The sequence below is a fragment of the Polyodon spathula genome, chromosome 13, assembly GCF_017654505.1.
Source record: "Polyodon spathula isolate WHYD16114869_AA chromosome 13, ASM1765450v1, whole genome shotgun sequence".
Classification (NCBI taxonomy): domain Eukaryota; kingdom Metazoa; phylum Chordata; class Actinopteri; order Acipenseriformes; family Polyodontidae; genus Polyodon; species Polyodon spathula.
The window spans coordinates 9,141,578-9,205,352 of record NC_054546.1 but is presented as its reverse complement, the minus strand read 5'-3'; the positions used below and the strand labels follow the sequence as shown (position 1 = coordinate 9,205,352).

Sequence of the window (63,775 nt, the reverse complement as noted above, 5' to 3'; positions counted from 1 at the left end):
TTCTATATATATAACTGATAAGAGTCAGTTATATTCATGACGGTGCTGAACATATTGTATTGCCTTTTGATTTTATTGCAGTATAAACATTTCCCAATACATTTTTTTTATTATTATTATGCCTCCAAGTATTTTATTTATCTTTTTTCAGCTAACTATTTCCCTTGATCTAGAACACAGTGTTAAGCCCTGTAACATTAATTTATGGCTCTTCAAATAACTCGGGAAGATCAGTGCACTGCACGTCAGCTTCTCTTCACCTAATAAAGGGATCGATATGTTTGAAGGTCATTTTTACGTGTAACAGTGTATAAACTTTGGGTTCCTGCAAATCCTGAAAAATATTCCACCTGATAGTATAAAGAATGCATACCGTAAATTTAAACGTATTTATTAAAAAATAAATAAATGATTTAAAAAACCCAGTAGGCATTAGCTGATATACACAAAGGCTTTAGAATTATTTTCCAAATTGATACATTTTTGCTTGAATATATTAATGTGATTCTGAAGACTTGCAAACCAGCAAAATTTGATACCCTGCTGTTCAGATGTCCACAAAATCCACACCCCTAGAAGAAAGCTTTTAGCATTAGATTAAGATGGTGCTTAAGTGAATAAATGATGCTGTTAGGTTAGATTGGCTTTCATTAATTGGTACACAAATAAATACGCAGACAGTCAATGCCAGCAAGGGGTTCAAGACACTCAAGCTGCAGTTATGCTGCTGCAAAGATTCCTGGAGTATTAAATGCACACTACTTATTCACATGTTGAAATGTGTGTACAGGTGCCAGGTTGTGACCACCAAACCAATTTCAACTGCAATACTAGTCGGATTTACTGGAATGCTGCACATTACATTACCATTTGTTTGTTCTTACTGTACTTCAGGGTGAAGCAAAGAAACACAGGCTACCATAAGTGTTACTGTAGTTCCGTGCACAATACCCTTGGACATGTTCTAGTAACAGTGAGTAAATAGAAATCTTGTACATACATGAAGTATGAATGCATGTTTAGGAAATGTGGAGAACAATACCGCAGCCAGACCATTAGTTTGTTCCTTTCCTTGTGTGAACATTTAGAGCAGTATGGTATGTATAATTGATATGGACAGCATTTACCACAATGCAGCAGTGTAAAAGGTGAATGTTTACTGGAAGAATACAGCTGTGTACCACAGCAAGACAATAACTAAAACTGTATACTCTATATACAGCACAAATATAAAAAGTCACATGACCTCAACATAGAAGTCATATTAGGTCAAGGTCATGGTCAGCAACATATTAAGGCGTTGCTATATAAGCATGCAAATATGAAGTCACCATCTCAAAAGGTTTCTGAGATGTAAAGCTATGACACTGGGGGCTGCATCTTTATAAAATAACTGACAAGACTGTTATTTTTTCTTATATGAGACCTGCAAGTCAAAGATCACAAGAGAATCACAAAATACAGCTATGTACTAAGTATGTTCTAGTCATATTTAGAAGTATTGTGTCTGTCACCTGGAAAACAAAAAGGTCACATAACATCAATATGCAGCCCTTAATTCAAAGGTTGGAATGATTAGGATAGTACCTGTGGAACCAGCTTCGACAGGTTGAAACCTGGAGTCAGAGGCAAGAAGAGAAGACGTCTGTCACCGCACCCTTTCTGCCACAAGGCGGAGCAGACATGGGAAACTTTAGTGTATAACAGGTTTAACTTTAGGGAAAGGCTGTTCATGAAAATCAGATACAAAAATAAACAGAAAAAGTGAGACATAATGAATAACTACAAATATATTAGTGAACAGTTCCAACCTCAAGAAATGTTAATTGGACTTTCCACCAACAATGTATGGATCAAGGCACTAAACAGAAGTGCCACAAAAGAAAACTCTGATTAAACCAGGGCTATTACTGTGCCCCCAAACCATTATACAAAACCTTGGCAGTTATATCTTACTTTTCATATTCGTTAACAAATGAAGATCAACAGTACATTCAAACTCATGCCGACTGCATTTAAATGTAAAAATCTTTTCCTGCTATTATTTTATGAACACAAATGTATTGCTCTTTGACAGTGCCTGAGCCATGAGATTTGTATGCAAGATAGTTTTTGGGCACAACGCATCTAATAACATGAAACATCTAGTGTCAAGGAATGCAGGGCAACCTTAAACTACAAGACTAATATATATCAGGATAACATATTCTTTGCTTAGACTTGTTCAATTATACAGCCAATGAATTCAGACACCAAATAAAGAAATGCTTAATTTTAAAATTGCAAGTGTTGAGCTGTACAGTGTATGTGCCATGGCTGGCTAACCCTCCCATCCACAGAGAAAAAGGCACAATCATGACATGCACATTGATTTAAATTCAAATGATTTATTTGCAGTACACATTTTATCTTTGCACTACTGGATTCCAGTGCATACATTCCAATAGTGCACATTTTATGGTCTGTGGCATAGTATACCCCCCGAACAGAGGCTTGATCAATCTACACTGCTGGTCTTACAAGCAAACATTATAAACCAGCCCCCATGATTACATCAGCCTGTCCTATGCATTTATTTCTTAAACAGTGTATTTTTTACCTTACCATCTAAAGATCAAAATCTATCTGGCCATGCATCATATCCACCCACAGCTACCTGGGCACAGGTTTTAAAAGTGGCAAGGCTGATTACATTAAATCATGACTATCTCAAGTCACATACAATTGTTTTAATTTATAAAAAGGAAAACATGGATTGACAGTACCAAACAATTTTTCTACCTTCAGAAACATACATCTACATGGCTAAACCCACCAATTACTACTTGCACAATTTGAAGAAGGTATTGCACATGAACTGTAAAAAATTATACATAAACAGTTTTCTTACTTCTAAGTGAAGTATACATTACATACAATACTAGAAGTCTCCTAACATTGGCAATAGTACACTTAAAAATAAATAAATAAAGAAAACCTATATTTCACATTTTGCTATATCTAATAGTGTGGGCTGCTATGTTTATCCTAGAACTTGTAGAAATTTAGTGTGAGGTAGTTCATCAAAGCCTACTTAAATTGTAATATTACATATTTTGAGAGATGCAACATATGAAGCAAAAGCAAAGCTACCCAGGGATCTGAAAATACTTAATTAAGAGCACTTAAAAATAAAAATGCAGTTTTTTTTGTTTTTTTTTTAAATCGATCATGTTAGTTTTAGAAGGTAAACTTATGGACAAAATATAAAGTCATAAATTCCGACCACACAAACACCTCACATGGGTTTTTCATACTGGCTTCCCCTTTTTTCTTTTCATTCCTCAGTCTTATACACTCAATCTTACATTCTAATGAAACACGTACTCAAAGAATATATTCAATTCCTTCAACTCAGTGATGAAACGCATTAATAAATACAACGTCGTATCATGGGGAAAAAAATACCGTTCTATTCATAAAGCACTGCTACCTTTTTTTTCTGAACTACTGCACTTATTGCAGGCACTTTTCCACTTGAAATAAACGATGGATAATCCAATAGGATGCTACTATTACATACATAACAATAACACACCTTTCTAATTTTTTAACTTGTCTTTGTTGCTTTTTTTTTTTTTTTTTAATTAAAAAGCAGGGCAAAAATTATAAAATGTAAACACATAGTGATACCTTTCAAACAAAGGAGCTCTCATTTCCTAAACACTGCTTTCAACATACCATAGATCCCATATTCAACTACACAGCTGGCACAAAGACGAGGCTTTGCTGAAAGCAAACGATTAGAATGGAAGTTAACTACAGTACATCTTTTGAAATAAAACACTGAACTATTTAGAACAGCTTTTGTGTGATACCATTGGAACCAAGTGTCCAACATTTAAAATCCTGATTCTCAGTTCCTATTGTACAGTATACAGCTTTCCGCCACATCAAACTGTTACATTAGCTGTGTTGCTTGGCACTGTAATATTTCAGTATTCTACTTCTATTTATCTGAAAACTGCTTAATTTCCTTTGTTATTTCAATTAATAAAAAAGGACATTAAAATAAAATCCATTTACAATCCATTCTTTGCAAACATGTGTCCATATATTTAAAATCCCATGTCCGTGATCCTAGTACAAAGCCACCATTTTATAATAAAATCTCCTCAGCTCAACATTCACCAAGCACGCCCCACTGTCAAAGCAAAGGGAATTTAAAGAAAACTAAGTTCCAGCTAGCCAGTGCAGAACAGCAAGTAGTCAAATGTGCACCAAGCCAAATTTCAGCCCGCTTTTTGCTCTTCTTTTAAAAGGCTTTCAATTGCAATAATTATAATGTATCATCTAATACTAGTACATCAACAAATTCATAACACAAAGTATATGAAACATCTTTAAAAAGCAGGTTTTTTTTTTTTTTTTTTTTTTTTTTTAGAAGGTCAACATTTTGTGCCTAGTGGACCAAATAATCAATCGCTGGTGGCATCTGAAACGCACCAGCCTGAGCCTATTAAGACAATTTAAACATATTTTTAAAACACAACTATAAGCTGATTCTTAACTTCAAACATTTTGAAATGAAAGTAGTTAGGTATCAGACGATTTTCAGTTGTTTTCTAGACAAATTTAAATCAAATATTGTTGTTTTTCTAGTAATAGAATACATGTATTTTATACAATATCTATTTATGAACTAAACTGAAAAAATGTCCTCTGTCACATGTCATAGAAGACATCATGAACAAATCAAAGTAAAATCAAATGTGGCAAAATATCTCACAGCAAATTGAATTTAAAATAAAAAGGATTAAAAAATATCCATCATAAATCTTTACAAATTAATTTAAGAATTCTACAGCAATATGGCAAAATAAATTTGTAACCTTGGGATTTAACACTAGCTGAAAAACAAACTATTAAAAAACTGAACCAACTTTAATTTCCACTGATCGCAAATAGACACCTTAGTGTTTAAAAGTGAAATCTGTTCTCAGGTTCTTTCCAGAAAAAAAAAAAAGCCAATAATTTACAGCCTAATTAGCATTCTGGAAAAATCAAGCTGGAGCATTTTTAAAAACTATACTATCTAGCACAAACACAAGGACCAAAAAAAGATGAGAGTCATCTACAGCAGCCAAGTGGTCCAGCTGATGTTTCTAAACTGCTGTCAGTGTCTGAAGCCAATGTGGGGTCTGTTGACATGGAGGATACATCATTGACAGATGAAGACGATGACGGATGCTGGGAGCCATTAATCACTGCTGCACCTGTGCTATGAGAAACAAAGTATTAAATCAGAAATGTACAAGGGTAGTGGCTGGAAGACATTACTCTTTCCTCTACTAAACATCCGCTGGCTGACTGACTGACCTGACCACTGCAAAGACTATTTCGTCTACCTGGGCCTGGACTAAATAAAAAATGAGAATGACGCCACAGCTGTTATAAAATATAGCTATAGTGGTGCCATAAACTTTGATTCAATTCCAGCCCTGGTTTACTAATTACCCACTTACCAGGGATGTAGCCTTGGTCAGAATCTCTGAGGCACAGTTTTGCTGGGAATTCCTACAGCAATACATCTCACCAGTCTATACTGTCCGTTTCAAGCTGGGTCAGTCAATTCCAGTTCCATGCTTTGCTTCATGTTATATTTAATTTATATAATTCAGTCATTTTGTTAGTTTTATTTATTTTTTTTGTATACCAATATTTTTGCCTGTTTTGGAATATTGAACAATGGGGCTGTGACATTCATGGTTTATTTCTAACTATCACTGTATTACCGAATAGAACAGGTATTTTCCAGGTATTTGGGTTTGCCAAGACAGTTGGGCCCACAGTGCCATCTAGTGGCCAGATACCTACATTTCCTGTAAAAGTAAGTTCAAAGGCATGTGCCTTTGAAAAGGTAAAAGTCAGAATGCACGCACAGATCTGAATTAGGATTTTTACCTTTAGCTTAATTTTGGTCAATTCTATATTGTATTTGGCAATTTAAGATTTTTTTTTCCTTAATGTCTGTCCTCAATAGTTTTCTGCTGAACAAGTGAAAAGGAAGGCACTTTTCCCAACCATTTTTAAAAGAAACTTTTGTAACTAACCTAAAGATGCAGGTTGTCCTCGGATTACCCCATTTTTCGTCCTCTCTTCACATTCATGGACTTCCTTGTATATCAACTCTGCAAGTTGAAACATGATGAATAAAGGCATTTTTACAATAACCCATTTATAGATGCAATAATCTTTTTTTTTCTATTGATAAATAACCACAAGTTTGTGTTTTTTGTCAGAAAAGGTTGCAATTCACCTCACATCAGTTAAACAGGAAACATGCCGGGTTTGATTCTCTTCAATCTTAGCTCATATAAATAATATACAAACAAAACAGCAAGTAAATACATTACCTTTCCACTCCTCGACTGTGTGTTCTCTTTCATCTAACTGCTTATCAGTGATCAGTGGTGGGGGCTAGAAAGTGATACATATAAAACAGGCAAATATAAAAGTGTTATAAATTAGTATAAATATAAATAGTGTCACTTTCCCTGTATCCAGTACAGCCAAATATGAACAACTGAGAGCAGTCAAATGCATACTGACCAGCAGAGAATAGTGACAGAACTTGAAAGAATTTAATACAAATGCAGTTTATACCCCAGCTAGGTCTCTGGATCTCTTCACACATGGTTAATACAAATACATTAGGCAACTGAAGTCAGTAACTGTGACCTACACAAGACAACCTTGATGGCTTTGAACTATCCTGACTCAGCCATAAAAATGTTCAACTAAATGATTGCATAGTTAGTCCTTCTTAGTAAAACCAGTTTGACAGAACTGTTCTACCAGTGACTCTACCTGCTGTACATGTACATTTACCTACAACATTCTGTATATATTAAAAAGTGAGGCATAACAGTAGGTTGACACAATAGATCGACTAAGTGAATGTAAAAGATTCAGGTCCAATTACCTCCCTAGTCCTATCTTTGCTTTTACTTTTATTGATTTGTCTTGCATAGCCTTAATAGCTGAATCCTATATATTAAATAGATGAAATCTAATTGCTATTCAGCCATATTTATAATTGAATACTGGATGCACGCATTGTATAACTGAAATATGTAAACTATGTAATGATTCATACACCTACATTAATAACAATGCTTCAGAACTTCTCTAGTTATTTATCTGGGTCACCCAGTCGCATGAGGTAAGCTACACTTCTACACTCGAGGTGTGCAGATAGTCAAGGCAGTACTTACAGCTTCCACTTCAGCAGGATCATACCAGACATTAATGTATGGATGCTGAAGAGCCTCATCCACAGAGATTCGTTTGGATGCATCTATTACAAGCATTTTAGATAACAAATCTCTTGCTTGGCTAGCTGCAACAAAATAAAGTTGTATACAAGAATGCATTTAAATGACACCACATACCACAGAAAAAATTATTTTATATAAAAAAATGTATTATATTTCACAATAAATTATGAAAAACTGTACCAGGATCATCTTTTTCACTAAATGCAGACAGTTGCACGCTGCAAGTTGCAGTGTTATAATTTTGGATATTACATATACAAAAGATATGCAACTTTGAAAAGTGAAAAACTATACAACTATGCATTAATATTGTAGAATAGCCCACACCACACATCAAGATACAGTTGCACAAGATGAATGCTTACTAGTGGAGGTACAGCAGTAACCGGATGGATTTTTTTAGGTCTGGGTGACAATGTGTATCACTTACCTTTGAGCTTGTTGTGCTCCGAATCAGCTGGAAAAAGGACATCTGGGAAAAGCTTTTCAAAGGTATATCCAGCATACCTGGGTCGGTTTTCCACATAGGTTCTAACGGATTGGTTGAGTTTCATCAAAAACTCTTGGGATGGTGTCCCTAACTGTTCAATGACTTTGTTCCACTGATCAATATCTAAGGTCAGACAATTAAGAAAAAGACTGCAGAGGAATTTTTAAAAGAATACTACATAAAGCTGTATTTACTGGGATATTCGAGGGGCCTATCTCGCCCCCAAATCCAAAACCTTTGTCCAATACCCTTTGATAGCAAATGAGATAAACAGTAAAGATGTAAAGAAATTATATAAAAACTTATTAGAAGGTACTTAATCAGCCATTTCCAAGGAATCCTCAAAGTAGGACATGTAACTGTTTATATTGTTTTGTATCACATTCAGAACTCACTTGTTTCCTATTGGTTTTAAAACACAAGAAATTGCATGCTGAAGTAAACATTTTTGATGACTTGGGGTCATCATTTAAAGACTATTGACCTTCACAGATTTCTGAAATACAAACAAGGATACGATCTGTGCCAGGAAACAACACACTACCTCTGACCATTTCTGCCATGATGCAGCCAATTGACCAGACATCAACTGAAAAATGAAATGACATGAAATTAACATGCAGAAGAAAATAAATAAATAAATACATAAAAATAAAACATGTCAGGCAAAGACTTAACGATGGGATAAAAGCACAAAATGAAAAATAAATAAAAGCTCAAAATGAAACACATGCAAGCCCTGTCAGTGTCTAGCAGCAAGTAGTGTAAAAAGTTTTCTTTGCAAATTGGCAAAATAGGTTTGGAAAGCAAATCTAACAGCAAGGTTCTAAATATCTATATATGTGCACCATACTTGTGTACTTAAGTGACCATTTAAATAACAATTTTGTTTAAGAAAAAAAATTAAAGATTAATTGACCTATAAATTAAAATCAGCAAGACACTGACAAAGACGGCCTGCAGAAACTGTATTATGGTTGCAGAAATGAATATCACTCTACACTTGATATCTTAGAACAATGTAACATATGAAATGTTAAATTATTATACGAGGGGGGGGGGGGGGGGGGGGGGGGGGGACTAGAGTCTATATAAAAAAGTACATATAAATCTCTGTTCAATATTTTAATAGACCAGCAGAGACTATGTCCCATCACTAGATGCAGCCTGTTATATGTGCAATAAATACCCTCAGTTCTTACCTGTGCAAATTGTAACTCAAATAGCCAGATTAATAACAATAATAAGAATTATAATATTGAAGATTCCTCTAGTGATGTACTGAATTGCCCCAGTTATGATTAAAATAAAAAATAGAACTTTTTTTCATGTGAACAGAACTGCTGCAGGCAGCATAAGGATACAGTCCCTTCCTGGAAACAGGATTTTGTGGCGAACCATTTCTGCCATAATGCACCCCACAGACCATATATCCACTAAAAGTGTGTAGCATAGGAGGAAGGAAAAAACATAAGCAAAGCCACAAGTCAGCGGAAAATATACAATTATTAACTTTAATGCACTGGTGTAATTTTCATTATGCATTTGTTTGTTTTTTTACCCATTGCGGCACACTAAAAAAAACAGTTTTGCAGAAAATGTTAAAGGCATGCACAGCTGAAAAAATGCAGAAATGGTGGAATTTCATGTATATTAAAACTGTCATGCAGAAATTGCTGTACCTGTATTACAGTTAATAATATTAACAATAACACTTTGTGGGTGACAGCTAAAGAAAGAGCCTTGGTTTAGCCATCATCTTAAAGTATGATCAACAATATACAAAAGACTTTATAAACATAATTGACTAATAGCGAGCATTCAACATTACTGACCATTTGCTTGATATCCCATTCCAAGAATGACCTCAGGTGCCCTGTAATAGCGCGTGACCACATAAGGTGTCATCAATAAGCCAGTGGCTGCTGTCCTGGCTAGTCCAAAGTCAAGGATCTTCAGTGTGCAGTCTGACTTCACTACAATATTACTGGGTTTTAAATCCTGAAAAAAAGTGTTATGCTAGATACATTTGGAAACAGTTTATATATGAAAACTGGGTAACATATATATATATATATATATATATATATATATATATATATATATATATATATATATATATATATATATATATAGTTACCAGATTTTCACAATTAAGAATGTAACTGATGATGCTCATAAATACAACTACCTGCACAAGAACAATTACTGTTGTGGTAAAGTCCATCATGGTATAACATTTGCTAATGAATGAACCAAACTCCTGATACTGCACTGGAAAACAGTCTTTTCCCTTTTATACCTGGAGCCTGGTAGTCCCATACATTATAGTCTGTTACCTAGATAGACAGTAATTATATGTTTAGAAGATTCCAGCTTAACAAAAAAAATGTTTGTAGGTCCCTGCCTCGATTCAAACGTATCCCCCACTGAAAAATAACTAAAAACGGAAAACGTTTCAGGACATAAGAGATTGCAGTGCATCTGCCTTGCCCGTTGCACCCTCACCAAGATTACTAAACAATCAGTTTTAAGGCGATAACTCTGAAAAACAAAAAGCTGAAAATGTTCTGCTTTACAAGACCCTTAAGAAGTTAGATAACAATTAATGTAATAGTTGTACCCATGAGAGAGAAAGAAAGCCAATAGATTAGGTGGTGGATGATCTTTATTACTTAAGTGATTTGTATATATATCAAAAGATAGTAAACAAAACAGTTGTATAATCTAGAAGGTTATGAGGGCAGGGGACATTTAATAATAAAACATATTAACCTTACAGTCCCATTTCATTGTCTCTCCAATTATCAAACACCTGTGAACACTGTTACAGAAGTAAGTGGCCCCACCTTTAATCAGCCTAATGCAGTATGGGGAAATTGGTTCATTGCTGTGGAGTCTTTCCCTAGCACGAGTCTCGCTCTCATTCAACATTAATTCCTTTAGCATTTTCAAAAGAAAATCTATGAATTCATTATGCAGTTTTATTTTTTGTTCCAGATTTATAGTCTTTGGTAAGAGCTGATTCAGTTTCTATATTCCCTGGTGTTTGTATACAGACTATTCAGAAATAAATAAATCCAGTACCAGATGGCACTCTGATATAAATCAAGCAGCAATTGAAAATGAGAAATGAATGTACTCTACTTGGAGCTTCTTAAACTGTAGTGACAGTGTTAAAGAAATTAAAGAAAGGCACGATCATCCATTCAGTCTGGCCAACAGCAAAGCATGGTTTTTCACAGACTGTCACAAGAAGAACTTCTAAACCTGAGAATACACACATCTGGATGGCAGAACACTGCTGTACCATTTTGTGTGTATTTATGAGAAGTCTGTGTAGAGGTTACATTCATTTCTGATTCTCAGGTTAGAGGTCTCACCAAGAATTAAGTGAAACTATTCTTAGAAAGCTACTTGTTCAAAACATGAAAGTAACATGTGCCTCATTGCAATTTTTATTGTATTTTTTTTTTTTGTGAAACACCTCAAAAACATGATCACTAACCCTGTGTATGATTCCAGCCGAATGAAGATGTTTGATTCCACATAGCGTCTGATACAGTAGGTAGGACAATCGCTCATGGTCTAACTCCATCTGAATCACTTGACAGAGATTGGCATCCATCAGCTCCATAACAATGTAACTGTCACCGATCAATGACATTGTTAATAAAAAAGCACTGCAACGTTTTTTTATAGGAACTGTCAAGAGCGAATATTGAATGACCCCGTCAAACTGGACTTCCAGATTTACAGTTGCTTTGGTTAAGTAGGCATATGTTATTTTTCTTATAATTATTATTATTATTTTTTTTTTTTAATGAAAGCCAGTGTGATACGTTTGCCCTGCTAAGCAATTACTTTAATGCATCCTGCCATTTGGAATTTTTTTGTAATTGGATGGAATACAGAAAAGGACACTAATTAAATCAGTGACTTTTTTGTAAGTGTACAGCAAAGACAATCATTATACTATAGGTACCTTGAAACCTTTTTCAAAACTCTAAGAAAAATCTCAACATTAAAAGGCAAACACATCCCATTCCCCTGATAAATAATCTTGACTTTAATTCTGACAATTCTGTTAATGTTTCATTATGCAAATGAATACTTACACATCCTGGAATTCCTCAAGAGATTTTTGGGGTGTAAATACATTAAGCAGGCCAATAATCTGTAAAAACAACAATGAGATAATCCACAATATAGGTAGGAATTCTGTTTAAAAAGCAATTTAGATTATGAATTATAATAGTTATTTTAAATGCTGTTGTTTGGATAACTCTGTATATCCTTTTCTGTTTCAGTCACAGCTTCCTGGTTATTTGTTTAAGACCAGAAAGTTTAACGCACCCCTGTGGCCTCAATAAAGCTGTCTTATTTCCAAGTGCAGCTAATACACCAGTGTAATCATTAACCTACTCCTGCCCAGTTTCCAATGTGGCATTTCTTACATCCACTAGGAGAGCAGTGTCCCAGGGAGACAGACTAATAGTTACAATATCCTGTAACACCTGCACTAAGAGAAGAAATGTTTGTTATCTCTAGTGAGGCAACATTTTGGGGTCAAAAAGGGAGGTCATTAGAAATGTAACATGGCCAAATATCCCTAATCTGAATTATTCTAAAATACAAGCCACTAGTTCCCCTTCCCTGTTTTTCAAGTCTCTACTGTAAATTAAAACAGCGGATCCTGGTTAAAATCGAGGAATTGATTCACTGATTTACATGTTATGACAACATACTGCAAACGCACTACAATATTCTGGAAATAAAATAAGCAGGTTATTGTAGTGCATTGTGATGAATCAATTAAAATAAAGGGTATCTCATGAATGTATTACCATACAAGCAACTTACATTCTTGTGATTGACGCACTTCATTAGCACCAGCTCTCGGTAAGCTCTTTTGGCATGGGTTTGATTTTGAAAAGGACGACTAAGTTTCTTAATGGCAACATTTCTTTCAAGGTTGTGGTCATACGCTGAGCTGCAATAAAACAAAAGTTAAACATGAAATTAAAATGTCAAACTAAGCTACATTATTGCATATGTTTTTGCTTGACACAAGCAAACCTTTAGTTTTTTTGTTTTTGTTTTTTTCAGGCACTCCAGTCCTGTTTAGCTTGGGCCCTTGCATTCACTAACACGTTTAAAATGCTTATTACTCTGGATCCTGAGTCCGACCTACTTAGTACAGTATGTTACATGACCTGAGACCATAGACTTGAACTTAAGATCCTGTTAGCATGACCTGTTGTTCCTTCTTATACAACATTCTGTTTAAGAGTTTTATCACCAAATCCATACTTAATAACCAGATCGATACTGTACTTTGAAAATACAGCTTGGAAAATGCCACTGCATCGCATCAGGTCGAAAGAAGTGTTAAAATGGTTATTTATTTAAAACAACTGCTGTATGTTACTTACATAGCGTACTTTTCAGTGAGTACCAGTGACCAGTAATTTCTGTTACACATTAGAGACAGTTTAATTTAAAATGTGTTTAAAGAAATTCCCCTACACGCTACCATACTAGATGCACACCAAATAATGATAAACGACATTAAGTTTATAAATGAGGGATACAATTATATTCGACAATATACAATTCAGGAGACAGGTCCTTAAGACCTGGCATATGCCCATAATTACAGACCAAATCACAAAATAAAAACATGTACTATATCGTTTTTGAAAGCCAATTTTAAAAGGGCCTTTGCGATCACTAGCTTCTCTAGACTTCAGTGTAATAATAAATTTAGTCTTCCTGTTTTTTCATGGGAATACATTTTAAAAACGCACCAAGATACAGTACAGTGCTGCTGCAGTCCATAGAACTGTTGCAATGCAAAACATTCTCTTAAAGAATCTTTTGTACCTCAGACCACACTTTCGTGTATTCATGTCACATAGGTATCTAACAACTTCTACCTCCTCTGAATATTCAACTGCAATTAAAAAAAAAAGTATTTTTATTCAATATATTTACACATCTTGGCCAGAACTGTTATTATTTTACTTGAAGTTAAATTGTTATCAACTTACCAGACAATTCCCTGGGCCCCTGAGCCAATAGGTCTTAAATTTTGATAGCGTTTCAAAACAGTAAATGTTGAATCTCCAACATCTAAACTGTAGTATTCTTTTTCACGCTTATTTCTATTCATGATGAAATATTGACCAGTTTTAATAAGGGCATCCAAATTGCACGTCTCACAGACCCTGCAAGACAGAAAAGAACATGTATTGTTAACACTTAGTCTTCGACACATGAAATTAAACCTAAATTTATGTGTGCACCACATTTATTTAAATTGATATTTCTTTATACCATCTACATTTGCCCAATTAATTTCATATTGCTTAATATTCTTATACGTGCTCTGCATTACTGCCCATCACCTTTCCCCATGTTCTCTAACTATTCCAGAAAACATGAAGCAAGCTTGTGAAAAGATTCCTCAAGGCTGATTGTGAGGAAGTGAGGTGGGGAAGCACATAAGTATTGCACTGTGCACTGAAGCCTGCACTAAACTTCTTAACTCGCTTTTCAAAAGCTTTTTTTTTTTTTGCAGGAATAGTAAGCACAGAAGAAACTAGAGACTGCAGAATCAATCAGAACACACCAAACACAATAAAATGAAAAAAATAGGAAAAAGTAGATGTTAAATATCCCTTTAATGTGTAATTCAAGTTTTAAATTCCCACTCACCAATTATTAGAACATTTAACATGTATCTTAAAGCTTGATGATGCTACATGTGGTTCTACATTAAGGAAAAAGGGAAATATACAGTATAATTGGATTTTTGGCAGTAAATTGCCTTTTAGGTTGAAAATTTAAATAACTGCACTGACTTTTTTATGAAAAAAAATTCCCTACACTTCATGACAACTGTTTAACTGTCTGTTTTCGTGAACTAGAATCTGTTGTGGAGAAGACAGTCTGTTCTGCGATGACTATTTTGATGGAGATATATAAATAATCATGGAGTTTGACCATCAGCAACCTTTCAAACTGATTTTTTTATAACCTGTATCAGTGGAGCTATACGGACAAACCTGCAGCAACTGTCTGCATAAACGTCAGTCGCCCTGAAGTTGTGTTATGTAATTTCCTGGCAGATGGACAAACAAAAAAAAATACTATAAATCAGCTGCAATGATTGTGTGATCTGACCCCACTGGCTTTTGTTTTTATTGCATGCATGTTGAAACTACGGTTTAATGCTTAAAACCGGCATATGACCTAACGAGACAAGACCTTGTGCAGTATTCAGTGTGTACTGAGGTGACAAACATTCATGAATCATGATTCTTTTTTTTTTTTTTTTTACTACTTCTTTTATATATCATCCATTCAATGACCTCCTGGAATGTACAGCATGCAAAACCTAAAAACAAAAAATATGTATAAAGCAAACATAATGCCACTTTAGGCTTCATCTGAGTGTACAGGCCAACAAATTGGTACACCACTGCATTCCCAAGACAACCTAGTGCCATAATGCAGTGCAAGCCTAGGTCTTGTATACTGTTTCCTCAGCAAATTATCATTTATAATACAATACTATTTGGTATCCAAGATCTTGGATACGATTTAACATATAAAATATTACCTTTACTGAAATGCCTATGTTTTGATAACTCTTCGCTTTAAAAAAAAAAAAAAAAAAAAAGAATACATATAAAAGTAAGTCTAGAAACCATGCTGTTGCAGCATCAGGTTAAAGGTCAAACTGAAGAATCTTTTTTTCCCTTTATGGGTTGTTCTGTAAAGACGGGGGTTTAAAAGACGATTATAACTTACAAGCACGCCGAATCTGCCACATAACGTAAAGATCAAACTATATTGTGCAAGGCAAAACACACCTGCTCACGTCTTACGCACATATGATAACACCGAATAATATCTCTCCCTGAAAACGAAGAAAAAATATATCATTTTAATCGAGAACACTGAAGATGTGAACATTAATTAAGCGGTACAAACCAAGACAAAAACACATTTTGTAATGTATTATATTGTCACAGTGAACTGACTTGGCAAAATTTCAAAATCAGCTCTAGAACTGGTTTGAAAAAAAAAAATAAAAATCAATGTTAAATCCAGTCGAAATCATAAAGAAACAAGCGATGGTGGCTAACACAATACGAATGAGCAAAACATAGTCTCGGCAATTAATGTAATCAAATGTATAGTCGGTAACACTGTACCACAGCCCTCTATTTAATTGTTATTGTAACTATACGTTTTTAAAAGGGGCGTCATTATTACTGTATTCCCATATGTATAATTATCTAAATGCGTGTACATTTGTATATGAATATTCGGTTCCTACAACACAGACTTTTAGCTTGACAGAAATGTAATGCCTTAGATATTATGGTGTTATGATACTATAATGCACTGTATCCCTTATAAAATATACACATTTAACCAAATACAAATTAGCAAAAATAACAATTTAAGCTCTAACCCTAGTACTAAAATACTGCAATTTGCGGACAAAGCAAAAAAATAATATATTCACATTTCATAAAGATCGAAATAAAACAAAACCACTTACATACTGTGTTTTCTATTTTGTGTATAATCACACCATCCCCCACGGATCAACCACAACATGTTTTTGTTTCAATATCCCAATTCTTTCTTACCTTTTCAAAAAACAAATGTATTCTATTTCTGTCTTTTCGCTTTTAATGCCCGTCTGTTCGTATCCACTGTAAATGTTTTTATTTTCTGCTCCGGAACACAAACACTCTGCATTGACTGCGTTTGCTTTCACTGGCAGGCCTAGCTCTGCAAAAGACCTGAGTACTACGTCACAATCTCTGCGCTTTCGTGACACTACAGTTTTTGCTTCTCCTGCGTCTTATTCCTGTACACAAAACAAATAGATCACTCATGACGTATTGCCGGTACTCGGTGCTAAAAACAATAGCCATACCACGGTACCGCAGTAACAGAGTCCTAGTGGGCGATTTTGTGAGAACCTCCCAAGACTTCATTATATTTATTGTTTTGTTGGTCATGCCTTGCTACATTTATGTAGGAAGACTTAACTGATGTTTACAGTTTTGGAGTGCCCTGTGATTAGTGCCACACTTTTTGTTTGCAAACACTTGAGTAATGTTTGGGGGAAAATGTGATGTTGTAAATTGCACACTGAATAATGATTGACACAAACTGATCCATGTTAGATATCTGAGAGCAGAGACCCACTGTGATTGTGTTAGGAATATATGTTGTAATACACAGTGAAACCAGTGACTGTATGGACTGTATGATTTATGAAGGATAATGCTTTGTGACATATTGTGTTCTACAAGCTGTACAATATAATTACCACTGGTTATGGCTTATCGGTGGAGTGTGTTCCTTTGTTTTGAATGTATAGAACTAACAGTACTTGTACCAGTAAAAGCTAACTTTGTACCCTGATACATATTGAGACTTCAATGACTCAATGGACAAGGTATTAGGGAGAAGATGTTATTATTTCATGGGTAGTGGAGATATTAGGTTACTTGTTCAGAATGTCAGTGTGATGGCTGTTACAAAATTGGTCCATTGAGGTACTTGGAACACAATTGCACTCCCATCACTTTTTAAGATAGGAGTGCTATTTTTGGTGGTCAAAACAGGGTGCAAAAGTGGCACACAATAGGAAAAACCATGCTTGCATAATGAACATGCTGGCCATTGGATAGGTCATAGAGGACCAATTGAATGACCACTGAATTGACAGATTTTCTGTTTTACAGAGACACTGCTGAGTCAAGCTGTACACTAAAAGGAACAGCTGGGAGCTTACATAACTCAACTGAAATACATGAATAGCTTAAGTTTGCCTATATGGTAATTGGTTTATTAAGGGCACATGATTCACATTTTAACCACTAACAAGATTCTCAGCTCAACCTTATTAACATCACATACCAACGTTGGGTAGGACTGCATTGATTTTTTAAACTATCCCATAATCTCTAATTTACTTAATGTTTGTTTTTGATAAAAAATAAATAAATCTAAACCTGACAAGAAGCACAACTCATTTTGAAGTTGGGTAAACTCAATGCCAGTAGTGGATTGGGAGCAAAATAATATTGCTTGTTTTTCTTAAAGCTGCAGGATCCACACAGCTTGCGTTCCAGTTTGTTTGTATAACCAAAAGAATTTCCTCCTTGCTTCTGCTAGGGGTTTTAAATGATATTTATATAGCACCTTTCATAGTGGACCACCATCACAAAGCACTTTACAAGATAGGAAACTAGGGTGTGTGAACTATGCATCAGTTGTAGAGTCACTTACAAGAACATCTCACCCAAAAGATAGAGCACAAGTGACTTTCTCTGGGTTACAAAATGAGTAACTAAGCAGGGACCTCCCTAGTTACGAGTCCGTTTCCTTAACCACTGGACCACACAACCCTAAATTAAACGTCGCTGTAGTTTAAAAAAATGTCACTTCTGGAACGGTGCTTTTGTGTTAGAACATTTAATATAGAACATACTTTCAGCTTTCATACATATTTTAAAAACTATTTTTAAACCAAGCAAAATGTAATTTTTAAAACTAAAAGGTCACGCGTAGAACTGTACTCACACTCACAAACTGGAAAACACAATTCCATTCCTGTAGTGTGCAAAAAGTACAACAACATGAATTTTCACATTTCACACTCAGTCGTTGCTTCACTGGATTGATTGCCCCTTTTCTGCTCAGAAATCTTTGCCACGCCTCTTGGTTACAGCTCTTGGACTCTGCTCTTGCCAAGCTGTCCATGTAATCCAATTGAGTTCTGTTGACAGTCGTCTTAAGATCGGACAAATTTCGAAAAGCAAATTGTAGAATCGATATCAGAAAGCGGCTAAAATAAAAGGCAGTTCAACGTTTTAAATAACGTTGCTGTACACCCTGTTATAGACACCATAACACAAAATATTGTCGGTTGAGAAATCAAGTTCCAGTGCTGGCCAGTGCTTAGTTACAGAAATGTAAACGAAGCATTAAACAGTGAATGGAGTTGGACTTCAAGAAGAACTTCTGAACTACTAGAGGAAGAGAGAAGGCTAAACATTATTCCATCTATCGAATGAACCAAGGTAACTTTATATACTTTAGATGTTATTAACATACGTAACGCGCATTTTTCAGGGATTAACATTTTTCTCTAAAAACATGCTATAGTTCAAAATGTGAGCTGTTTTGATTGAAACACGCGATTGCAACACGTCGTGCTAGTAATGTAGAAGGACGCCTGCTTAAAACAAGCTACACCGATCTCCGCGTTTTTGTAAAATGCATGATTAATGTGAAATGCATATTAATTTGTTGTGTTTGGTTATGAGGAAACAGTCTGTAGGTCGTTATTGTTTTTTTTTCCTTCTTTTTAATCTCTTCAATTACATTGTATTGCAAAACATTTTTAATAAAGCAGAATGTATTTGCGTTTGCACCTCGCAGTCGTGTCCTGTGCAAGGTTTGTTCTTGTGCAATATATAGAATACTTTTTCTTGAACACTATCCATGACTTTACCTATGTTGATAACTTTAAAGAATAAATGGCAAGCTTTGTTTTGAACTTGTATCTCGATACACACAGCATTAACTGTAATGGGTTAGGTTGCTACAGCAGCATGAAACAAAAGCATCACTGTTATGAATGAATAGGCATGTGATTGAATTCGATTGTTGTTGCTTTTCTGCAGTAATGTTTTACTGAACCCTTACCAAAAATGCTACTTAATGACTGCTTAATTAATTCACTTCAGCATTACTACCTCCGACTTACACTACAGTAGTATGTTAAACAGTACTAAGTGATGATCTAATGCCGACCCCAAATATCTCTGCTTTTATTAATCCACCCAGTGGGGTTTTACAACACTTTAACATTACCACATACAATTTTTTTTTTAAATGAATTGAGGTTTGTGAAAAATCTCACACCTATTTATAAGGCATGCATTGCTAAATAAACAATGTGCAGCCTATTTGAATTGAGGTCCCAACTGGACTCAAAAAAGTGTGTTACAAATAGTGCCAGAATCTTGGTATTCTTTAATTAATCTTTTCAACATTTTCTTTTATTTGAGTCATTCGGTGTAGTTGCTAGACCCTCTTTTATTTTGATCATATAACAAAATCAAAGCAATTCATATTTAAGTCTTACATCCACATAGAGGTACTTAAAATCACAATATTAGGAATGGATATTGTCTATTCTCGTAAATAGTTGATATTCCACTTTTAAATGTGTTAATGCCCTTATAGAGATCATTTTTTTCACATAAAACTAAACCTGAGAACATATAAGGAGCAGCTTAAAATGAATAGGATTAACTGTGCAGGTATTATGCACAAAGCTATATCTGTTAAACACTTATTTCTTTGTCCTCTTCATCTCTTATCTGAATCTCAAGGTGTCAGATTTTAATTTTTTTCTGGAAACAGTGGGTTCTATGTCTTCTCTTTGCCTGAGTGATCTTGTATTTAGTCTCACACTTTAACTCAATTGTTTTCTTAATGTTATATTCACTGGCTTGATGTGCATTAGCTTTGAAAGAACTGAATTGTAGTCCTACTCTTACATACAAGGCTTTTAGGGGATTAAAGCATGACTATATTTGTGACGCATTGGCTTGGTTTACATGCACATGAAACTCGACTCTACAGTCATGACTGGGAGACGTTGTCACGAGAATACATTGTGAAACAGCAAAAGAACGTCCTTTTGGCAGTGTGACTTTAAAGGCAGGGTAAATCGCTTTCACATGATAAAAATAGCTGTAGAAACCCATGTAAACAGAGCAAGAATTGTGCTTGTGGCTCACAAGGTTTCAACAGTCAAGATCACGTATTTCTGTCTTAATATCACAGAATCTCCAGCAGAAAAGCCATACAAAAGACAGACACCCCACAGTAACAAGAAAATCCATAATACTTCAAATACAAAGAAATTCATAATACATTAAATAGTGGGAAGTACATAATACATGATAATAGCATAATACATGATAATAGCATAATACATGATAATAGCATAATACATATCGTTATTTCCCTATTTAGTAAGCAGACACTGACATTTAAATACCCCCTCCCCTAAATGATTATGAATTGAGTAATCTGCATGGGTAAGGCCGATTTTTTTCCTTAAATCAGACCTTCATAGCAACACATCTCCTTAAAAGTACGGCAAACAGGTTGTGAGGAAAACTGTTTATGTAAACCCTGCCATTGTGACCTTATACGCCCCAGGTCAATGGCTGAGGTTTTTGAATTTTGGCCAGCTGGCTGTCATTAAAGTGGCTGAAGACCAGAGTGTTGCCGGCATCACCATCTGAGTAGTCACAAAAAAAAACAACACCATTCAACTTCCAGCATTGGTCTGCGCCTTGGCTGCCCGTGGTGCATCTTATACGGTTCATCCTTTTTGTAACCTGGCCCTTTTTATATATATATGTGACGGTGCAGTGGGTGTGGGTGTGGAGCAGACGTCACAGAGTCACTTCTGAATTTGCAAATACCCTACCACAATGGTAGGGTGAACTTTATTAACAAAAAAAAAAACACAGTTCAAAGCAACAAAAATATAAATCATAAGTCCCAACCGAGGAGTCCCTCTCAGCTCCTTGGGTGCACTCCTGGGGTGGTGAAAAGTGCAGGTGCTCAGGTGCTTAAGTGTCCAGTTCTGTTGTCCGGGGTGTGTGGTGTCCAAGGTGAAAAGTGCTGGCAGTGGTGCGGCAGCTCCTTGGCGTCAGGGATCACTCTGACAATAAACACAAACACGTAGCACAAAAATAACCAAATAAACAAACACACAGCTCAGGAACCTAGCTCCAGTATTACCTCAACAAGCCTCGCACTTACAAAATGACAGCCCTTATATACCAGGGGACTCCACCCCATGATCAGCGCGACTCAGCACACCTGCCAGTTGTCTAATGCAACACAGCTGATCACAGTGATTTTGTCCCCTAATATGGTCATTCCGCCCTGCACCAAGATGGCCCACTTCCTTTTCTGCCCCTCTCTCCAAGCCGGCACATCTCTGAACAGACATGCAAGTACCTCTGCTTAGTGCCCTCTTGGGTCAGGAGGGAGATTTGCAGCTCAGATCCTCACGCTCCCTGTCACAAGATATCACAACTTCACATAGATGGACCTTTTAGCTTGGCTGTTAGTGTTCATTTAAAATGTTTTGGTCACATACAATACAGAAAATAGCCATAATTACTTTGCATTTTTTATTGCAAAGCACAATAATATAGCCCCCTAAGTAAACAGATAAATGGTGTCAAACACTGGCAATGAGACTTTACAGCCTTACTTGGTGCCTTTAACAATATAACAGTGCACCCACTTTTTCAATTAAAATATTTAGAGCTGCTCAAACTCACACACCAGAATTAGATACAGTAGTAGCATTTAAGTGACACACTTATAACAGCAAAAACGAAGGATATGTGTATTTATATTTAATACAAATTTAAACAAATTGACATATTAACAAATTAAGGAATTAAAATCAGAGACTTTGCCCAAGTTGAAGTATGCATGTTATATGTGTACAAAACCGAACAAAATACAGTTAATACTATATGATTTTATTTTTCCCTTTTTGTGTTTATCCAGGGATTGCCAATGAAAATATTAAATTTTACATTGTCCCTGTCAAATAAATACATAAATAAAAAATAGAAGAGAAATATATCCCAAGCCATGGCTATGAATACAAAAAAACAGAGCTATCAGTATCATGAAGAAGTCGATCACAGTGATTTCTAAATGCAGAAATGTGTTTGCGATGGAGGGTCAAGTTCATTAATGTATCCCTAGATTGTGATCCTCAAAATGACTGAGGTCATACTAATCCCCCTGGTACAGAGGTGGAGATGCTGAGAGATGTCCAGGCATTTCCTTCACTCGTCCAGTGGACGTTTTATTGATTCACAACAATTCACTCTCCTACGAGAGAGTGAATTCAAACACAAAACAAAAGTGTGGTGCACAAAGCAAAAGTAAAACAAAGAAAGCGTTGGTTTGCCCAAGACAAGACCTGACCGCCGTGCACTGTTTTCTTCCTCTGCCCATTCCAGTCCATCTCTCGGCTGGTGCGTTCTGTCAGTCCTCCTGATCACAGGAGAAATCTGTTATGGTTCTCAAGTACTCTTGACAGCATCTCCGGGCGGCTTGTTTCGCTCCTTTGCTTTCCCTACTCGGCCAACCCTACAGCTCTCACAGTTCACTATATATACTTCGAGCTCCACCCCATCAATCCGTTCTCAAACACTTAGTAACAAATTGGTTAACTCACTTAAATCACTTAACCCCGGATTTGATGAGGAGAAAACCTAGAACACCTGTGTAGCTGCCCTTATCAAGATGGCCGCCACAACCAGACTCCAGACCTATTGTCGGCTCCATCTTGATAAGGATACAGGAATTGGTCTCGTTAGCCTCCCTATCTGTCGGGAGGCCACACTTCACCCCTTTTAAACACCTTCAGCCTGTCACATACCCCTCCCCCCCTCAGTGTGGAGCCGTGGTGATGCTCGGAACCAATCCTGCCCCGCTCCTCCTGAGAAAAAATCAGCATTAGCTAGCATGCTGCTCACCTGGCCGATGTTCATCTCAAAAAAAGCAAGACACCAACGTGTGTGTTTAGCTATCTGAGGGGGGCATGATCCGTAACCAGGGTGAAGGGTTGTCCCAGGAGGTAATAACAAAGAGTCTCTCGCCAGGAGCTTGTGACAGAAGCACGACTCAAGCATGTTTTTAGGTTATTGAAGGCCCTCTGGCAGTCTGTGGTCCAATTCACTTTTTCAGGAACATGTTTTTTCGTCAGGTCGATAAGGGCAATCCCAATCATGGAAAAATTAGGAACACATTTCCTATAATAGCCTGCGAACCCCAACACTGACCTAACCTGACATTTTGAGAATGGGAGTGTCTAACAATGCATTCACCTTATTTATAATAGGTTTCACTTTCCCATTTCCTAGAATATACCCTAAATATTGTGCCTCAGCTTTTCAAACACGCACATACCTAGGTTAGCCTTGAGTCCAGCTTTCCTTATTGCTGTCAAAACAACTGACAGCCTCTGCAAGTGCTCCGCCCATGTAGAGTTATAGACAACTATGTCATTTATGTATGCTGCCATATACTCCCTGTGAGGCTGCAGCACCTTATCCATGAGACGTTGAAAGGTTGCTGGAACCCTTTACAAACCGAAAAGCATGGTGTGAAAGTGGAAAAGCTGTTTTCTCTTGTGATTCCAATGTCAACAGTATCTATCAGTAACCCTTTGTCATGTCCAGAATAGAAATAAACTATGCCAAACCCAGTCTATCCAGGAAGTTGTCAATCTGGGGCATGGGATATGCATCAAACTTGGAGTTGGAATTGACGCAAAAGCAAAGGGTACCATCCTGTTTAGACAACAACACCTCCGAACTGCACCATTCACTCTGCAACTGCTCGATCACTCCAAGTTCAAGCATAGCTTCCACCTCCCTGCAGACATCCTTCCTCCTGCTTTCAGCGATTCGGTACGGTCTCTCTGTTACCCGTACACCCGGCTCGGTAATCACTGCATGTTCTATCAAATGGGTCCTACCTGGATATTTAGAGGAAATGTCAACAAATTGGTTAATTAAAATTCGAATTGTAATTCGTTTCTTTGACCAGCACTAAGATTTTCTCACACAAGAACCTTCACTGCTTGCTCAGTGGACACACACGAGCCCCACCCAGCGTCCGCCTGGAGATGTGACATAAACAAGGTCTCTCCCTCCATGGTTTTAACAAGTTTACAAGATAAATTAAGTTCTCCCGATGCCAGTCAGGTAGTTGAATTTCATAATTTACAGGGTCAATTTTGAAGACCACTTCAAAGTGTCCCTGCCATTTAGCAAACAGTTTATTTTCATGTGTAGGAAGAATTAAAAGCACTCATTACCCAGGTTGAAATGCCGCTCCTGTGTGTATGTTGCACCATTTTCAAATTTTCTTGTGCCAATTTACCAACCAATTCCAGGTGTAGCTCATAGCTCAAGCACGCATTTAACTGCATTTGGTGCTATGGTTTTTATTTGCTTCCCATTCTCCTCTTACCAGGTCGAGAATTCAAACAGGGGGAATCCTGTAGACTGTGGCACTTCTCTTACTGCAAAGAGTAAGTGGGGAAGCAACTTGATCCAGTTTTTATGAAAAGCAGCATAACATTTGTTCTAGGGTCTGGTTAAAACGTTCAACCAAACCGTGAGTCTGTGGGTGATAAACTAACATTCTGAGTGAAAAGATCTTGAGCACATTTTTTGACATAATTTTTTGGACATAAAAGCAGTTCTCTGGTTAGTGAGAATTTCCCTAGGTAACCCCACTTGAGGAAACAGCTTTTTCTAATTGGGCTAAAGTATTTACTAACCTAATTCCTCTCCTGTGCTTTACATTCTGTTTTATAGTAAAAGAATTACACGTCATGCACAGTCCTTAGACATGTATTTATTTGTATTTATTCTTCTTAAATAAAGGTTGAGAGAATAAGATAATATATTGATACTGGTATTGTTTTCTGCTTTTCTTGTATAGCATGAATAATATATTTGTCACCCTGGCTGAAGTCCTAGAGGCCAGGAGGGGACCTCTTGAAGAAGATGAAATCTGGTCACTATTACTAGGGACTGTTGAATCTTTGCTGGATGCATCATACAAAGGTATTTGATTAAATTAACAGAATGAGAAGGCATGGGGATGAATAGATAATATGAGGCAAAATGTTCTTACATTCTTGATTCTTAATGAATTGAAGATACAGATAAGAAAGGAATTTTTTGCAATAGTTCCCCATTCATATGCATCCTAGATGTACGATGAGATGAGCAGACAGTTGATTATTTAAATTAATATGTGTGGCAATGTTGCCCCGCCCCTGTGTGTATTTCGGTGTTGTATGTTACGTGTAGTGTGTTAATGTTAGTGTATAGTCATTGGTACACGGGATGTAATATGGGGTATGCACACAAGTGTTTAAAATGTATATTTTTATTTAGGCACGAGGATTGCACAGCACTTCACGTGCAGGTAAAATGTAATAATATGTGAGCACGGGGAATTGCACTTTTATTAATTCACGTGCAGTTGTACCGAGACTCCAATTGAATGGCTGATTAGCAATCAAGTCTCAGTACAGCTGCATAAAATCAGCATGTTTACACTAACTCGGGGTTGTGTCTTCGGTGAGTGGAGAACGGGATTGGAGACAGAGGTAATAATCATAGTAATAGTTAAAGTAAGAACTTCTCACCATGTTTGTCTGTGTAGTCAGTTTTGTTTGTCTCTTTATTTCGGCGAAAGTCCTGTGTCCTGTGTTTTGTTTCTCTTACAACCTTTTATTTTTTGTCTGTTCAGTTATTAAATGCTGAGCGAAACCAATCGCTCTGCTTCACCAAACTCCACCTCTCTGTTGTTTATTTGTTGGTTCCTGTTTCTGGTCTGACGTCACCCACTGCAGCCGTCTTTGTGATACTATGTTATTAGTATCCACCAACGTTTAGATCAGTGGTCTGTGAGTAAACTTCAGGTGGTCTGCAAACAATTTGGTTACGCATTTCTTGCATAAAACAATTTCTACACAATCACAGGCTGCGCTAATACTAAGAAATACAACAAACAGTTTTATCCATGCAATATATAATTATAAGATATGTATGTAGTCTGCATTTCCCCTTTATCTGTTTTCTTTTATTAAAGATGTTGTGGAAGGGGTGTGGGTAATTCACTGACAAGGAGACAGACAGGTGTATTTGGGAAACACCACACAGGTGCCCAGTTTTATTTTAGGCCGGCTCTTTTTCTTTCCTTGTATTTTTTTTCTCCGGTAGAGGGCACTGTTGACCGTGGGCTGCCTATCAACGATGATAGACAGCACCACGGAAATACCACAGCTGGTACACGACCTGCAAATGCACTCGCAGGTGCTCAAAGAAATAATAATGAAAACAAAAGGCGAAAAGAACAAGGGAAAATAAAACAGTAATAAAACTACAAATAAAAGGTGCTGCACTCGGCAGCGTTATCCCGGTCGCCGCTACCCACACGACCCGGATCACCGTCCTACTCTCTCGGCTATCTCGCCTGCTCTTTCACAATACGCCGGGGTCTGCCCAAGGGTTCCCCGCTCTCTCTCTCTGTCTCGCTGATTCCCGGTCCTGAATCAAAGTGTCCGCACCCTTAGCGCGTCTAAGTGGGCAGACCTGAGGAAACAACAGAGCGTTACTTTATAGGACCGACAATCACCCAAGACCCGCCTCTCGGCCATTCAGAGAGGGGGAAAGTCCACACTCACACTTTCCCACCTCCCCGTGTCACTGCCATGACTCACAGGCGGTTGTTGGGCGACTGCCGCCCTCTTCCTGCAGCCCGTGAACACGCCAGCAGAGTCAGCACAGATCTCTCCCTGTTACAGATGTGTTTATAAATTTATAAATATTGCAGCTCCCTTTGATGCAATACCAAGCATCAGCTTCTTTTTTTTGGCCAGCATTATTTTAAAAAAACTCTACATCTGGCATTCACGTAAATCTAATCTGTGCTCATTCTACTGTTTGTGTTCACTATTCAGGGGAGAAAAAAAAAACGTAATCTGGCCGTCCCAGCCTTTTCACTCCCCATAAAAGTAGCGCACTGCATTGAATATTCCTAACTCGGTTGGAATCTTAATTAAAAAAAAAGAAAAACACTAAAAATTTTATATAGCACCTTTCATAGTGGATCACAAAGCGCTTTGCAAGATACGAGACTAGGGTGTGTGAACTATGCATCAGCTGCAGAGTCACTTACAAGAACGTCTCACCTGAAAGACGGAGCACAAGGAGGTTCAATGACTTGCTCAGGGTCACACAGCGAGTCAGTAAATATGTGCTACAGTGTTGACAGGGATATAGGAATATACCTATTATTTCCATACTTTTTTGAAGAGGTTAGCTGCATATAGTAATAGTAGTTAATGTGAAACAAAAATAGGTTATATTTGTAGCTTGACTTGTGAACTGTACCACAGTGTGAATGATCGATTTCAGCTCCATATTATTACATGGGTTTATTCAGCCTGGTTTAATATCTCACAAGACTATATGCCAAAAGGAAATTCTCTTACCACTACTTCTGGAAACAATGTGCACAGTCTGTTCTGACACCAAAGTTCTATAAATCCTATCGACTGTGTGCCAGCAACCTCATTTAATTTACACATCACAGCCCACCAGAAGTGGCAATTAACATCCTGAACATTCTCCAATTTTTTTTTTAATTTTTCAAATTGCTTCCCACCCACCTCATCTTTGTATTCCAGTGTTTTTTTTTAGTTTTTTTTTTTTTTATGTACATCGAGCGAAGTTGAGTTCGAAGTTGAAGGTGAGTAGAAAGTTGCGTTAGACATGTTTTAGATCAATTAATTTGGACCAGCACTGGCACTTACATTTACTAGTTCTGAGGATGGCCCAAGCCCCAGTGCATTATTTGTCAAGAGGTTTTGCCAAACAAAACTCTTAAACCTGCAAAATTGAGATGCCATTTATCTACAAAGCATTCATAATGTGAAGAAAAAAAATGAAACAAAAGAAACAGGAACTTTGCCATCAGCAACTTTCAATGCGCAAAATGACAACATTCATTGCCGACCTGGTAGCGAAGATTCAAGCCCAGGAATCCCACTAAGTTTGGTACGTTATATAAATACTTTACTTTCTACAACTTATACATATACACATAGAGATTTGTATCAAAATGCTGTTGTGAAAAAATGTGTGGCAAGTGGTCCGTGGGAAAAATCCAAACACCAAGGTGGTCCCTACATTGAAAAAGGTTGGAAACCACTGGTTTAGATCAATTGAATAGGCTGGATTATTAATTTTCATGCTAGATCAATAAATACAATGGTGAAGGAATTAACTTTAATACCATTACTTTTCAGGTCACAAAAACATTTGTAATATTATTTCCCCTGGGTCGCTATTGCTTTCAGCCAATGGACAGCTTGCTTTTAAGAGTAATGCATTGGGGGAGGAACTTTGTACCTTCAAAGCTCCTGAAATGCTTCATGGTCGAGCAAGTACTGCACATTTGGCAATGGAAAAGGTAAGAATAAATAACATTAATGCCTCCAGTGATCTTTTTTTCAGCACTTTTAAGTACTTTTACATGGATGGAAGAGATGGAAGATACAGAGAAAAACGGGGCATATAGCATACAGTATACTGAACTGTTGTATTGTTAGTGTATCATAATTGGGTATTATTTCTTAATTGCCAAAAAAATCTTCTTTTCTCTTTTTCATGAATTCATATCTGCTAAAATATTGGTTGCCGCTCCATTTACTAATGATTGAAAAGCTACTATTCAAATAAAAATTAAACGTGTTGCCTAGAGGTCAGTATTACATAAAAAAAACATATAATAATAATAATAATAATAATAATAATAATAATAATAATAATAATGTCCCTGACATGCAGCTGTTATCCAGTCAAACCTAACTAATGGAAACTAATCTACTTTACATCGTGGAATGAACAAATTCCTGCCGTCATGTGTAACAAGGCCTTTTGCTCAAATTCTAAATGTTTCTTCCCCTGGGTTTGCATGCCAAAAGAAAATCACAGGATTGTCTTGTATTATCCTGTGACCTTTTAAATCTAAGACAACAGAGGATCCTCAGTCAATTCCTTTTTGGTACAGCAGGTCTGGTGCCTTGGCATCTTCAGTAACTTGTTATGGTCTGGGGCTGTATAGAGTGTAGACCTTTCTTGTTAATGTGAGGAACACACAGCTCACTGCACCCTCTAGTGGCATTAGATAATGTTTTCTACTTTGCTTTTCATAACATCATTCACCATTTTAACATTCAGAAACTTTATTTCTGTACTGAATACCAAAAATACCAGAGTTCTGAATAACATATATGGGGTGCCTAACTATAGACATCAACTCACACAGGAAGACATTAGTGCCGTACACGTCAGGGCCAAGGAATTCTCTTCAAAAGGTCATCTGTGATACTGCTCAACCCCTAGATCCCACTGTTGTCATCACTGGCCTACACAACCTTATCAAGAGGATCAACTTCAATACCGTCCTGCCTAGCAGTTGTTATAATTGCTAACTTGCTGTTGTCCAAAAGACATACAGTATGTTGGAGCCATATCATATGCCATAACAGATTAACCTTTAACTTTACTTTGTTGCCTGAAACTGACTTTATTGCCTGAAATTTCTCTTATAGTGTGCCAGATCACAGTTCCCAAGCTTCAAAATAAACAGATTCTGAAGCTGTACACAAACGAATCTACCATGAGTGAAAATGTGTTGTGAACTGTTATAGCATCGTCAGGCCGCATGAAAGCATGTATGGTACATATGAAGAAATACTTAAACTTAATCAAGTTAAATGACAAGCGTTTCGACTAGTCTTCCCAATACCTTCAGAACGGTATATGGGTGGGTTGTCACTTGCAGCAATACAATATCTATAATGGTTAAACTGTACTTTAATGCCATTCACTATAAAGTCCACTTACAGTAACAAAAAGACTTGACTCCTGAGTGAGAGGACTCACACAAAAACATAAACCTCTTCATTAGCAATTTGTTCTTTCAGAAACCGAAATAGACTTCTTAATAATGGCTAATGTTATTATTTATTTGACACTAAGTTGGCTTGAATGTTCCTTTAATAGTGGAGCTTGATTTGCTGTTAAACTTGTTACATTTTCTAGCTCCACTTACATGTACATACTAATTTAACTCAGATAAAGGCATTTTATAGCTTAAGTAAATATAGTTGCATGTCACATGTGTTGTACTTGAGAGCTGACCAGCTTTAGCTCACATTTGTGTCACATGACAAGTATGTTTACTAAATCACTGTGTACATTCGAGCAATATAAACAACTTATGACAGAATTAAACTCTTAAAATGTAGATGAACAAAAGTACAGAAGTATAGTGTGTGTTGTTGTTTTTTGCCAAATGTAAAATGATTTTTAATAATTACTTATTAATCTTAATTTTGTGAGACAGTATAATTTGCTGATTGAAAGCCTTGTTTATATTGTGTGAATGATCACTTTACTGTTGTTTTCAGATGCTTGTTTATTCCCTGGGAATGACGCTTTATTGGTCTGTTGACTACCAAGTTCCTCAAAACCAGGTAAAACACATTTATAACCTAGTGTGTTTGGTTTTAGTTTTGTACAGTTGAAAGGGGTTTTACCGCTTTTAAAAAACAGGAGTAAATGCTTTGAAAATATGGCCATTAAGGATTTTATAAAAAACACAAGCACAAGCTGTGGCTTCCATGCTATGAATCGTGGGAGTGCTACTGAATTTCATCTGTTTTACATACATGTTCTAATTTTAATATCATCTTCCCACAGAACAAATTCTCTTTTCTTTTACAGCACATCAAACTGAGTGATCCACTGAATTGCCTTTTGCTCAGCATGTGTGAAGACATGGCCCAGAGGAGGTTGTCTCTGCAAACCATTTTAGAAGTTTGTGAAATACATAATAAAACATCTGTTTTACACAAGCCTAGCAGGGTTATCAAGCAACTGGTGGAAGAAGTCCTTCAAAACTCAGTATGTCATTTTATATAACAAGCCCAATTATTTTCACAGGATTTTTCATCAGACACCATGTAGCCGGTAACTACAGTTTCAGTGAATATGTTTTAAAAATGTAGAATACATTTCTTTTTTTTTAAATATAGTGCTATTTTTATGACACATGAACTAGTTAAGTATAGTATTAAAGGTTGTATGGATGAAACCTAGAGAATCCTAGAAAAGGCCCCGCAGTTGAATATTTACAGTTAATGACAAGTATTGTTCTATATTCTATACTATAATTTAATAGTTTATGTTTATATAAAAAGGTACTAATCCTATTGTTTGTAAAACTAGTGAAATATTTGTAATGAATATGCATAAAGCATTCATATCTTCTCTTGACTTAGGTAGACCATGTGTCCTTTTCAGAAAATACTGTGCCTTTGGTTGAACGGACTCAAATAATCAGGCAAAGACTTCATGGTAAATTTGAACTTTTTGGATTTTTCCTCATTTAAGATTATAAAATAAGGTTTTCTAGGATTACAGGAGGTAGCTTTTTAATTTTTGGAGTAATCAATTAATTGAATGGTGTTCCAGAAGGTTCATGGTGGTGCTACCACCTTGAGTGCAGGGTGAGTCATGTGATGAGGAGCTTGCTGGTTCGAATCCTGGTCTAGCTGAGCTGTCGGCTTGGGGACCCATAGGGAACACTGCTTTGACTTAGGGTGGGATATTGGCAAAGGATAATTCACTACATCCTTCTTCATCAACCCCTCCTGGTCAGGCGCCCAATGAAGGCTTTGCCTCCATGGTTCTGTAGGTTTGAACATCCATTGCTTTTTTGGTGGATGCCGATTGGCATGGTGGTGAGAACAGAGATCAGCTGTTGATCTTTAGTCCTCCTGATCGGTAATTGGGTAACATTGGGTAGAAAAAAGGTGTTAAGTTTGGAAACAACTGATGGACATAACTGACGGACACAACTGACGGACACAACTGACGGAAACTACAGCTCTCCAATAATACCCATTTTGTATTTCTTATACTAAATAAGAAATACAAAAATGGCAGAAAGTTACTCCAAACAGGGTTGATATACTTATTATGTAATTACAATAGAGTATATTGTTCTGTTAGAAGGAAACAAATATTACAACTAAAAAGTTGTACACTAATTTAATATGTGTGAGGCATAATCTGAACGTTTGTTTTTTTTCTTGCTATTTTTAATATCTCAATGCTTTCCCATTAATCCACATTAGTTTGTTTTAATTGTTCTATAGTCTAGCAATCGTTTAAAGTAGTCTATGCTGAGTTTGGATTGCTTTTGCACATGAGATGCTTTTGCACATGAGATGCTTTGTAGATGACTTTGAAGATCGTCTTTCAGTATTTGGTCTAGCTGTTTGCAATGCATTTGCAGGTAGTCACAGACCTCATTCAGGGTACAGTGACACAATCCGTGCTTCTGGAGAAAGTTTGTCTACAGATACAGAAACAAAGCAAGGTGGGCTTGACTTTACATTTGCAGGAATTTTATATCACAGATTCCAATTTTTTTTTTTTACATGTACAAAGTATATATACAAAGTACATGATTTTGATTTGTTTTCTAAATTATATCTACATGTTTTGGCTGAGCCGTTGCTAATAGCAACTAGTAATTCAATTGATGTCATTGCTTTTCAGGAAATACGCACCAGCCTTCTGCTTGGGCATCTGATAGTAAAAGATTAACAGCCAGTTCGTTTATGGCATGCCCAGACAGGTATGAAAAAATAACTAACCAGTATGAGTTTGAGATCTTCATAATTGTAGGAAATTATCGAACCCGAGTGTCATTCTCCTCAGCTGTCAATCTTTCAGTTATTTGAATAGCAGGTTACCCCTATTGAGGTTACCCCTTACTTGAGCAAGTAAGTCGTGATGTCACAAAACAAGTTGGCCCCAATTCCCAGTTACACGTCAGTTTTAATGTTTTTATTTCCGGTCGACAATCTATGAAAAGATTGATCAGGCCTCTCTGCAGGAGGTGAGTCTCTACGAGAAAACGACAGAATACCAAAACACTTTTTCATGAAAAAGAATGTACATGCAGCACTGTGAAAGGTTAATGATGATACTGACTCTTTAAAAACAAACATTACAGAAAAGCACCTGCTAGAGGAGGACACATTTTACAAGGAATGACCTCCTGTTACAGTGTTGTATTGATTTACTGAACTGCAACTTCAATAATTAGATGCATTTTGTAAACAGGGTCATGATGGGGATCCAGCAGAGTGCAAACTGTTGTGGTTGGATGAATAGAAATTCCCTCTATGGAACCGCAGATTATTCTGCTAATCAGCCCAAAAGAAAAGCAAAGGTAGTCACTTAGAAACTGACATTGAATATTACACAGATATGAATAATGCCCAGTAGACACAGAATTATCCAAACTCCTCTGGCGACCCGCAATTTGTTTTGATAATTATGTTGACGTCTGAGATGCTTTTACTGTGTTGGGCAGTATGACTACTGGAGTGCCATATGAATAATCTCAATAGGACAGATTTACTGTACAAGGCTAAATTGCTTCTAAAAACTAACAATAGAAAACTCAGAATGTTGTTTTCATGAAATTAACCACATTTTTAACATGAACATAATGACAAACAAAAACTTAGTATGGCCTTCCCAATGTATACTTTATACAGTAATTTGGAATGATTAACAAATGTATTAAAAAAAAAGGCCAGAGCACACCACACTATTCTAACTAAGTAATTAATACTTTTTTATTTCTTTAAAGCATTTAGGGCCTGAGTTCCTCCGAAAGCCTAGAGAACCACAAACAAGCTTGGAACTGTCAGGATCAATTGTGGTAAATAGAAGGAATCCTGGTTTTTATTGTGGCTGTGTAATGTGCTTTCTACAAATAACACATTTTCTCTTGAACATTTTTCTTATGTTTTGAAAATTCAATATATTATCTCCTTTGGTTATTTTAAAACATTTTGATACTCCACTTTTTCTTCATAACAAATTTGTATTCCTGTAAAAGACTGCTTTTTTGTAACTTTCAGACAAAGAAAGGCAAGTCTAGTTCCTCTCAAAGGGATCTCGGTGTTATTATGCCAAACGGACAGTATATTGAAGTGAAGTGTGATATCAAGTCTAAAGCTAGAGATGTCTTTGACTTGGTTGTGGCTCATGCAAATCTAGTGGAACACTTCTACTTTGGTCTTGCTTTCATTGATGGTAAGTGAGTTTAATTAACTATAGAAAACACATATATTGAAGGGGAGTAAAAACTCAGATGCCTGTATAAGTAATCACCCCCCCCTTGGACATTTTCACAGTTTGTTGTGCTACAACCTGAAATCTTGATGCCTTTAAATAGGATTTTTTTTTTCTTTTGATTTACACAACCTACTCAACACTTTCAATGTATGAAAAAATGGAGTGGGGTGAAAAAACAAATCAATTAAAAATAGAAAAACCTGTTAATAAAAAACAACTTACAACTAATAAATAAACGAGCAAAACAATAAATTACATTGCCAGTTAAAGCTGGGCCTCTTTTTTAAAACTGATATCTGATATATAATATAAATATTAACAGCAAGCTCTTTTATGGCATGCCCAGACAGGTATGGAAAAACAACTAACCATTATGGGTTTGTATGTAATACTCTGTATACTGTACTGTACATGGTTATTATGTAGTTGGTCTCTATTTTATTTTAATTTTTTTAATATATACACACTGCTGTGAAAAAGTTTTATACTGGTAGAAGGCACAGGTGTCATTGTCCATCCATCAAGTCAAAAGCACCTTTGACCATTGTTCCATAGTCCAATTTCTGTGTTCTTGTGCATATTTTAGCATTTTAGTCTTGTTCCCCTTCCTTTACAGAGGTATTCTTACTGCAACACAACCTTTAAGACCTGATTTCCAGAATGACTTTTCTACTGTTGATTTGATGGACAACCACACCTGTGCCTTCTGACAGCTCTGTTGTCAATTCAACACTTGTCTTTTTTCTATTTCTTAAGGATATTACCTTCAAGTATGGCTCATCCTTGTTTGACAGCTTTTTGCTCCATTACAGATGATGTTTCTCTGTACTTGTTGATTATGCTTCGGATACCACACCTTGAAAATCGAGTGATGCGAGCTATTCTTCTTTATGCAAGTCAAGGCTGTTATAATAGTAGAAAAAACCAATGGAGGCTTTGAGTAGATTGTTGATGCTCATAATGCATCAGAGTAGAAAAATGCAACATGTCTAAGACTTTTGCACAGCAGTGTGTGTGTGTGTGTGTGTGTGTGTGTGTGTGTGTGTGTGTGTGTGTGTATATGTGTATATATATATATATATATATATATATATGTATATATAGACACACACACACACACACACACACACACACACACCTCTAAATGCTCGGTTTTGCTGAGTGTTTTTTTTTCTATTTATTTTTCAGACAATAAGTTTTTCTTTGTGGATCACGAGACCAAGCTGTCGAAAGTTGCTCCCGAAGGCTGGAAGAAAGCAGCGCCCATCCGTACTTTTACTTTGTTTCTTAGAATTAAGTTTTTTGTGGATAACATCAGTTTCATCCAGTGAGTGAAAACATACGCTGGTACTAAAGCCTGCATTGATTAAATATAATCCTTTTGGTTCTGGTTTGGTTGTGAGCTTTGCCTCCACGTCAAATTACATAATTAACACTGTCAAAGATGAACAAAACAATGATCCCAGTTACAAGGCCAAGGAAGCGTAGATGCGAGTTTCTAGTTGACTTACAGTAGTGCACATCTGTGAACTGTTATACTACAGTTGTACTGTATCATTTCTTTCTTCATAAAGACACAGACTAACTCGGCACCAGTACTATCTACAGCTGCGGAAGGATATCCTTGAAGAAAGATTGTACTGTAGTGACGAGACGGCTCTACAGCTCGGTGCTATCGCTCTACAGGCAGAATATGGGGACTATCTCCCGGAGGTATTTTATGCTTTTGCCAGTGTTAGGTATTGTATTATCAGGAAGTGGGAGACTCAGTGAATTTAAGAACTGATTCACTGATACATGTCCTTGAATCATTTCCTAACTGAAACTCTTTGCAGTGTTACATGATTGCAATACATTTAATAAATGCAAATATCTTTGAAGAGTCATTTCTTTCTGACAAAAAAAAACAAACCCACGTGTAATGCAATGCTAAATGTTCATATTCAGATTGAACACATTTATATAATGTCTGCAAGTTAAAGTAGCTTTATAGGAAAGTAATTAATGTGTAGCAATGATCATTTAACTGAAGGCATATCATTTTTTTCTGATAAATATATCAATGTATGTTAAGGTGTATGGGAAGAATTACTTTCAGCTGGAGCATTACATTCCTGCAAGTGTGATGGAAAAAATGGCCTTGACATGCTTTAAAGAGGAGCTTCCGAGATTACATGCCAATTATATCAGACTGTCCACTGAAGAGGCAGAAATGGAATACTTGAAGGTAATACATTTTATTAAAAAAAAAAAAAAAAAAAAAAAAAAAGATATATAATTCAAGCCTTGGTGCATGTGATACAATGCAGAATGTTAACACAGTTAATAGCTGAAATATTACTTTACAACTTGTTGCATATAAAAAAATAGCCTGTGAAATCTAGGAAAAAAAAAAAAAAAAACTTTTTGTGTCACCAGGTTTTGCAGCAGCTTCCAGAATATGGGGTGCTTTTTCATCATGTTGCATGGGAAAATAAAGCTGTGCCAGGACACTCGGTCCTTGGGATATGTGCCAAAGGCATCATTGTTTATGAAGCAAAAAATAATTCCAGGATTGCAAGCCTTAGATTCCAATGGCGGGAAACTGGAAGTATTTCTTCAAGTGTAAGTGTAACTCAGTTAATACTGTGAAATGTGTGGGTGTGAACTTAAAAATGAACAATACATATGTCTACAGTAAATGTGCTTTTGATTAAAGTTACATTAGCCCCCTGAACATGGGGAAGTTTGAAAGAATAGTATCCCCTGAATATAGAGGGCTAAAACGTGTGTTTAAAAAAATAATAATGAAAGAAAAAGTGTAGGAATGCTTTATTTTTCTTGAACAGAGGAGGAAATTTATTGTGGAGAGTCGTTCAAATGGGAAAAAGCACATCTTTCTCACAGAGAGCTCAAAGATTTCCAAATACCTTGTGAGTCTTTGTTCTGCCCAGCACAAATTTCAAAATGAAATGAACTCTCGAGAACTCAGCCTAAACCCTCCAACAGGTGAGTGCAGCATTGTTTTGTATTTTGTAAAGTGCCTTTTTTTTTTTTTTGTAAAAAAGAATTGTAAGTGCCATCAGTTTCAGTGGTAAACAAATAATCTTAAATATATCTATGAGTTCTAAGACATTTACCCAATCCAGCTATACTTGAAAAGAGTGGATATTTTGTTTTAGATACTGTAAACCTAACCTGCTTGTGTAATTGGCTGTGCTGATTGTGAACCTCTACTCCTCAGAGTTCTTTACAGGCTGTGAAATGCTTTAGAGATTGTGATTTACAGGGATCAGCGAGGCTTTAAACTGACATTGAGATGATGCACTATTCCAAGCATAATGCTGACAGCTTTTGTTTTAAATAATTTTTCTAGAAGAAAATAAATACCCTGCATTAGAAGAAAGCATATCAAGGTATGCTGCTCGACACAAAGGACTAGCTCAAAGGTTGTCTTGCTCGGAAAGTGTGCTAAATCCCTCCCATCTGAATGCAATACCAGGTGATGTGATGAGCAAGTCTTGTGATGATATTAGTGTTGAAATAGAGACTGGGTCTGGAGATGAACCACAGATTTGGAGGTAGGTTTATAATATTGATTACCATAATGGAACCCAATTCACATATAATGTTTTATCAGCAGCCTGTTTATATGATTTATATAAAGCTTTGTATTCATCAAACTGTCCTAGACTACTGTTTCTTTTGTTGTTTTTCTCAGTCGTAGGAGTTAAAAACAAACCTATTATTCACTGTAATTATATAAATTGTAAAATTAGGGCATTGTTGCACTAGGGGCTGAACACAGTAACGTACATCAGCTGATTATGCAGTACCGCATACCCAGATCTTGCTAAAAGCAACAGCTGTTTGGTAAAATGCAATTATGTTTCCATTAGATAACAAACAAATGTAACACATGCAAATGGTTGTCTGGTTTTGACACAGCACATCTGTCTTTTAGCTTTTCAGATGCTCTTTCTCACTTAGAAACATGCTCCTCTGTGCAAAAGAAAGAAGGACATTTTGATGGTGCACCCGGTCATTCAAGCCACCCCATATTAAATGGTATGTATTGAATTCATAAAAAAAATTCATCCTATTGGCAACAGTTGCTTAGAGAGACTCTCTTCTAGGTATTGGATGCATGGACCACCAGGAGTGTGTTGTTTCTATCGGCTGTGTTAAATTCCGTTAGGACAGAGACTTTTATTTTTTGAGGAAGAACAGATTTTTAATTCCTACCAGTGCACCATAATAGACATAGCTCATTTTCCACCTCAGATAATAATAATAATAATAATAATAATAATAATAATATCTTTATATAGCACCTTTCATAGTGGACCACCATTACAAAGTGCTTTACAGAGGTATGCTGTGAACTGCATTAGATGCAAAGTCACTTAGACTAGGGCATTTATTTAACATCTCATCCACAGGATGGAGCACAAGGAGGTTAAGTGACTTGCTCAGGGTCACACAGTATGTCAGTCAGTGGCAGTGGTGTGATTTGAACTAGTGACCTTCTGGTTACAAGCCCTGGACTTTAACCACTGGACCACACTGCCTCCTCCCTAACAAAAGCCCAGGAGGTCTCTAGTCTTTATTACTTTTGAAGTGAGCATAATGGACTTGGAGAGAAAACACATCATGTTATATAACACATGATAACACAGAAACCCTACAGTAGGATATGATTTTCAAGCAATTTACTCCTGGATAGGCATTGCTTTTGGCTTATCTCATACTGTATCTTGGTTACAGTAGGTTTATACACTGAGATATAAACCTTAATTATTGCATCACTGTATTCTTTCAACTGGATCTTGAAATGATATGATATCTTTAATAGGCACTCATATTAAACCAACATAATTGTTGTTAACTCTGTACATACTGTATTATGCAAGGATCATCTCATACCCATAATTCAATTGAGAAACAGACTGTGTGTTGTTAGGGAAGCACATTGATGGTATTTACAGTAGTTACAGCACCAAGTGTTTTTTAAAATACTTCTGATCTCTATCTTTTACAATTTTAACAGTAGTAGAGAATCGATCTGCACTCCACCTCTTGGGAGGTAATTTTGCTATTTCATTTTTAAATGAACCTTTTGCTTGTTTTTGAGTTTTTCTCTTACAAGCTGGTGAATTGTTCTATTTTCAAGCATGCTACTTTCATTTGCTTTTTTTGTGTTTGTTTATCCTTACATCACTGGGCTATGCATGGATTTGTGAAGCAAAACTTGTTGGGGTTCTTGCCTTACCAGAAAAAGCAAACCTTTGTTAAGAGGCATCTGTTTATATGTGTATTTTAGGTTCACAAACTAAGACAGATTTGCCAGAGAGAGAAATTATCTGTGCAACGTTGAAGAAGGACCCAGAGCTTGGCCTTGGTGAGTAAATTGAGGCTTCAGTACCTTATATAACCAAAAGCTACATGGCTCAGGATACAGTTTGTTTTATTGTAGATGAAGATTAATCAACAAATGACTAAACAGTTCTTAGTATCATGCCTTTGTATGTTTTAACTATTTTGGTTAACAAATGAAACAAAAAGCTATAAACAGTGAAACACTGCATGAGCATGTAATTAATAGAATACCCCCCCCCCCCCCCCCCCCCCAGTAGCTTTCAATCTTTATTTATTTGCTTTTGCTTTATTGAGCTTCTCAACTTTTACTTGTATTAGGCTTTATAATTGTTGGTGAAGACAAAACGGGAAAATTAGATCTTGGAATCTTTATTGCATCCATTATACCTGGTGGCCCTGCAGATAAAGATGGCCGTATTAAACCAGGTAACAGTCCCTGTAGTAAAAGTCTCCCTTTACCCTTTTTAACATTATAAATTAAATTATAGTGCAAATGTTATAGTGTCAGTTGGCGATCTCTTACGGCTGTTTATTTACCTCAGGTGGAAGGCTGATTTCATTAAACAAAACAAGTCTGGAAGGAGTCACATTCAGTACGACTTCTGGAATCCTGCAAAATTCTCCAAAGGAGGTGGAACTTATTATTTCTCAATCAAAAAGTAGGTTTTAAACTCTGGTTTAAGTCCATTCCAATGTATTGTGTTCAGTCTTAATAAACAGCGTCAGTACGGTTTGAATATTACTCTCTCAGATATGCATTAACAGGTTTTGCTACTCATAATATTCAAATTGGTGAATGATGTGTGGTGGACTTCAATAGACTTATTTGACCATGTTGATTTTTTTGTTGCCCGCTACTAGATCATGAAAGCTTATAAATATATCTGCAATTGTCTGTAATGCCTAAAACAGCCATACCTTACTGTATATTCCAGATCAAACAGCAAAACAATGGAGCAAGAAACATAAGACACAAGGCAACCACTGCAATATAGAAGGAAAGTATGACTCCCAAACAACATTAACCACAGAGAACCACTTATCCCACAATGAACTTGAGACAATAACACCTTGTTCTGGAGCAAAAGTACAGGCGGTTCGGATCATGGGTACCCAGGTACCAGTCAATTAAAATACTGTTTTTATTAGGGTTAAGAAAAAATGAAATTTTAACCTTTCCTCTTTTTATTCCATATAAAAAGAAAGTATATTGCTTCAAAGAGAATATACTATACAATTTATTCTCATTAATCCTTCTACTTTTAGTCATTGCAGTATTGTTATATTAAATAGAAAACCAAATATTCTAAACCTGGCATTGTATACGATGATATTTTAAATGATGCTATATTACTGTAGATGCTCCATGTTCACAATAGACCTGATTAACTGTATGCACTAACTTTCCATATAAGTAACATTGTGTAAACATAAGCACTGCAGCATAAATACATTTGATAATATATATTTCGATTTATGATTGTCATAGGACGGTGGACCAGAATCTGTGCTTAAAGACAATGTAAAGCTAAGTGAAGTGTACTGTGTAGAACTAAGAAAGACTGATGGAAGCCTTGGAATCAGTGTAACTGTAAGTAATAAATCAAATGTGAAAATAGTATCTTAGAATTATTCTGCTGCTGGTTTGATGGTTTGTTCTGGGTAATTATATTACAATGGTATCCCAGACGAGTCTGCCCTTTGTAATATACAGTATGTGCTATTATTAGCTCATAATAATGGCAAATGCACATACAGTAGACCTCTTATTTCAAACAAATTGGTTTTCATCGAAGACAGTATCAAGGTGTTCGCATGTATGTGTATTTCATTAGGCATGAACGTAACAAGCTTTTGAAATATATTTAGGGTGGAGTGAACACAAGTGTACGTCATGGCGGGATTTATATCAAGGCTATTGTACCCCAAGGAGCAGCTGACCGAGATGGGCGAATCAGAAAAGGTATTTAAAGTAGCCAAAGGGTTTGTTTGGTGATGTGGATTAGTTGCTGTAGGTAGGTGTGCTTACATGTCATTTTAAATAAGTAGTACCTGTAAACTGGATAACCTTCCCTGTAACACAAACAGCACCAGGCATTGAAAGACTAAGCTCTACAGGTATGCTGACAAACTAAAACTAGGTCAAGTCAAAGCCAGGAAAATGGATGGACTGGAATCATAACTGTACTCCCATCTTGTTGTTGCCATGCTTGCTCCTGAGTAGAATGGTGATCGTGCTGCGATAGTATATGTTTAATTTGTGAACGAAGTAACAGCTACCCTGACCTGATTGTTTCCTATCTGCTAGGTGATCGCCTGTTGGAGGTAGATGATATCAGTCTGCAGGGTATCACTCACAAGGAAGCTGTAGAGTGTCTGAAGAGAACAGGAGAGGTTTGTTTACAGAAGCATGATGCAGTACACTGTGACAAGCTGGGCCTTTGTATAGTTTGACTGCAAACTTTTGAATCCTCAATAGATTGTTTGACACTGTACTTTGAAACTAGAATAAAAAGTGTACAGACAGTACACTCAGCATAGGCATTGTGTGAGAGTCATAATGGTAATTGCAGTGCATTCTGAATTAGGTTTGTGCTGAGCATAACGTATATCACCCAGGGGCGAGACCGTCTCAGTGTGATAATGTACCATTTTAATTGGCACACTACCTGCGATAGCTGTAGAATATTGTTATTGAAGTGGTAATGTGAAAATACATATACAGCATTTGCCAGCTACTGTACCGTTACAATAAATATAAGTCTAAAAATAATAGTGACTAAGACCACTCACAGCAGGAATGTTCAGCACATTTTGCCTGAGGTCAGTTATCACCTATTGAATGCTCAGTCTTAGATGTCAGAATGTTTCAAAATAAAAATGAACAGAAATGACAACGCATACACAAATGTCGCCTATCAACTAAAGAATAGCTCAGAGGAGCTACATAACATGTTTCTCATTAGTACTGAACCTTCATTTCTATTATTATTTTTGTAATAAATACCTGCCACTGATTAATACATGTCTGCACAGGTCGAGTATGTTGTGACACATCATAGGGTAGTATCAGCAGGTTTTATTGATGTAACAAAAGATCAGACTGCAATTACCTTTATGACTGTGCTCAGACTTGTTTAAATATTGTTGTTTTGTTTAAACAAATATTGTCGTAAATGCTCCTTGTAAATCATCTCCCTAATCAATGTGTTCAGGGAGAATAATGTGAGCCACATGTGTAACATGTTGTTTTGTTAGGTAGTTCGGTTGCTTCTGCAGAGAGGACATCACACAGCCATAGAGAATCACAGCCCAGGAACCAAGAGAGCTCCTGCAGCCATTCATGTCAGTCAGATAAGAAAAGACAACTACACCGCCATTTCTATGGCAACACCCTTGTCAGTCAATGTCAAGGACTACAACTTTGTGGTGGATGGTAAGAAATGATAATAAGAAAGGGAATAGTCTTTTAGTAGCACTGTCATTTCAAACAGCGACGCTGACATTGAATTTACAGAAAAATACAAATATTGAACCATTATTCTAATGCCCTGAAGCAGAATAAAATTATCTAGTGTGTCGAATGTATTATGTTATAGTTGCATGCAAGTATGCAACAGGTAGATACTCCTGAGCAGACTTACTGGTATATAGGGGTGTCACAAAGGTTAATGATAAGTGACTGTAAAAGCAGCAGTACAAAAAGATTTCTTTGCCCATAAAGAATGATGTTACTACAAATACAGTTGCTTTCATGATATAAACATTTATGTCCACGTCACAAATAACATTTTAGGTAATATATGTAGACATGGTTTCATGCCAAGTATACTGTACAATATCCATTGGACTCACTCTCAAAATAAATAAATAAATAAAACTGCTGTATGCTCTACAAATATGGCTTAAGGTTATTACCATTATGTTATATTATGCCTTTTTTATGTTTTAACAGATAACACTTTTGAAGTAACGTTAAAAAAGAACATTAGTGGCATTGGTTTCAGTTTCCTGCAGATGGAATCTCTTCCGGGGGACGGAGGGGGCATTATCAGGATCAAAAGACTTTTCCCAGGACAACCAGCAGAGGAAAGTGGGAAGATTGAAGTTGGGGATGTCATTCTTGCTGTCAATGGGGAATCAGTAAAGGGGCTGTCATATCAGGTAAAAGCAACACAAGGACGTTTGCAATCAAGACCTGCATGGGTTACAACTGTTTAATATGTCTGTAATCAGCAGATTCCAAGTGTTGCACATATGAAAATTCCAACCTTTAATGATTTAAAATCAAGTAAAAAAAACAAAAGAGAAAATTGCTGCTGTCTGTACTTTTTTTAAAAGGTATCCTATATGTTTCCAGTGGAAATAATTTTTTTTTCTTCTCTTAATACAGAAAGTTCTTCATCTTTTAAGGGGTGCCCCGCCTGCAGTGACACTGTCTCTGTGCAGACCAGCTTGTGGTGTACTTCCAGAAATAGACACTCATGCAACGGTAAAACATAGCCTTGTGTTTGCGAGAAGCATACAGAATGTGTGTTAGTGTTCTTACTGACGGCATTTGTAACTTAGTAGTATAGTATAGTTCACCATTAAAGCAAGTCCACCATGCTGCTATGTACAGTATTAGGCAACTATAATTAGGAGCAATTAAAAAATCTTCATTTTGCTATCCCTGATTTATTCAATGTATGCATTTGCTGAATTCAACCTTTAAATGAAGAAATAACTTTGAATAAGTAATTTTAAAAAATGTACATAACACTCTTATAGCAGATTTCAAAATAATTATGTATGTACATTTTTTCACAACTCACTTAAAAAACCGTGAGGAATGTGTTTGCTGTCCAAGACGTCTTCCATAATCCCCCCCCCGTCAAGTTTGTTAACCTGCTGCTCCCTTGAACTCACTAATGAGGTAGAACTGATCTGGATAACGTGGTTCTGAGACCACAGGACCTTTACAGAATGTGATTGTTTGTGTTTTTTTGGTTGGGATTAGCTGCGTTTCAAAATAAACTGATTTCTGAACTTGTGGACATACATTTTGAAAGACATTAAACTGCTGTCCATCTGAGTTTTAACCTATTACAGATTTTGGTGGATCCGGTAGATTGGTGTGTTGCCAAAATTTGATCTGTTTTTAACTAACTGCTAACAGCTAATAAATGGTAAATTGGGAACTGATTTTGATTAGTATCCTGAAACTAGAGTAGGTTAGCAATATTTCTAAGACAATGTAGATTTTATTATCAAGGGAATATTGTATTCTGTTTTCCAATTTTATGCAATGAATTTACTCTATTTATTATTATTTGGTTTGTAGACTCCAGCACCTTCTCCCGTTAAAGAGATGAAATCAAGATTAGCTGCCTTCCGCCAAACAGATGTCACAATACATGAATATAAATGCGCCCTACAACAACAAAACGAGGAGAGGACTCAATACAGGGAAGGTCATTCCAAGGAACCAGAACAGCAGGAGGATTTTACAGTTTCAGACTGCGACAGTGGCTCTGAGTTAGATGAAGGAAATGCCGCTTTTTCACATTGCGTGACAACGTCGCCTCACCATAGTAGCCATTTTTTCAGATTGAAAGGAAACACTTCACCAACATGTACTACTCTAGCTGAAGATGTAAGACAAAACTGCTACTCTGAATGTGATTTAAATAAAATCTGTGAAAGGTAATGATTTATGTGTTTATATCCTCAACTAACTTAAAATAAACAGTTTCTGTTGCGCTTCACAGTGTATAAAAAACAACAAAGCCTGCTGGAAAAAGAAAAAAAAAAACCTGTAATGAAAACATATGCTTGTGTGGAAAGAATTAAAATATAGCTTTTGGTGATTTCATTACAAATTTAAAAGTATTTATCATTACTTTTCTTATCTTTATAGTAGCACAACAGAAGAGATGGATGAAACAATCGCTTATTGCCAGCTGGATAAAGCATCGCTTGATGAGGAATATTTGACAATCAGCTCAACGTCTGTTACCCCACCCTCTTGTAGTTCCAGTACCCCCTTAACCCTGATCCCCACCCCTCAGCCCCGAGCACTAGCACCGTCTCCTCAGGCTCAGGTTCAAGTGGAAGAGCCACTCAACAGCAGTGATGAGTGGGAGGATTTAGAGGAGGAAAAGCAGGAAAAAGTAAGAGTGCTCGAAAATGTGAAGTAACCTTGCATATTTTAATTAAGTCTTACATTTTCGAAGCACTAGGCACCCTTTCACCCTGCAATAAAAGATGCAGAACTCTGCTTTGACACCAGCGTTTAACTCTCTTGCACTTGCACTCAGACACTCCCAGTCAGCATTAGCAAAGGGGTAGTTGCTGGTCTATAGCAAGTTTATGGCACCTAAAAAAGTGTGGGTCATCACCACATAGTAGGTGACAGTTTTCCAAAGTGTTCTTTGTCACATCACAGTCTGCTAATATAGACAAAGAGATCACTTTTAGTTTGATTTACCCTATGGGTGATCCAGTACTTGATCTTGAATGATAACACTGGCCCTGAAATCGTGTTGGTTGCTTTTCATTTCTGATCATGCATCATTTGTAGTGTAATTAACTTATTAAAGTTAAATATTGTGTAGTACAGGTAAACTAGATTTCACAACGCAAAGGACACTAGCGCCACCAATGGGTAGCATTTGGTTATTTTAATACATGTTATAAATGTGATTGCAAACAGCTGTACATTCTAGAGTAATTTCAGTGTAGTTATCATTCTAGAGTAATTTCAGTGTAGTTATCAGTATTCACAATATAAGCTACTTGTCTCTATTGTACATTGGAAGACATTGAAAAAGATTCTTAGTCGAAACATTTGCCATTGAGTTTCTTTTAGTAATTGTAGTATTGAGTGTATTCGTAGTTATGAATGAGAAATGTAGCACAGAACACTAATGATATTTTATTGCGTAAAACCTCTAAATTACTGTAAAGTCTCAAAATTAACAAATCACAAAGGTTATTTGTCATTACTTTGAACTGGACATTTTTATATCAAATATTATAATCATAACCCTCAAATATTCCCTGAATCTACGCCACCACTGGACAGAGTGGTACTATAGTGTAGTTGTTACAGGGGGTCCCCCCTCTGTATCTGCACTGAAAGTACTGAACAGTTTTTTTGTCTTCAGTGTTTTCCTTCACAGAAAGTAAAGTTCAATACAGCTTTTTATAGTAGATCATGAGCTATCTCAAGTTGCCATAAAAATATAAAACAAGAAACAGCAACCAGCGTGTGTGTGTGTGTGTGTGCGTGCGTGCGTGCGTGCGTGCGTGCATGTGTGTGTGTGTGTCCGTGTGTGTCTGTACAAGATAGCACTCACTGTGCAGTAATCTCTTGTTAATCACCGCCCCCTGGAGTGCCTTAATGATTCATTAACCCCCTGTAGTGCCAAGGGAATTTTTAGATTTTTATTCTAAATAATTTAAAAATGTATTCCAAATGATGGGTATTCACTAGACTGAAAAATAGCTTTAACCCACCACTGTGACAAACTATGCAGTCAATGGAATCCATTTTCAGTAATTATGAAATGTTATTTCCATTCTGAAATGTTACTTGCGTTCCTTTCTACAGCGTGTCTCCTACGAATCTGAGCTGTCAGTCACATTAACAAAATCTCACTGTGGCAGTTTTGGATTTACTATCGTTCGAAGTAAACTGGATGGCTGTTACTACATTCAAGATATTCTAGATGACCCAGCCAAGGCAGATGGCAGATTAAGAGCTGGGGACAGACTGATTGTGGTACATAATCATGGGGAAATGGGGACTTTTTTTATAATGCAACTAAACTATAGCATTGAGCCAAGCACTGCTTTTAATCAGCAAATGTGTTCTGCTTGAAAAGCTTGTAGAATATTAACATGCATTAGAGGTGTATACAAAATCTAGTTGACACAGCTTTTCTTTTCTAAAGAAAATAAATACATTTAAAGAAAATTATTTGCTATTTTTATCTTAAAGCTTAACTATGTACAATATGTTTCAAAGACTTGTTTTTATCACAGGTGAATGGACAGGATGTATCCAATGTTTCCCATGATGAGGCTATGTCTGTACTGAGATGCACACCTAATAAACTAATGGTGACTGTTGGACGGGTTGTCCATAATCTGAGGGCACCCCCCTGTCCTGAAAACATTCCAGACATTGTCCTTGTGAGGAGCCCGAGTGGACAGTTAGGTACGAAGTAATACATCTACAATCTTTTTTCACATGTACCCTACAGTATTACAATACAGTTCAAGTCATATAAAACAACACAATACATTCTACAGCATACTAAACAAATGTGCATTACATCCGCCTCTACAGTATAGGGAGTTTAATATTTTTTTATTTCCTGTCAAGAGTATTTTAACTCCTTCTTAAAGTCTTTTTTGAAACATGCCTTGATAGAGAAGTTTGTGAATTTTGAAAAAAAAAACTCAGATATATCTGAGTGAAAAGCCATTCTTTAGGTGTGCGAAGTTCAATGTATTTGAGAAGAAGGGTGAAATTGGTGAAGCAAAAGGCCAAAATATGTTTAGCTCAAACCGTAGACAAGACTATCCTTAATGCTGTTAAAAATCTAGATGGATTTGTGTTTATTGGTTGCGTTGAGTATGTGCTATTCCAGGGATTAAGCTAACTGGAGGAATTGGCAGCAAGTGGCAAGGCATTTACGTTCTTGAGGTCGTTCCAAGCTCTCCCGCTAGTGAAGAAGGCAGTCTTCAGCCCAATGACAAGATACTGTACATCTGCGGTAAATGTACAATGGGTATGAGCTTAGAGGACGCTGTGAATGCTTGTGAGTCAGCTGCACGGAGAGTGGAGATCAAGGCTACAAGGTAAAACTGACAGTTTTTCAAACAAAGAACACGTGTTTGCTCTATTGTTGTATAATCGCTTATATAAATCAAAGTGCCTCAAGCAAATTGCTTTTTGCAGTGTTATTTATGTACCTAACAGCTGCCTTACATATGTATTGCCTGTCTAAATGTAGTGTTATTAAACATAATCGGTATTGTCAAGGGCCTCAAGTGTTCCAAATTGATTATAGTATTAAACATGACTTCATTTTATTTACATTTTTTTTCAGAGATGATCAACCAGTGATGCCAAAAGGAAAATGGAATGGTAAGATACTGGTTAAGGACTGTTTGACAATAACATTTTATACTGTAGCACAACTAATATGTATACAAAATATATGTATATATTTGCATTACATACCAGCTGTGTATTTATCTACAGTATTCTGAAAACACTTTTTAAATTATTATTTTTTTATTTAGGAGACCAGTTTGTATAGTATTTGCTGAAATGAGATAGCATCATTTGTAACTTCTTGAGAGAGGTTTTATTATCAATTTTTCATTTGCAAAATATGGGTAATACCGTTTTTGTTTACTGTTGCGTACCCTGATACTTTACTGTGATCTGGCCCTTGTCAGTCCAGCCTGTTACATTGGCAGGACCTTGCTGTGCTGTTCTGTGTGACACCTCTATAAACAATCATAAACAAAACATATCAACTTAATATTCCAACAAATATAATGTCTCTCTGTCCAAACTTACTTTATTCAACAATTGCTTTATATTTCTCCTCTCAATAAATATTATGTTAGTATAAGTTTAATAGAGTTGACGAATATACAGTATTTTTTAAAAAAGTGCATTTCACTTTCACAACACAAAACATTGTTACAGTGTTGAAAATGGTAAGCATATATTGTATGCATACAGTACATTGAGGTGTTTTTTGTTCCCACAAATTTATTCCAAACGGAAATCATTCCATTCAGCTGTTGATGTCTTTTCCCCATTTCCACTGAATGTCAGTGTCATCATGTCCTTTAGTGAGCAAGTCAATTCTTAAACAAATAAGTCAGCTTGTCTATTTAACCTTCCCTTGGGCTAGTGTACTTTATTGCTTGTCAAACACTCAGGGCAGACTAGCTTTCTCAAAAGAGGAGGCTATGTGGCTGAAATGGATAGAATCTTAGACTCAAGATTTTATTCTAGCCAGAAGTGACATAAATTAGACAAAAAGCTGTTCTAATGCCTGCCAAGGAAACTGAGGCTTCACTGAACGCTTCAGTGGTTGAGTCGACATTTGGAGCATCACGTCAGTTTCTATTAGGGCCAGCTGTTTTGTTTTTGTAGCTATGATACGTACAGGGTACATAATTCCCAGCATTCCATTTCGTGTTATATGTATATTTAAGAAGTCGTACAAGGCCGAGTCATTGCAATAGCAACATATACAATTAAAAATAACAAGTAAACAGTTGTTTATATCAGCGTGTTTACACAACCATTCTCACTAGACAGCGATCGCTAAGTACAATACACACTCAGAATCGCTTTTGAGACAGTCTTAGGTATGATAGGATTCAATATTTTAATGCTGATAGATTTTCGGAAATTCTTTTTTTTAAAGGATTTCTAAAAATACCTGCTAATTTTTTTTTTTTTTGTATGTATATTTCTCATTGAGTGAGTAAGTGGAAATCAAAGGGTGTACATTCTCACTACTCTTTTTTTAAAATACAAATACATCCTCACTGCATTATATAATAGTTCTTAAAATTTTAAAGAACTAAAGTAGTTATTTACAAAATACATATTTATAAAGCAAGTTGTTTAATAAACATGTATGTACTGTACAGTGCAACTGCTGCAAATGTAAAGCATTTTCTTATTTAAAAAATGCATAGTTGTGTAAATAAGTACAAATATCTATTTACATGTCTGTTGTTAGAAAATAATATATTTTACCTTTGTTTTGTTTCTGAAAACTAGGATTATTTGAATGGGAAAAGGAAATGAAACTATTCCCTCGTTCTGAAGACCAGAGCCCTCTGAAACAAGAAGAGCAAGGTCAAGACAGTAAGGATTCCAGTTTCTTCTTTTTATTGTCTCTGTTCTGTAGTATCACTTATCTGTTGACGGATCGAGCTTGTCCAATTCCAAGGTAGTTTATAAGGGGATTAATTATTAGCAAGCTGGCTGCCTCCACTGGAGTATTGAAGTGCATTTTTGCACATGATCTATTAACCTAACAGATCTATCATATGCATATAACTCCAAGAGTTGCTGAGAAACTGCTAGCTGGGAGGTAGAGATAGAAAAGGGGAGTGTTAATACCTGGAAGAACAGTACTGTGGATGGACAATTATCTCAGGAACGGCTCACCAGAGAGGACTCCTTTGTAAGTTTCAAATGAAAAATTACAGTATAAAATATTAACATATTGGGCTTTTTTTTTTTTTTTACAAATTAGCATTGATAAAACTTTGAGGTTGTAAATGACACTTATGGTTTTCCAGTTTCCAAAAACAAGGGATTTCAAAAAGCAAAGTTGTACTTTAAGGCATGTGAAGTAAAATGTATGTTTTTCCTCTGTAGTTACATAGACAATGACTTAGAAATGTTCCAATTCAATTATTGACTTGGTTAAAGTTTACAAGTGTGTTTGTTTTTTCTCTCCACAGCAAAACAGTTGGATGAAGATACTGCTAACTCTAGACAAATATTATCTAGCGCTTCCGAACATGAGGTTATGATTTGTTTGTCAAAATTACATCTGTATTTAAATTTAAACAGAATGTATATCATCCCTATTAGTCTGTTCCCCACTTTGTTTAGTTTTTAAAGCTTTGTAATTGTATGACTCCTGCTTCCTGCATTAATATTTTATTGCATGTATTGTCTTCTTTTTTAGAGATGTTATATAACCCCTCACACATTTATCAGTGTTCAGTAACCTCTTTAAATAACGCAATTATAGCATGATGCACTTGCCCTGGCTTGTGCCATAAAGTATTTTGTTAATCAGTGGTTTCTTGTAAAATGAATAACAGGTCCTGATCATGTTGAAGACTCAATGCTGACCTGGTTTCTCATTCCAGTGTTCAGTAAAATGACCCCTTGCTTTCTTTTCTATGTAGAGCTGTATAATCCAAGTTGAATTCAAAAAGCCGGAAAGAGGAGGCTTTGGATTTGCTTTAGTGGGAGGCAACAATGGAAGTGTGCTTACAGTGAAGGCAATCAGTCCAGGCAGTGTGTCAGATCTCGATGGAAGATTAAAAGTTGGAGACATTTTGTTAGAGGTACAGTTAAAACAAGGCATAAATACAAATTGTATGTCTACAGTATTGATCTTATTTCCACCACAACATGTCTGGTAGGACCTTACTATTGGTACCTTAGTATTCTGATCAAGGTATAAGAAGCTTATGTATTGTTATTCAGATGTCTGAGTTTGATTCTGTTGTATAATTATATTCTTTGTTGTTAAGATTTTAACATAGCATTTTATAGTCACCTTTTGTGATGTAAATATCAATTTTGCATAGACTAAGTTACCTTATCAATTCTGAATATTCTGATTGAAGTCGAGTATGATTTTAGTCAATTCTAGTGATTAATTCTAGTAATGGATTTGCCGATTCAAAGATTTTTCTAAGTGATCAGACTTAAACTGCTTCTTCATCGATTGCGTGTTGTCCTGTACAGAAATATATAGGATAAAAAAAAGGCATTTGAAATGTGCAATTTAATACAGAACGTGTTTCAGTTTAATAGAGTTGAGATATTTGCCTTTCAGGTAAATGATGATATTGTGTCTGGCCTAAGTCACAGCAAGGTTGTTGAAATACTGCGGAAAGCCAAGGGAACTGTGAAGCTCACTGTTTGCAGAAATACACCTGCAGGTTCAACAAGTGAAAATCACACCATGCAAACCACTTACACAAACACAGAACAGCTGGGTGAGTGCGGCCACGAAATATATTTCACTATGAGTATAAATAAATGAATATTAAATTGTCCGCTAATATTAACGTTGTCAGCTAATAGGTTTTCATATGTCTTAATTAAGCTTATCGTTGGATTTAGAAATGGAATAACCATTTCAGTTCATTCCTTTCTGCTATGTTGTCATGAAAGGTTGTGATATACCTACCACAGAGCAGTGATAGTATGGGTGTTCATTGTATGATGTGTAATTCACAGTTCATGACCGTTGTAAAGGACAAGGAGGTCTTGCCAACACAGATGTAAAACCAAATTTAAAAACCATGCAAGCATTAGAAAAAGAAGAATCTGAGGTAAATGAACAGTAGAAAAAATCTAACATTTAAAGTATAAATTTGTCTAGACATATTGAAAAATGACTTGTTATATATTTTTTAAACTATTGCACGTTAAGTTATTTGTAAGCCTTAAGACGAGCTTGTATAACTGCAGATATAGTTCAGACTATATTTTCAGTCTTCATAGTTATTGAGAAAATTATAATAATCTAATCTAATATAATAATCATCAGTGCCCTCTAGTGGGGAAAAAGCATGTTCAACATTCTCTGTACTGTTATACTGTACTTTTGCACTGGCCTCAGATGGGTGAGGTATTGAAATTGGATTAAACTTTGTATAGATGTTAATAATAAGATATTATACTACATTGTGGTGACCTACGTTTTCATGGTACAACTTGCCTGTTTTAATTAATGTACTTGATGGTATTGCGTATAATTACACACAAGACTGGCTGGGGATACCAGTATGTTATTAAGACACTGTTTGCTTTTTTTTTTTTTTTTTTTTTTTTTTTTTCTCTTTACTTCAGGAATACACTGACTCCGGTGTTTCAGTCACAGCTCATCAGCAAAACTCCAGGTCAGCCCTTTGTGTCCCAGATATACTTCAGCCCAGCACAGACAGGTAGAGCGCAAAATATTTTTTAACAAAAGAATGGATTTCTTGAGAATATTTGTTTCACCAGTCTATTTTCGTCACCAGATGGCAACAGAGAGTTGATAGTTGAGTTAAAGGTTTCCAGCCACTGTTTACTCTGTCACTGCTGTTGTGCAATTTCTGTGCTTTGAGTAAAATGTGTTTGGGGAACAGGAATAATATTTTTTTACAATATACAGAAAGAAGGCAAATATGAACTATCCTCAACCATAGTTTTCTTATATTACACTTTTAAACTAAGACATTTCATCAGAAATACTAATTTGTGTGGGACTGACAATCAGTAAGTGTCATTTCTACTCATATCTGCGTAATTTCTATTAATATCTACACATTTTTTTATTAGCAAATTAATTAAGAAAAAAAAACACATATCATTATTACTCCTCCATAAACATTTATAAATGCTGTGTTTCCAAATGTGTTTTGTTTTAACTTCCTTTTCATTCTGTTTATAATACTGGCAAAGCTATTAATGTTTCAAAAAGAAAAATTTAGAATCTTCTGATTCTGGTCAAAGTCAATTTTTTACTTAGTGTATGAACTCAAATACATAACTCAATGCTAGAATCGTGTGCAGTTTAGCTTTTAAATATTTAAAATATTGTACCGGTATGTGTTTTTGAACACAGCTAGAACCAATAATATCTCAAAAGAAAAGAGGACACACAAAAAAAAAACAGATACCTGTTCAGAATTTAAACAAGGGCCAATGGGCTACTGTTCATTAACAGATTCAGAAATCCTACTTTTACTCTAAAGAAGCCTGCTGAATGTTTCTAAATCTGGTGATCTTAGCAAGTGAACCCTTTTGAGAATTACCAGATCTGATCAATGCATTTATAGATTTCGAGGACCTCTTTCCCTGACATCTGCTGCAGCACAGTGGGAATTAGTGTAATTTTTTAAACCAAAGAACCTTAATCTGATGCATTGGGTGGACTTGAAGAAGCCTAGGGCTACCAAAAATGTAGCTCAGCCGGCTACCAGACAATTCCGATAGTGTTACACAGGACTTGTAACTGTGCTGATATTAGCACACAACATTGATTTTTCTAGGTAATTTTTATTTAATTTTATAAGGAAAAAAGTAATATGCATATTTATATACTGGTGTGACAATGCACATTCCTGGCAGTGGAAATAAAGAGTAGGCACCTGACATATCTGTCAGAGTTACATTTTAAGAAATGTATTATTTATCCATTTGTGGTGTAATTTAATCTGAGTTCAGGAGCTAGCTAGTTCATCCAATTGTCTTTTTCTTGAAGTAAGAGCCAACCCCATCTAGTGACAGTCTTTAATAATTTACCCTTTAAACGGCACTGGTAACTTTACCCATGGTAGAGGTGTCCTTGAGAAGGTTTGATGGGCATCAAAGTTATCGAGAGGATGCACTCACCGTGGGTCTTTGAAACCTCGTCACCATGCAGGGACCCACAGTTCTGTACTATATCCAGTAGCTGAGATTCCTAATAGTCAGCGCTATAACATAATTAAAAAAAACTAGTGTCTTACTTTTCCCAGAAGCTTAGGTCCTCGTTCATACATGTACCATGAGACTAAAATTAAGGAAAAGAAAAACAGTGATTCAGATGGATGGAGCAGTGATGAGGATTCACCTCATTCTTCTTTTCGGGAGTTTCTACCATCTACAGGTAAAAACATAACAGTGCATTAAATATTCAATACCAAGTTACCAATATTCTGTTGAACCGTTTGTATCAAAAACATACATACATATATATATATATATATATATATATATATATATATATATATATATATATATATATATATATGTATATATATATATATATATATATATATATATATATATATATATATATATATATATATATATAATATATATATATATATTATATAATAATTACATATTGTCTCATTCATATTTGTCTTTTCATATCATGCATGTTCATAAGTGAAAAAATTGTCTACAATCTCCAATTTAAGCCAAACCCCAGTCAGTTCATATTATTTTTAACAAGTAACCGTTTTGTGTGAAGAATTTAGGTACTAAATGAGATGTAGAGCCAGATTTTGATGAAACAGGCAAAGGTTTGCGCTGAATTTCACGTTGTTGTTTCATGTTGTGATTTTGAAGGGTTTGAGCTGGGCACTAGGAGGCAAAAGCGGCTAGTAGCTGCAGTACTGTAAATAATAAGAACATATACGCTGCATATATATATATATAACAAAAATTTGAAAAAACTTGAATGGGAATGGCTGTGCCCGCATTTAAAAGAAACCTCCACTTTCCTGGTTAGTTTCAGATGCAGTCTGTGCCAGCATCAAAAACGTTCAAAGTTATCATATAAATGAAGTCACGCCCTGGAGGTTATGACGACCACTTGGACTAATGCAGAAGGAAAAGGACAGGGCAAAACATGACACCAAAATCTCAGTACAGGGCACAGGCAGTTTGCTCCCATTTGCTTACAATTTTATAATCCAAATCGGGGACAAACACGTTTAGAGGTTTGCCTCCTTATCAAAATTGGGCCCTTACTGTTTTGTTTACAAAAGTTTGTTGTAGTTGTGGGATTGATTTATAAGATTTGGAGTATTATTACAGGAAGTATCTAATATTGTTATTGTTTAATACCAATGCTAAATTAATATTTATATTTACATGTATGTTTGAAATAAAGGCAAAATGATTGTGTCTGAAGAAGAACTCTCCCGTTTGTCTGTGGTGAATCCACTCAGAAATGGGCTGTATTCTGGATCCAGTCTCTGTGTCCTTATTCAAATACTTCAGCAGCAGCTTGATGAACAGCAACCACTTAAGGAGTTTATGGTAAATTCTTTTCATTTCATCCTGCCCTTTTTAACTGCATCTTATATTAGCCTTAGTCTCTCCTCTGTTTATAATGTATTGTATAATCACACTTTCTCTAAATAGGGTTTGGAGTCTTTTGTCAAGTTTCAGCCTTTAACAATATAAAAAAACTGTAAAAATGTGAGTCAACTTTTCGTGAATGAGGCCAGTTTCATTATTTATTTATTTTTTTTCTTTTAAAGGCCTTGGAACATTTAAAACCCTTTGACAACTGCCTTGTAGGAAAATCTCTTGAGAACAGAGACAAAAACAGATACAGAGACATATTGCCTTGTAAGTTTTGATGCGTTCTAATATATAAAAAACATTTTATCAGAATTAAGTTAAAGGCTCCAAGATATTCACAGTGTCACAAGACACCATGAAATACTCATAACAAGACACTGTAACAGGAACTGGCCAAATGTAGGATCAGGCTTTAATTAAAAAGTAAATTTGTTAAAACCAACTGTCAGCATTGACAGAAGTAAGGGTGTGCAAATGCTTTTCTGTTACATCATGTAAGTACTGTTTATACAAAATGTGTTGCATCAAGTGGCACACTAGGACTAGCAAGTGAGACAGAAAAGTTAGGATTATCAGGTGCTTATGTACTACTTTGGCAGGTAGCCCTCCTCAATCTGTTCCAAATATGAGTTTTTTTGTGCCTGGCTTCTGTCCGCTATGAAGGAAAGGTGTTTCTCAATGAGCTGCATTATCAGCCCACACACTGGAGGCCTTACGCTACTGGATGTGCTGCTCTGTTTATTTATTATTTCGGCTACTGGCTGTCCATCTGTTCTGAATAAAGAGTCAGCTAAGTGTGAGGCCCAGGTCTTGTCTGTTATTTTTATTGGAAATAGTTCAAGAAATGTATTGCTTTTCAAGAACCCTGATGCCACCCATTGTGGAGGATACCTTGCGTGTTTCATTTCCTTCTGTTAAACTCTCCATTCCTATCCTTTTCTGGTCCTGAAGTCAGTATACAGTTGAAGTTGCTCCTTTTAGTAAAGACATTGAGAATGAGAGAACTTGAACAATGCCGGATCAAAACGTGTCATTCATTTTTTTATAGAGCCTGACAAAGTATCTTAAGACTATCTTCAAATATTGTTCCAGCTCACACAACAGTGGTTTATTTTACAGTATAGAGACATGCATCAAACGCATTCACTTATTCCGATTTTTAACAGTTATTTAATCTTGCAGATGATAAAACACGGGTTCCTGTTGGAGAAGAACAAGGTTATATAAATGCAAGTTACATCAAAATGTCAGTTGGCCCAAAAGAGTACTGTTACATTTCATCTCAAGGACCCATGCCTGGCACAACTGATGTATTTTGGCAAATGGTCTGGGAGAATAAATCAGATGTGATTGCAATGATGACTCAAGAGGTGGAGCGTGGAAAAGTCAAGTGTCATAAATACTGGCCTGACCAACTCAACAAGCCAGTGGATACAAACAAATACCAACTTATTCTGGACAATTATCAGATTCTAGACTATTTTCAAATTAAAATCATTAGGATGATTGAAAAGGAAGTAAGTGGCATTATTAATTTGAATTTCATAATTTTAAACTTTACTTAATTTTGAGCACTGCTGGTATCTACTCCAAGTATTTACAGTATAATCAATTATAACTAATTACTGACACCCCCTTTGAAATTAACATCAGAACTGGGGAGTATTTCCGAATTTCACTTTTGGATCTTAGATATATCTTACAATGTCTATTCCTCTTCTCAAGTTTGACCAGTTTAGGTGAAAAAAAGGAATTTGCCATTCACAATCCCTAAAGAGCAGTAGCTAGGGATTCTGAATATTATTTTTGTCTGCTCTGATTATCATCTTTGATCTTACATTCCAGAATCTGTTTTGGGAAATGTTTATTTTGATAGTGATTTTCTTTTTACTTTTATCCTCTGCCAGCATAAATACAGAATACAGGCTTCACTGTGTATCGGTTCCTACAGGGTTTCTTAAAGCCTGTGTTACAAAAGCTCTACTTCTGTCAAGGTTATAACAAAAAAATAAAAAATCATTGGATGACATAGTTTAATTTTGATTTATAATTGTATTATACACAAATGTGTACATACTCTATTGTAAATAGTAGGGTTGCAACAATACAACATTTACGACTTCTTGTTTTCAGTAATTTGTCAATTTATATATTTTTATTGAAAAATATGACTCTAATCTGTATCTTATATAAATACGCCATTAAATACAACTGCTGTCAATTTGAATTATAAAACTACCATTTATGAGATACTATGGCACTTGTAGAATGTCTGCGATTGGTGCTCACTGGTTATTGTTAAATACACAGTGTTGTATTTTGTCATTTAAACCAGTAACACAATGTATTATGAGAGTTATCTTATGGACGGTAGCTATTATTGTACCATAGTAGTATCATGTAACTGGTGCTCCAGCCCTAGTTTCTTACACACTGTCATAACTGAAGGGTTTGCGTTTGTGTTTCAGAGTGGAAATACACACGTGGTGAAGCACTTGAAATTCACGACCTGGCCAGACCACGGCACTCCCAGGTCATCGGAACACCTCGTAAGGTTCATTCGCTACATGAGATCAGTTCAACGATCAGGACCTGGAATTGTTCACTGCAGTGCTGGAATTGGGAGGTCTGGGGTACTCATCTGTATTGACGTTATACTCAGCCTGATCGAAAAGGATTTTGATGTAAGTGCAGTTATTTCCAACATTAAACTAATAGTATAGACAATGACATTTCGTTAGCGGATGTCAGTGTATCATGTCTAGATATGCATATAAACTTTCCTAATGAATATGTATGTCTCTCATAGGATGAACAACACTTAAAAGAGCTATATTTTAAAGTACAGTATCTCTATCTTGACAACACTTCTCCAGTTGTGAAGTGTTTTGGTCTGGGCATTGCTTAGCAAAAGACCTTGTAGGTAGAAAATATGAGTGATGATAAACTAAAATGATATTCTCACATATGCTTGACAAAATTAGCTTTGCCTATCTATTTGTTATGACATGTTATAGTTACGGGGTGTATTGCTGTTTTTTTTTTTTCTTCTGCAGATTAATGTAAGGGAAATAGTGAAGGAGATGCGACAGCAAAGACATGGAATGATACAGACAAGGGTAAATTGATTAGAAACTACAGTGTTATGTTTTAATGTAGAGTCTGTATTTTTTTATGTATTCATCTTTTAACCAGGAAAAAGAAAATCATTGAGACGAGGCCTCTGTCCTGGCAAGATGACCAAAAACAGATAGCAATCATTTCACATCTCTATAAACAGCATCACTCTAAAAGACAATCTCATCATGCACTCAATCTGGGATCAGAAACATTTACACTTCGATAATTCTATAATGACTATATACTACACAAACTTGTATATTTAGATCAAAGTCTTCTCCCAGATATATTTATAAAACAGAACATAACAGCTAGGGTCCTTTCCCCTTTCCTTACATGATTGAAATTCCTTCAGTTACAGATTCTATTTTTATTCTGTATGGAATTTACATATATAGCACTTTTATGTTTAAATTACTAAATCAATGTTAAGCCTGTACACAGTACCATTGCATTAAGTAAAATCCCACCTAGCAGCTTGATGCTCATGAGTAGTGTGTGTCATGTGTAGGGCAGTAGTTTGGAGACTAGCACAGCATACACTATTGCACTGCACACCATGTTAATACAGAAAAACAGGGGTATGAGCAATGTGCTTTCATGCTAGGATGTGCACACATTTCCAAATCTCATGAATATGGAACCCAGACATGCTTTCAAAATCAATATCCCTTTTAGGATCTTATTTAAGGTCCTAAACCACCTTTACTGGATATGCTTAATTTCTCTTGGTGACCAGCGCTAGTATGATACATTGTATAAAATAGCAAATATATTGTCATATTAATTATGCCATCACTGTACCATTTAATATTTTATATAATGATGTCTTCTTTTCAGGATCAGTACCAGTTCTGTTACAAAGTCTTGGTGGAAGTTCTACAGGGCATTCTGGAACTTCATGGTAACCAACAGCAACAGCAAAAACTGTTTTGATCAGTGTCAACTTTAGTTATTCCAGTTTGCAAAGGACACATTTTGTGAATATGTTTTGAATTATTTTTGGAAATATATTGTTTTTGTAAATTCTAAGTATCCCCTTACATATCCTTTAGTGCACCATTTGTAACATGTAAGAATTTGCACAGCTAAAACCATGTATTAATACCTTTGAAGCTACAATGCATGCCTTTTATTCATCTTGCCTTGCCAGTATAACAACGTTGATGCAGTGAGTGTCTTTTCAGTTCAACATATAATGTGCATTGTTACGCAAATTGTTTTGAAGGCTTATCATTCAGTATTGAGATTTTCAAAGGGAATACCAGAACCACTGGGTACAAAATTAACCAGAAGACCTAGAGTCTTATGGGTCCAAATGTTTTTCTGTTTGTGCCTTACAAGATTCACGAATGTACTGTTACTCTTGGCAGCCCCTTTTCTGTGAAATTATCCTTAAATCCACCCTAGAGACTGGTGGTGGAGATATTGGTGTGTGAATAACAGGGGGGGGGGGGGGGGGGGGGGAATAAGTGTGGTTTAGTCTAATATTGGTGAAATATCTGGTCTTTCTACCCAACCTTGTACAGCACTTTCTGATTTCTGAAAATAACCCTTTATTTTGATCCTTGTCATAAGCGTTAATCTTCTCATTGATTTTAAGTAATCTTTTGTGCTCCTGTAACTAAACAATAGGTAAACATTACTTATTGTAGAAAAGTGCATTTGTAAAAAGTGAAAAATGCTGTTATGAACGAAAAGTACAGACATGCATAATTAATTACATTTTGTACTGTATTTTCCAGAAACAGTAGGGTTTAAGAGCAAGTTCTGAGTACAACATAAAAATTACCAATTGAAGTCAAACATAAAATTAATAAAAGGTGCTGATGTTAATGTTTTATTAAATAAATAACTGAAATCTTACTGATGTCAGTTTGAATGGTTTCAAACTAAGATGCCTGGTGCTGTTTCTGTCTCTTCCTAACAGTACTGGTAACAGTAGTGAGCTACTGTATTACCTTCTGCATTTCAGACTGAATGTGCTTGTCCTCATTTTGCAGGGCTCTGTGATTCATTCATTTCCCACAGCTGTTTTCTTTCCTACTCTGGTGCTGTGAATTGTTTTTAAAAATACAATATTATTAAGTACTGTTGTAGAAATTGTCAGGACTGGCACTTTAGTAACTTGAAGGAATATTCTGTAACCTAAGACAAAATTTTTTGTATATGCAGCAGAAATATATTGCACAATTAAATACCAAAGCCAGACAGTGAACAAAGCAACAACCAATAATACATACAGTAAATCCCCCAATGTCATTAATGTTCCCTGCATATGGAGAAATTTATCACGATCACTAACATATAGTAATATAATGCAGGTCCAACCTTTGTAAGCCCATGCAGCCCAACTTAGCCTGGCTATACAACATTGTTCAAATATTAACTCAAACACACTAACTTCAGCTCTGTGACCCACAGACCTAACCTTTGGGCTTCCCAAACTGCAGCCCATCGCTCTAACAGAGATGCAGACAATAGTATTCTAAACACTGATATACTGGTGATTCTTCTTAGTGCTAAATAGCCACTGAGAACTATATCAAATATCAGAAGAAGAAACAGCAATCAAATTAGCACCCTCCTTTAAAATACACCAGAATGTTTTGAGAAAAATAACCTCTGATTTTAATCAGCTCCTTAGAAGTAATTACAGAAAAATATGATTAGAGTTCATACATTTCAAACAGTGTATTTCCCTTAGTAATCTTCTTTTCACTTTCTCTAGCTTTCTGCACAGTGAGTGTGCAGGGATGATGGCAAGCCTGGTGAGTGGGAGGAAATGGCTTCATGCTATAATATATGGCGTCTCTATACGGCTCTTTTCTGAAAGTGAACATATTGTTGTTTTAAACAACAACTATCCAGCCGTAAGCTAATTGATAAGTCTCCTCATTGTCTGTGGGCAGCATGACTCTGACGGACACAAAAAACTAATATTTGGGCATAACAAGTGAGAGCCTGCATGCATAAGTCCTCCTCTTTCACCTATACTGTAGGTTATTGCTAAGGTTGTTAGACAACCCCAAATGGTCTGCACAAAACATAAGCAAAGTATGTTTACTGTACCTTATGTAAGTCTGATTTCTCTTTATTTAGCAGCCAAAGTAGTGTTTCTTCTTTTCTATGGGCTTCAGCCATGCCCCTTCGTATCTTCCAGACAATAAAATCACATGTTATAATTAAGTCATTTAGACTGCAATCATTCAACTGACTTTAAATCAAATGTAATTGTACTTGATTTGAGTTTTGAATTCTCAATCTGCACAGTTTTGCTTGAAGATCGTCCACTCGGTTCTTTTAATTCTTCCATTCATATTCAGATCTACGCACCCACGTTTAATGTACTGATGAAAATGGGGTAAAAGTGTTCTCTTTTCATGTGCATGCATACATTTTCTCAAAGCATCTTTACACTGGGAATGTCATACAATGCAAACTAACATGAAAATACAAAACATGAAAATGACAATCACACTCGGCTGTTATTTAAAATACCTCAGTCCTATTTGACTTACTGTATGAGTTTTTTAGCCACGTATACAGGGTGATTAGAAAGTAAGTTTACCACGTCAACACACCATATAATTGGTGTCGTAAAATTACTTTCTAATCACCCTGTCGAACATTGTTACAATGTAAGGTTTTATAGACAACAGGGGTATGTAACTCTTATTTCGTATACTTACCCGAAAGCGAATGAAGTATGAAACTTAGTAAAGCAACGAGGAAGAAAGTATGAGAAGACTTTACTATCTAGCGAAAGAAACTAAGAAGCATTCTACGTGTGGCAATCAAAACACTTTCGATGTAACAATGTGACATTCCAAAATATCTGTTTGTCCACATACATTGAGATGAAAGCAGATGGAATGCTTATCTCTTACTTCCATACTTTGAATTCCATGTTCATGCTCCTTCTGGTCATACT

At 36.0% G+C, this 63,775-nt stretch overlaps 3 protein-coding genes and 1 long non-coding RNA gene across 10 annotated transcripts; 3 read left to right on the top strand and 1 right to left on the bottom strand.

Annotated features, from left to right (window-relative positions):
* Positions 1 to 4,566: 4,566 nt before the first annotated feature.
* LOC121325682 (mitogen-activated protein kinase 8) lies at positions 4,567 to 16,633 on the bottom strand. Of its 4 annotated transcripts, none has more exons than XM_041268540.1 (12): positions 16,479 to 16,633; positions 13,863 to 14,039; positions 12,673 to 12,802; positions 11,928 to 11,986; positions 11,318 to 11,456; positions 9,645 to 9,810; positions 9,174 to 9,245; positions 7,750 to 7,932; positions 7,257 to 7,381; positions 6,396 to 6,459; positions 6,093 to 6,170; positions 4,567 to 5,255 (listed from the first exon to the last, which is right to left on the bottom strand). In XM_041268540.1, the coding sequence occupies exons 2-12, from the start codon at positions 13,982 to 13,984 to the stop codon at positions 5,110 to 5,112; spliced, it is 1,284 nt and encodes a 427-aa protein (XP_041124474.1). In that variant the 5' UTR covers positions 13,985 to 14,039; positions 16,479 to 16,633; the 3' UTR covers positions 4,567 to 5,109. The 4 variants fall into 4 exon arrangements, with proteins under 4 accessions (XP_041124474.1, XP_041124471.1, XP_041124472.1 ...); XM_041268537.1 differs by lacking the exon at positions 9,174 to 9,245 and adding an exon at positions 8,327 to 8,398 and having other exon boundaries at positions 16,479 to 16,560; XM_041268538.1 differs by lacking the exons at positions 9,174 to 9,245; positions 16,479 to 16,633 and adding exons at positions 8,327 to 8,398; positions 13,696 to 13,765 and having other exon boundaries at positions 13,863 to 13,952.
* Positions 16,634 to 18,572: 1,939 nt separating this feature from the next.
* Positions 18,573 to 25,781, top strand: LOC121326138. The gene is made up of 3 exons (XR_005951430.1): positions 18,573 to 18,929; positions 24,952 to 25,009; positions 25,426 to 25,781. It is a non-coding gene; the product is annotated as an uncharacterized LOC121326138 (long non-coding RNA).
* Positions 25,782 to 28,794: 3,013 nt separating this feature from the next.
* Positions 28,795 to 33,538, top strand: LOC121325876 (FERM and PDZ domain-containing protein 2-like; the record flags this gene model as incomplete). Its single annotated transcript, XM_041268959.1, has 6 exons — positions 28,795 to 28,971; positions 30,977 to 31,042; positions 31,293 to 31,472; positions 31,850 to 31,925; positions 32,869 to 32,952; positions 33,135 to 33,538. Coding segments are annotated over 6 exons (768 nt in total), but the record flags the coding sequence as incomplete, so codon positions are not given.
* Positions 33,539 to 33,654: 116 nt separating this feature from the next.
* LOC121326137 (tyrosine-protein phosphatase non-receptor type 13-like) lies at positions 33,655 to 61,296 on the top strand. Of its 4 annotated transcripts, none has more exons than XM_041269318.1 (39): positions 33,655 to 33,813; positions 34,240 to 34,311; positions 34,514 to 34,688; positions 35,919 to 36,057; positions 36,305 to 36,443; positions 36,805 to 36,957; positions 37,149 to 37,334; positions 37,559 to 37,718; positions 38,086 to 38,290; positions 38,674 to 38,777; positions 40,033 to 40,110; positions 40,407 to 40,514; positions 40,631 to 40,747; positions 41,024 to 41,205; positions 41,578 to 41,679; positions 41,958 to 42,051; positions 42,397 to 42,482; positions 43,347 to 43,524; positions 44,044 to 44,252; positions 44,482 to 44,580; positions 45,412 to 45,773; positions 45,988 to 46,240; positions 47,683 to 47,853; positions 48,117 to 48,291; positions 48,728 to 48,938; positions 49,190 to 49,227; positions 50,896 to 50,982; positions 51,588 to 51,652; positions 52,044 to 52,205; positions 52,703 to 52,865; positions 53,110 to 53,204; positions 53,725 to 53,819; positions 55,383 to 55,510; positions 56,525 to 56,673; positions 56,898 to 56,988; positions 57,904 to 58,238; positions 59,190 to 59,405; positions 59,778 to 59,840; positions 60,682 to 61,296. In XM_041269318.1, exons 1-39 carry the CDS (start codon positions 33,688 to 33,690, stop codon positions 60,775 to 60,777), a joined length of 5,667 nt encoding a protein of 1,888 aa, XP_041125252.1. In that variant the 5' UTR covers positions 33,655 to 33,687; the 3' UTR covers positions 60,778 to 61,296. The 4 variants fall into 4 exon arrangements, with proteins under 4 accessions (XP_041125252.1, XP_041125251.1, XP_041125253.1 ...); XM_041269317.1 differs by having other exon boundaries at positions 55,380 to 55,510; XM_041269319.1 differs by lacking the exon at positions 40,407 to 40,514 and having other exon boundaries at positions 55,380 to 55,510.
* Positions 61,297 to 63,775: the final 2,479 nt, after the last annotated feature.

What these genes read in the sequence shown, in the direction of transcription:
- LOC121325682 (XM_041268540.1), bottom strand. Translation starts at nt 13,984, where the DNA reads ATGAATAGAAATAAGCGTGAAAAAGAATACTACAGTTTAGATGTTGGA. An exon ending in AATGGGATATCAAGCAAATG is followed by an intron (nt 9,246 to 9,644) that starts GTCAGTAATGTT and finishes ACACACTTTTAG; the next exon opens with TGGATATATGGTCTGTGGGG. An exon ending in AGGACAACCTGCATCTTTAG is followed by an intron (nt 5,256 to 6,092) that starts GTTAGTTACAAA and finishes CTCATAGCACAG; the next exon opens with GTGCAGCAGTGATTAATGGC.
- LOC121326137 (XM_041269317.1), top strand. Translation starts at nt 33,688, where the DNA reads ATGCATTTTGTAAACAGGGTCATGATGGGGATCCAGCAGAGTGCAAAC. An exon ending in AAATAGACACTCATGCAACG is followed by an intron (nt 44,581 to 45,411) that starts GTAAAACATAGC and finishes TTTGGTTTGTAG; the next exon opens with ACTCCAGCACCTTCTCCCGT. An exon ending in ATACAGAGACATATTGCCTT is followed by an intron (nt 56,989 to 57,903) that starts GTAAGTTTTGAT and finishes TTAATCTTGCAG; the next exon opens with ATGATAAAACACGGGTTCCT.